Below are 72,089 nucleotides of genomic sequence, written 5' to 3'. Positions count from 1 at the left end.
GGCACCTTTTATATTCCCGTGTGTCTCTGGAACATTCAGCCTAGAACATTCGGCGCGTAGAATATTCGAAACTCGATCATACGAGAATGTTCTCGAAGTTACGAGAACGCTAAGTTGAAAGAATAAATAAAAGGGCAGTCCGCTAACTGGGGGAATCGAACCTAGACCTTCCGCGCGACAGTCAAGCACGGTTACCATTCGGCCACGCACGCGCTCGCTCAGCGACACGCGCGGCAATATGCTCTTTTTTTTTCGTTTCTTTTTGTGTAAATGAAAGAACACGTGTCAAATTATAATAAAAATGCTCTGCAAAGCTTTTGCAGGGCATCTTAAAAGCTTTCATTTCCAATAGCTCTTTGCAAAGAGCCTAGCCACTCGAGCTTGGGCTCACGGGCGGAAAAGACACTTTCTATTTGTTTAACAAGGTCAAAGAAATAAAACCGAACTTTTTTGGTGTTGGGGATGGCATGACGCACTGCCATCCGCGACCGCCATACGCTGCACAGTCCTAAAAGAAAACATATCAAATGGTACACAACCGTCGCCACCTACGCTCAAAAAACGTGTGCCTGACGGGCTGATACAGAACTCTTTCTTTAATGTACGCTGGAGGACACCCCCCCGCCCCCCCCCCCCCAAAAAAAAAAAAAAGGAAAAAGCTGCGTCCCAACAAAAAATAAAAGAACGTGCTCAACGGTCTCGAGTTGTTTACACAACGTACACTCCCCCGGCCATGCACACCCACGCCCTTTTCTCTAAGTCAATGGCTTTGACTGGGAGCGTATGGTTGTGCAATTTGAAAAAGTTTTGACAGCGGGTGGAACACACATTCGCTTAACACGTTTGAGTACATCGCGACCGTCGCTGCAAATGACACTCCTGTACAGCGGGGCAGGAAACAAACTTAACACCAGGTCAGGTTTCAACGTCTTCTTTCTTACTACAGACAGATACTCCAAAGAAAAACGGAAAAAAAAAATTGAAAGCCGTTTACAACTCCCTGTAACGCCGGATTAGAGCGCAGCTTTTGAGGAGGAGAATGGAAGGGTACTGAGGGATAGCCCTGCTGAAAAAAACCGTATACTTTTAGTACGGGTCCTACCCGTTTGGGTCATATGGTGTTATGGACATACAGGTCCCGTATTCAGTCGGGTCGGGTCGACCCGACTGAACCATGCTGTTTGTGGTTGGGTTGACCCGACCGTAGACACGGGTCGACCCGACCGTAGACACGGGTCGACCCGACCGTAGACGCGGGTCGACCCGACCGTAGACACGGGTTGACCCGACTGTAGACATGGGTTGACCCGACTGTAGACACGGGTCAACCCGACCTACGACACGGGTCGACCTGACTGTAGACACAGGTCAACCCGACTATAGACACAGGTCGACCTACGTAAACCAGCAGATACGGGTGCCATGCAATTCCTGTTCACAAAAGGTTAGCATCCCGAGACAGTACCACCTAGATAGGCAAGGCCCCCAGATCACTTTCATACCATCCTCACAGCGAGATTGGGTATGAGTGCTGTGACAGTGTTTGGGTTACACTTGTTTGGGTTACACAGCCCTAAACATATGGCCCCAACTTGTCTCCGAGCATCGAGCTAATGACGAACACAACGCCGTTTCTCCCGCAGCGGCCACTCGAGAAACTGCGCGTGACTTCTATTTTTGGCTTAGACAGGGGTCACCCCCGACCCCCCGGCGGACGCGCCGCGTCGAACTACTGAAGTTAAAATGCACCTAGGTCGGGACGCGCTACCTGAAAGGCCGGCTGAGGCATGGTTTTATAAAAACAATATTAATTGTTCCGCAAAACCTTGCGAACTAAAGATGATAAAAACATCACGCGCCCATCATTTGGTACTAAACTCCAATAAATTTCATACAAAAAGAGTCTTTTTCGTTTGTTTTTACGCAAAAACAGGCTTTCAAAAACCTCAGAGTGACCACAGTACAGACAAATGATAATGGGTGGCGCTGTTGTCGCATTTAGCTTGGTCTCGGTGGACGCCAGCGGCCCAGGTTTCGACTGCGAGTTTCCCAACTGAGTGTTTTAGTAACGTTGCTCTGAGGCAAACAAAACAGAGACCTGTGATGTCGTAGTGCTGCTGCAGTCAAGATTGTCGTGACTATACTCACTCAAAGTTTCTTGAAATCAGTACCGTCTTTTCTGTGTCCAGATTGGTCATGAAAGTCGCATTGCAAAGATTAATTCTATTACGAATATGTGCTTTAGATGCTCTACGACAGGGGTGGCCAATCTTCGGCTCGCCGCATGCGGCTCTTCATTGGCCAAGTGATCTCGTAATCTGAGGACTCCCAAATTAAAATAGTTGGGACGAAACACTAAGCTTGTTGATGAAAACATTACAATAAGAAACAGGCGGCAAACATGACATGAAATACAATGTTGATCAGCTTTTCTAAGTAAGATCTGTTCAGAAGGGAACAAATTAGATGAAAACATCATCTTGATTTTAAAATTCGCTACTTTGCTGCCTTCCCACCTGCTAGGTTGAGGCAGCATCAATTTTGTGTGGCAACTTGTGTGAAATTCCCCTCTACTTAACAGAAAATGAAGGTAGACATTGATCAGATAGGAAACCAAAGCTCCCTGAAACATAGTTCATGTATGTTTTCTAAACAATCAGTTATTGCAAAGGCCAAGAGAACAATATTCCCTCCTGTCACCCCCCCCCCCCCTTCCCAGTGCTGCTCTCGAAAAATTGACAATTTTGATTGCGGCTCTTGGACAGTGTAAGTTTGGCGACACCTGCTCTACAACCTTAAAACAACCTCGTGCGTAACGACATGACTGGAAAGCTGGCAGCAAACCTGAGTATCTTATTCTTGAGCAGCATTAAAAATAAAGGAGATTTGATGCTACAAATATCTTGTGGGGGCAGATTGAACAATAGATGGGTGAGTAAAAATTTCGACAATAAATACCTTTTCTGTGTCTCTTTATAAAGATCGGTGAAATTCCCTTCTTTGTACTTCTGATATATATCTTTTTGTTTTATACAGACTACAATTGCAGACATCCTTAATGCGCGCTCCACTTTTATGTAGATATTTTTATTTCATTGTCCCTAATTTGCTTTAAATTTGTAGAAACCAGGTGTATTAAAACATTTCCGTTTTTCGCGAGTCGCCGGCCTTTTCGCTTCAGTTCTTCGCCGCGGTATCACGAACTGATAAACGGCCACAGCTTTCCCGCTTATCAGTAGAGTTACCGGGTGACCGCCATGACTATCCGGTTCACCGGCTTAGCGCACCGGGCGACCGCTTTGCTTTCCTGGAGTTCCGGTAATGCCCGGTATGACCGGAGCCACAGTCCAATACACCAGTTAGGGCAACCGCTATGAAGCTACCGGGCTCCAGACTAAGTAAACTGGTCCCGGTAAAACACTCCGGGCCGTCGCTATGGCGTCACCGGGACTCTGGACAACGTACACCGGTCCCGGTAAAGCTACTCCGGGCCGCCGCTATGACCGGAGCCACAGTCCGGTACACCAGTTAAGGCAACCGCTATGAGGCTACCGGGGCTCCGGGCTAAGTAAACCGGTCCCGGTAAAGCGCTCCGGGCCGCCGCTATGGCGTCACCGGGACTCCGGAGAACGGACACCGGTCCCGGTAAAGCTACTCCGGGCCGCCGCTATAATGCTATCGGGCCTCCGGTCTAAATATACCGGACCGGTATGATCCGGTATAACTTCATATGGGTTTTTTCAGTAGGGTAGGTACTAAAATTAAAATCAATACATTTTTGCAAGCTAGTTGAACTGCCCGTGTTCATTTACCAAGTGTGTTTGTGTTTTCTTCCTGAACTGGTGTGAAACCTTAGTATGCCAAGGCAGATGAGGACTACTCAAACCAGCCTAACCAGATTGAGGTGGTTAAGCTGAACCGAGAATTAAGCCGAATTGAAAACGTCGAGCCGAATCGAAACTTCCAGCCGAACTGGGTACCCAGCCGAATTGGAGCATCCAGCCGAATTGAAACCTCCAATCGAACTAGGTATACAGTCGAACTGAAGCGTCCAGCCGAATCGAAACATTAGGCCGAACTGGGCATCTAGCCGAATTGGAGCGTCCAGCCGAATTGAAACTTTAGGCCGAATTGATCCGTCGGCCGAATGGACACTTCAGCTGAATTGTTACGTAACCCCCGACACAATGAAACAGATTGTCGCGCCTCATGGGCTCCTAAGACGAGTTCCAGATGTATATCGCAAAAACGCGGTGTAACTTTTGCACGTTAGTGCGGGCACAATGAATTACTTGCATGACATACCATAACTTGGCAGTAAGAAAAAACAATACAAACAGTCGCGCGCGCAAAACTGGACAGGTCCCGCCTCTTCCAGTGAGAGGCGCGCCTGCCGAGGTCAATGGCGACACTCGACCAATATGGTTCGTTTTCACGATAGCAGTTTAAAGGCGAGCCGAGGTATGTGCACGGTGCCCGGCCCCAGCTGTCGCCTTCAAAAACTGAAGACGTTGTGGCCCACGCCCCATGCCAAAATCCACGGCAGGTTTCCCAGTTTACTGCTGCCCCCTGTGGCTTCACAAAACGTTTTTACCAACGCCACAGCAACATTAAACGCTTTCTTTCCGCTGCAAAATACTACAATATCATTAGCGTAGCTCATTATCTATATCTCAACATCACCCAACCGGTAACCACCGCGTGGCAATATGCTGTCACAAACACATCGTACAAATATTTTTTTTCTATAGGCCTAGTAAGGGTAGCTTGCCCGCAAGCTTTTAGCCCACGGCGGAGTGCTAACTTTACAGGGGCAAAAAGCGGGCCGAATACGGTGTAGTCTAGTCAGAGTCTGGCAATGAACTGTTTTATTAAGTGCGGAGCATGGAGCTTATATACTCAGCGCGCTAGTAGCTACAGCGCCGACTGCCGGGATTATGACTGGCCCATGACATCTTCCTCCTCTTCAGGTTGCTTGCGTTCCGGGGTTGGGTATCGCTGAGGTTTCCTCCGTAGTCGCGTACTTCTGCGCTCTGGGGTAGCCGATTGAACGCTGGTAGTTCCGGCGGTCGCATCTTCATCTGCCGGTGACGGTGCGTGTCCAACCTGGCCGTCCCCGGGAGGTGTCTGTTGACTCGAAGTACCGGCTGTTCCGCTTCCGTGGACCGACGGGGCATTTTCAACTGTAGTAGTAGTCGGCAGAAGTCGCAAATCCTCCCTAGTACGTCTTTTGCTCTGACCATCTTCAGTGGTGACTACGTAAGACCTGGGTGCATCTGTTGTGGCTTCGATGACCGCGGGAGTCCAGGTTCTCTGCAAACTGTCATAAACGGTTACGGGGAAACCTGGTCGCAAATCAGGAAGTTGGCGCGCTGTTCGGTCGTATGAAGCCTTCTGCTTGTCTCGAATTTCCTTCAGACGACTTGTCACTACCTCTGTTGGTACGGTTTCGGGTTCCATATGACTTGTGGTAACGGGCAACAGTGTTCTTGTTTGGCGCCCCATTAACCGCTGTACCGGCGACTTGAGGTGGGCATCTCTAGGCGTGTTGCGCCATTCTAACAGTGCTAAACAGAAGCTTACTTTGTCTCGAGAGCACTTGATTAAAAGCTTCTTTGCTTCTTGGACTGCGCGTTCAGCCATTCCATTGGAACGGGGATGGTAAGGACTTGAAAATACTTGTTGGATCTGCAGGCTCGCCAAAACGTCCTTGAACGCCTTGCTGCTAAACGGCGGCCCGTTGTCGCTGCATATCCGGACGGGCAGTTCATGAGTGGCAAATATTTCGGTGCAGGCAGAAATCACTGTGGCCGCTGTTGCTTGGCGAAATTCCCTGGTTTCAAAAAAAAAAAAAAAAAAAAAAAAAGGAGTAGTAGTTGACCACAAAGAGAAACTCATGACCGTCGTGATGAAAAAGGTCGACTCCTATCATTTGCCAAGGGAGGGTCGGTACGTCGTGGCGAAGCATTGGCAGCTTCACGTTTCTGGGTTTGTATTTTTGACACAGTGTGCACGAGTGTGCCAGTGATGTGATGTCACTCGTAATGCTTGGTCAATATATGACTTCCTTTGCTCTGTTTTTCATTTTTTACTCCCCACAGTGCGCCGTGTGCAAAAGCTTCAAAACTTCATTTCTTTTTGCTTTCGGGACGATTATCTTGTTGCTTCGCAATACCAGGCCGTCTTCCACGTGAATTTCATCGCGATAGTTCCAGTATAGTTTTAGCTCATCCGGTACGTCATCCTTCGAGTCGGGCCATGATGTGCTGGCGTAGTCGCGAAGTTGCAGCATCACCGGGTTCCTTTCTGTTGCGTATAACATGCTTTTCAGCTTGGCGTCTGAAATAGGAAGGTACGTCAATGCATTCACGTGGAATTGCTCTTCTTCGTCTTTCAAGACGATCTTGCTTGGAAAGCGCGAAAGCGCGTCCGCAATTAGCAAAGTTTTTCCTGCCTTGAACTTCACGGTTATCGGGTATCTTTGTAGAATGAGACGCATTCTTTGCAGTCTGAGGGGGCACTCGGAAAGGGGCTTTTTGAATGTAAATTCAAGGGGTCTGTGGTCGGATTCAACAGTGACTTCGGGCTGTCCTACGATGTAGTCATGAAACTTCATGCAACCGTGAACTATAGCTAAAGTTTCCTTTTCAATTTGTGCGTAGTTGCGTTGTGAATCCGTGAGGGATCTTGAAGAGTACGCAACCGGGTGTCCGTCTTGAAGAAGGACAGCTCCGACGCCGTGTTGGCTCGCGTCGACAGACAAAGTAACAGGCTTGCCTGGTCTGAAGTACGCCAAAACTGGAGCTTCCATCAGCCTCTGTCGCAGGACTTTGAAACTGTTCTGGTGTCGGTCCGTCCAATCCCACGCGACTTCTTTACGCAGCAGTTCTCGCAGCGGGGCTGCAATCGAAGACAGATTTGGTATGAAACGAGGCACGAAGTTAACCATGCCGAGGAATATTTGCGGGGACTTGCAGTTATAATTATAATGCAATTAAATGCAAAGGGGCAAGCGAGCTGGACAATAATGATGAAAATAATCCCTGGAGAAGGGGAACAAGAGGGACAAGGGACAAACATAAATCTCCAAACACAGCTAGGTGACTGGTGATCGACCGAAAAAATCCACTTGTAATGGAGAGGTCCCGGGTTCGATACCCGGACCAGGCGGATTTTTTCGGTCGCTCACCAGTCACCTAGCTGTGTTTGGAGATTTATGTTTGTCCCTTGTCCCTCTTGTTACCCTTCTCCAGGGATTATTTTCATCATACTTGCAGTTAGTCGGGGCAGGGACTGCTAGAATGTCCTGCACGCGTTGAGGGTCAACTTGAAGACCTTCCGTGGTTATGACGTGTCCAAGGTAGCGAACCTCTTTCTGAAGAAAACGGCATTTCTTTTTGTTGTGCTTCAGGTTGGCCACTCTGCAGCGTTGCAGCAGCCTCTGCAGGTTTGCATCATGCTCTTGCTTGGTTGCTCCCCAAACCAAAATGTCATCCATGACAACGGCTACTCCTGCAAGATCTTCTAGAACAGTGTGCATTGCCCGCTGAAAAATTTTCGGAGCTGATGAAATGCCGAATGGCATCCTCAAGAACCTGTACCGTCCAAATGGTGTGCTCATAGTGCACAGGTAGGAGCTCGCGTGGTCTAAAGCAATCTGCCAGAACCCAGAGGAGGCGTCAAGTGTGGAAAAGTAATTCGCACCGTGCAGACCCGGAGAATTCAAGACATCTGCCAATACTGGCATCGGGTAATGTTCGCGCAATAAGGCTCTGTTTAAGTCCGACGGGTCCAGACAGATGCGGATCTTGTTGGGTTTTGTAACAACGACCATGCTACTACTCCAATCTGTAGGTTCTGTGACTTTGGTTATTACTTGATCCTGCTCCATGCGATCGAGTTCCTTTTTAACCTTATCTCTCAAAGCAATGGGCACTTTCCTCGGTGGCAGGGATGGGCAAAATACATGCAAATATGTATCAAAATACAAATACAAAATACTTCGTCAAAACTGTATTTAATTACAAATCTAATTACATTTCCAAAAAAGCATTTAAGTACAAGATACAAATAGAACCAAATGTATTTGGTCTCCCTCCAAATACTTTTCCAAATACATTCCTCAAAATTTGCGTCAGTGACTGCAGGGCACCTGCAACGGGTTTCTGGGTATCCCATTTTAATCTTCCATCGCACACTCGAGAGTTAGTGTGCGAGGCTCCAGTAACGTAATAGAAATATAACCACAAAAAAATGTAATCAGCTTGGACGTAATAGGTGAAAAACGTACAGAGCTTCAAGCAGGTTTTTTTGTCGATTACATTTTGGTATAGACCAACAAAGAACCGAGATGACCAAGACGCGCAGCACTAGCTAGAGAATTCTTTTATTGTTGTAACTCACACAGTTATGAAAGATCTGACGACCCGCGCATTTAGAATGTTCCAGGAAAAAATATGGATGGAAATCAGGCTGGAAAGCATCACAAGTTGTCACAGGCACTTATTTAGCCAGTCTGCCTGTGAACGTCGATTTCGTCACTATTCTTGCCCTGGACTAGCACCGTAATCACAAAGCCACTAAACGCTTGTGCTTGATTGAGAGACACTGCATTCGGTGCAGAACGTTGTTTTCTTCCTGCTCTGGACAGTGCCTTTAAAATAAAGCCGGAGGAGAAAAAGAAAACAGCCCCATGGCCGAATAAAAGATGGAGACTATATCTTACAACCACATGCATAAAAACAAGAATTGTAACTTTGGCAATAACATTTATTTAACGTAATAGAGGCACGTATGCCCGGCGCCCGCGGTGAGCGAGACGCGAACTGCCGCAGGGCTAGTGTATCAAGAGATGAAGAGTTTCTTGGTTTGTTGTTGCCGCTGGCGTTGAGAAGAAGAAAGAGCAGCTTTGGACACGTCTTAGGATGAGCAAAATGAGTCGTGACAATAAATTCGAGGAATGTATTTTCGCCCACAAAATTGTATTTAATTACAATTGTATTTAAAATACCCACGTTTTAGTATTTAAATACACACGTCAAATACATTGCGCAATTTGTAATTAAATACAAATGCAAAATACACAAAGTATCTGAAATACGTATCTTAAATACCTGTATTTGAAATACTGCCCATCCCTGCTCGGTGGTTTAACGATACCTTGTGCTCCAGGTTTCAGTTTCATCTTGTAGGAGACATTTTTTAGTCTGCCGAGTCCCTGGAACACATCATCAAAAGGCTTGGCTGCTTCGTACAGGTCGCTGCTCGTAATTGTTGCCATTCGCTTGATTAATCCGAGCTCTTCTGCGACCGATCCGCTAAGTGTAAGGGGTATGTCTTGATCCATCACAAAGAACTGCGCTGGGTATCCCACTGCGTTGTGTGGGTGCCACATCGGAGCGTTAGTGCAACGCGCTCTCTTGCATATTTCATATGACCCAAAAACCCATTCAGAGCCACGTTGCATTTCCGCGTTAGCTTATCTGTCAGTCGCCGGAGCGTCTGTTTTGACATGACGCAGCAATCCGCTCCGGTATCAAGCTTACAGTCGAGCGGCTCGTCTTCAACGTGAACCTGGGCTGACCAAAGGTTTCTGTTGGAGACACTTGCCATTCGCAAAGTCTGCAGGAAATATTCTTCTTCGCTATCGCTATCTGCATGAATCTCCCGTACTTGCTTTTGTTCGTGCTGTTTCGGGCGAGTTTTTTTCGGTTTTCTGCGTACTTTTGCGAAATGGTTGTAGCCACTGCAGTTCTGGCAGCGTTTTCCTATTGCTGGGCATTTTTGGTCTCGGTGCGCGGAAAATCCGCACTTCGGGCATGATGCTGCCATGCGATTAACAACGGCTGCATGCTTTTGTTCCGCAAAGCTTTGTATGTTTTCGAACTGTTCCTGACCTTGTTCTCGGGCTCAACATACTTCCACGGCCTTTGCGTATGGCGGGGTTTCTGAGATCAGCTTCTGTTGCAGTTTTTTGTCTTTTATTTGAGGATGATTCGGCTTCGAAGCATACGCTCTTCTAACACGCCAAACTCGCAGCGACGTGCTAACAAACTCAACTCTGTTAGTCACTCGTTAAAGGTTTCTCCTTCTCGCTGATCTCGGGTGCCGAAACGAAACTCATTGTATGTCAGGTTCGTGGCAGGTCGGTAGAAGCTCTCTAACTTTTCCATGAGCACGTTAACGTCGTCTCGTTCCTCCTCCGCTTCAGAAACGAACGTCGCGTATGCTTTCCGTGCCTCTTCACCTATCGTCATAAGGAAGGTAGCTGCTTATACTTCCTTAGGTTTCGTTGTGAGCATCGTTGCAGTCGAGAAAAGCTTAAACTCACTTTTCCAGATGCGCCAGGACTGCCACAGGTCGCCCGTTGTATCCAGCCGTTTCGGCGGTGGGAACAGCGACGACGCCATGCTATCTTCTTTGTTTTCTTCACCCCACTTCTGACACCATGTAGTCTAGTCAGAGTTTGGCAATGAACTGTTTTATTAGGTGCGGAGCATGAGCTTATATACTCAGCGCGCTAGTAGCTACAGCGCCGACTGCCGGGATTATGACTGGCCCATGACATATGGAAAGCCTCGAGGAATAAAAAGTATTAACTAAAATACCGAAATTTTAACTGCGGCGTGTGCTATGAGTCGGCAGCTATTATATTCTTCGGGAACATTTCGATTCTTAATTTCAGTGAGAAAAAAATCAAAATTATGTCAAAGTAGCCCATAGAACCCAATGCAAAATAATTATGTCGGGCCCAGGAATAAGAAGTCCTGAGGTTCAAGTAGGTGTGAAATAAGAGTGTGTTAGTGCCCTATAGAGAAATCCAGGGGAACAAGAATTTGCGGTAGTTTGGCTGAAATTATCATTTTACTGCGTTTTGCTGAGAATAGCCAAGAGAGGGCGCAAAAGGAGCAGATCCAGGAAAGCTGGGATGCGTGTCTCGAATGTCACGTGCCAGGCTATCTTCTTGAATTGGTAGCCACGCTTAATACGAAGCACAGATTTCCCGGTGACTTTTCGTAACGTAACGTAACGTAACGTAACGTAGCGTAACGTAAGAAAACGGGTTTGTGTGAACCAGCCTTAAGACTGCTTACGTGTAGGAAGGCGATTTGTTTTCGTGCAATCTTTCTACACGTATTAAAGTTTAGGACGACGTATAGGACGACGTCGAGGACGACTTCCTAAAGATCGACGCCAAGTACGGTGTCTAAGACGACCCCCAGGACGATGTCGAGGACGACGTTAAGGATGGCGTCTAGGCCGACCTCCCGGACGACTTCAAGAACATCGTCTCGGACGACGTCTAGAACAACTTTTAGCACGACGTCCAGGACAACCTTAAGGACGACGTCGAGAACGACGTCTATAGGACGACCTTTAGGCCGACCTTAGGGACGAAGTCTGAGACGGCGTTGAGAACGGTGCTTAGAGGACGACGTCTAGGACGATGCCTATAGGACGACGTCTAGGACGACGTCGAAACGACGCCTATAATCGTGAACAACTTTTCTTGGTGATGCAGTCAAAGGTACGGGCACGCGTGCCCTCTCCCATTTTGAGCACTTACCAAAGCTGTGTGCGCGCTTTCTTCCAATCCTTAGAAATGAAAAGAAAAGTTGTCCCCGAGTATGGCGTATTTGCGAGTCCATTGGTGTAGACGCGGTCGACTGACAGTCTATCACACGAATCACAGAACGAGCACAGATGAAGTACGAAGTGCAACGTTTGCACACGGCGATCCGCCGATGACACCACGCTGATGACGTATGATCACGCTTGATGACATCACGCTGTTGACGCTTGATGACGTATTTTTATAGCCATTGTTCTGGCACAACACCGACACCGACGCCGCTTGTTTTTCTCGTAATGTGACAGGTCCAGAACGACTTCTAGGACGAACGCAAGGACGACGCCAAGGTAATGGGACAAGTAGGGGCGCCCATTAAGTGGCACGTGCTGCTCAATGGCATTATGGCCATTTGCTCCGATTTTTCGCTCAACCGGACAAGTAAGGCTTTCACCTTAAAACTTGTCAGGCGAAAATACAGGTGGAACCACATTCTATTTAAGCAGATTCCATTCTAATTCTTTACGAACAAAAGAAGATACACAACAAGAGTTAACAGTTGCTATTTTGAAAGTTCATTAACACGTTTTAGTTACTTATCCGACTTATCGTGAAGATTAGCCGCCTATATAATGTCCCCATGGACGTATAACTCGCCTGCACAAACCGCATTAATAGTACCTTTTCACGTGAAACGTTCTTTGGCTGAGTGTTCGGCATTTCATGAAGCCTAGATAAAGGCGTGGCTGCTAGGCCCGGCACGACTGCTTTTGAGGGGGGTTGGGGGGGGGGGGGGGTGCGTGAGGAGACTATTTCAAGAAAGGGATCCGAACCAAGAACATTTATATTATTAAGCGAGTGTCTTCACAGCATGTCCCGACACGTGTTTCTTTTCTTTATTGTCAATTCATGACTCATTTTTCTCAGTTGAAATGGTATTTGGCGAGAACGCCCTGTGGGGGGGCATCCACCCTGCGTCCGGGAGATAGCAGCTTGACACTCTGTCACAGGTTTTAACGTGAAACGTTTTTCGGTTAGTTGTTCGGCCTTTCGGGGAGCCCAGATAAAAGTGAAGCCCAGATAAAAGTGTGGCCGCGAGGCTTGACATCGATTGCTTTTGAGTGGGGAGAGGGGGGGGGGGGGGAGGTTATCGCAGTAAAAAAGCGTTTGCGCCAGGCGGGAACCGAGCCCAGACTACTTATACATTTAAGCGAGTGCCTTCCCAACACGCCACGAAAAGTCGCCGCGATTTGAGATGCTAGTTGGTGGGAAAGGCCTGCAGCGTATCCGCTTTGAATGCGGCTGATAGCAACCTGGCAACCTGTCACACATTTTAACGTGAAACATTCTTTTGCTAGGTGGTCCTCATTTCGTGAAGACCAGATAAAAGTGTGACCGCGAGGCGTGACACTGATTGCGTTTGAGTTTGGGCGGGGCGAGGGGGGGGGGGGGAGGTTATCGCGGGGTGAGGGGCGGGTGGGAGGTTATCGCAGTAGTATCGCTTCATTCTAAGAACTACTATAAGTTTGCACATAGTACGCGATAAACTGTCTGATGAAGGGCGCAGTGAGCGGAGGTGTCTGGCGTTCGGAAACTCAAAGTATCGCTAAACGTTTGTGATGCCAGAAGCTTGCACGGTGGCATACATTTTACGGATGTTTTGTAATATATCCGTTTGATTTGGTATTCAACACCCTGCGTATTGTGTTGGTAATCGAGTCGTTGTGATATGTAGAAGGGCAGTATTAGCAGCTTTTCACGCAAGAGAGCATTAGCATACGTTTTGAGAAACAAAAACTAACGAGAAAGTTCGCTACGTGATGCCAGGTAAGGCAGGTTCCAACTACAAGTTTCGAAAATGTTACGCTGGCAGTGCGACGATAGTAAGTATAAAGCGAACATAACTTTTTTGAATTGCTTCAACTGCAGATATTAAGGGTCTCATATTCAGGAGGCATGTTTCAGTTAGAAGCGAACGAGGGTTTGTATAGCAAAGACGTAACATAGAAATTTGAACGGACGGAAAATTCCGTTTTATGAGTCCTAACGTACGATTGTTATGTTATGTATTGAATACGAACTTTCTCAAGACAGAGTCAGTCGAAGTTTGGGCTTTTCCTTTTCTCGCTTGGACTTGCTCTGTTGATGAATAAAACCACCTCCGGTTTACTACAGTGACCAAGCTGGTTCTTACTGGTACATGTGCTTTTTAACTTGAATACTATACTGCACACAATCACATTGCACACTAATCATGACGTGAGGTCACAATGTCACACGACGTCGTAGTGTGAGATGGCGTGACGTGACGCTGCGGAAAATATCTGCGCTAAATCTATCTGAGAAATTTTTCCTCTAACGGATGAAGTTTGTATAATGTCACATGACACTGCATCTGACGTCACGCTCCGTGAAATATCGCCAACAACGGCTGTCTCCATAAAATGTAATTACAAACTACTCCAACACTCGGGGGGGGGGGGGGAGGGGGGGGGGGGGAGGGGGGGGGGGGAGTGGCGAAACTAGAGCGACTCGAGCAGAGTTTACCTACAAGTATCACCGCAGCTGTGCCCGCGATAAAAAAAACAAAAAAAACAAAACAAAAAAAAAAACTGACCTCCGACTTTTTTTATTTTTGTATTTGGATTACGATTAAATGCAGGCACGAGGCAAACCGTTGGTTGGGATAAACATCCACCCAGCCGCCGAGGCACCACCTGTTTCCGGCTCGGAATGAAGCTGATGTCATCGGTTCATTAAAGCGATCCAGGGGCTCTCAGACGACACCATCGGAAACGGCAACAGACGCACAAGCGGAATCGAAACACGGCGGTGCTTTCGCGCTTTATACTGTTGAGATATTTTCACCGGTGATAGCAATGGGAGGACTCTTATGCGGAGTGCTTGGAAATGTCCCGGTAAGCAGAATTCAGGATCCTTCATTAAATTTCACAGCTTAATTAAAGTATTTTGACCTATTGTTACGAGTGGGACGTGGGACATATTGGGTGTCTGAAATGCCGAGGCTCGATTTGATGTGGGCCGTAAAAATCGGCGTCTGCACTTAGCAATCTAATTTTTTTTTGTGAAAGGTGTATTTCACAGTGGGTTTTTCCTCGTAAAATGACCCTGACAAGTTTTTTGGTCCTAATTTTTTACAGAAAGAGTGCTACGCCTTGTAATTTTACAAGGCAAAACCCACCACCGAAATTCGAAGTTTAGATTGCTTTGTGCAGGTGCCGATTCTTACGGCCAATTTTAGATCGAGTCTCGGAATTTCAGACACTGTATATGTTCGAAAGTAATAATTGTATAATGAAGGAACTGAGCCTGTAGTCAAATTTTAATTTTCCAAACTTAATTGTGCGGCTTGTGACGATTGTAATTAAGAGACGAGGAGAGTTGCTTTTGCACACTTCGTCTTCGTGCTTGGCGTTCAATATTTTCCCCATTTCTTAACGTTTTGTCTGAGTTTCTGAAGTTTGAAATTACTCGTTTGTTTACTTCCGTAGGGGGCGGAGGGCATGTCGCAAAATGAAGGTCTTTATTTATCATAAAATTACCTCTGAGCTCAGACAGGTTCTCCGCAGTGTTGCAGCTCATGCAAAGGTGTAGGTTCTGAGCGCGAGAACAAACCATACAAAGTACCATGCTGCTAATAATATAAAACCCGACACGCATGGACGCTGTTACTAGAGGTAAGGAACAAGTTCAAATTTAGACTTTGCAGGCGAACGGAATCGCGGCAACTCCACGATAGTCACCGAGTCCTCTAGAGGTCGGTGGAAGTAGCTTTTCTCCCGATTTGTCGGTCTTGGGCAGATCAGAGTTTAATGCAACGTGACTTTGCAACTCTTATGCCGTTGCCTCGTTTCGTTGGTGCCGGTTTTTCCTAAATCCAGCGTTTCAAACATCCCATTGACCCGTCCTCTAATTTCTAGGTCCTGCGTTTGAAACATCCCGTTGAGGGCGACTTATATTTTTCTTTTCTCCGTGTTAGTTCCTCTTAAAATATTGCTTGACATAAAAAAAAGTCCATAACAGTATTTGGAGTGTTCACAGCTTGTTGATTTTATATCGAAATGTCTCGTCCGCACCTAGGTTGGTTGACTTTCAACTAGATTTTTTGATGCCATGTCAGAGAATTCGCAGAAATATTTTCGAATACAGAGTACCGTGAAACGAAACATGCAAAAGCTTTCTTTTTGCTCGAGAAATTCGAAATAATGTATGCCCTCCTTGACTGTTTTGCGCCTCAGATTCCAGATCACACTTCCTGGCTTCTCACCGCTTTCACCACGATGGTCGCGTTCCTGCTGGTACTTTGCTGGTTCCTCGAAGATAAGAGGCTTCGCAAAGCGAAATATCCCCCTGGTCCACGAAATCTTTCATTGTGGAGAAGCTTTTCTCTCAGAAGCCAGGATTCTTTGTATCAAAAATGTAATGAATATGCAAAGACCTACGGACCAATTTTCAGGTAAGAAAAGAAAAATTAAGGAGTACGTGGAAATAACGTTTTCTCGAGTACCTCCGTACACGGGGTGCTTAACTGAACAGATATAAGACAGGTACCTCATTCGGTACTTCCCATTGTCCAGCAGTTTTCAGGTCTAATGCCCCTGTCAGACGAGCTAGTTTATAGTGTCACTACAAGCGGGTGCACTTCGCCCTTAGTGTCATTTTTGTAGTGTGCCACACGGCTCCTTACTGAGGAATACCCTTGGCTTGGAGTGAGTTTGACGAACTCACTTCGCTCGATCGAGTGCGTGGAATCAACAGGAGTGTTTCAACAGTAAAACATAACAACACAGAAACCAAAAGCGTCGCGTAAGTTTTATTTTATAAAGAAAACTAAATTCGGGAAAGAGACGACATGTAGAAGAGTGGCATTGCAACAAAAGTAGTGGGGTGGACTTGGAGTTTAGGCTTATCTGAATCAAGATTAGCGCAGCGGTGAATTGATAAAAGACGACGACAAAGTCAGTCATTCATGGCTATCTTGGTAGCGGAGAATGATAGAGTCTACTTTTGTTTCAGCATGTAATTATTCAAGACAACACGATATGTATGATTTGATTAGGCAGTGTCAGGGCCTCCTCGTAGACTTCCGTGGAACGAAGCGGAACGCCAAAATTGGATATTCTTCGTTCTTTATATTGGCCTGTGATGATCGATCAGAATCATCCAATTGGCGTAAAAATCGTTCATTAATGTAACGTTGTTTTAGAGCACAGCTCCTAGGCACCCGTTTCTGAGTTAAGCGGCGTCGGCGTAACCGCGCGTTGCATTAAGGGCTGTTTCCCAAAATGACGTCACACGTGACGTCAGGTGTTTTATCACGTGTGACGTCACGAGGGTAAACTTTTCCCGCTAAATTTTGCGGTAAAAGTTTTTGCTAAGTTTGGCGGAAAATTTTTCCGCTAAATTTAGAGGAAAAATATTTACCCGTTTGACGTCACATTTAAAATTTCAGATGAGGTGTCATGTAACGTCACACGTCAATTCAGCGGGAAAATTTCCCGGCTAAATTTAGCGGGAAATTTTTAAGCTAAGTGGGATGGGAATAGGAGAGGAGAATGGGAGGGTACGGAGGGGGAGCAGCTGGCATACCCTTCCCTTCGTACCCTTCCTCCCTCCTCCTCAAGAGCTGCGCTCCAATTCGGCATTACAGAGAATTGTAAACGTCTAATTTTTTTTTTAACGTGCCTTTATTAAGGGGTATCGGTAGTCGAGTGGGCTAGCGCCAACCAGATCGGAGTACCTGGAGAGAAAGCTCGCGCTGGGAGAACCCAGTGATTCTGAGCTCAATCCCCAGCCCTGCTCGAAGAACACACTTCCAATGAAGTGAGTTCGGGGAGCAGACTACTCTCGCTCCTGTAGACCGAGTGTGTAATCTCGATAGCAGTGTTCAAGGAGTAAAAATAATAGAAGAAATCAACGCTGCGTAAAATTAGTATTATTTTGATAGGAGTAATATTAGATGCGCAGTTGTTCTCTGTGGGCAGGAAAGTAGTGCATTGTAGAAAGACAAGCGGCTAGTCTAGTTTCCAGCCTTGGCCCCTGCGCGACGGCCAGCGACGGCCAGGAGGCACCTGCAAGACCCCACAACGAAACTGAAGGTGGCAGGAGAGACGCGAAAGGCTTGCTTGAAATGGAACTCGCCCAAATGGGGCAAGGTATCTTCGAACCACCGTTCTAGACTGATCACGGATAGGTTGTCGGTCATGAGAGCGGCTATGGTGAAGGCATTGGCCTGCAGCTGCTGATCGATGTCACTTGAAATTCTTGCCTATTCGTCGGCATCCAGGTCCAGCTGCCTCTCATACGAAAGGCGTTGGGCTCTCACGGAGAAAAGTGCCCTAATCACGCGCTTCCACTGTCCAACATCGCGGATATCGCCCTCCAGCTCGTCCTCCACACACTCCATGATGTTTCGTTGTGGCGAGTGGCCAAGTGGGCTCGCGCACACCAGCTCGCGCTGCAGAACCCAGGAATCCTGGGTTCAATCCCTACTTCTGCTCGTTTCGATCTATAGGAAGTATTCACTAGACGCTATATTTGTGGGTGCTGTTTAGAGCGCATGCTCAGAACGAGCTCACATCAAGAGGCTGCTAAGACCGGCACTCTTGATGGTGCGGAATGCACGTTGCAAAAGAAGTGTGGAAGCTCGCCGTCTGCACTCGCTCAGCATTCGCGCACACAGCTATGGCCGCCAGTGAATACTCTTTATACTCCGTTTGACCTTATGTTGTACCGCAGACAAGGCTAGAAGCGCGAGCTCATAGCGTTGGGAGCTACTCTTAACGCACGAGAGCTTGTGCCGCCGAGATGTGCCCTGAGCAAGGAGCTCGCGCTTGTAGCCTTTCCTGCGGTACATTATAAGGTGAAACAGAGTATAGATGAGTATTGTACCGGCGTGCGGACGTGTATCACTGGCTTGTAATGGCTGATCGCAATGATCAAGTTGGATTTAAATTTGGATTAGAGCTCGTGACTTAGCGCAACAATGTGTGGTAACGTGTTTCTAATAAGACGACGAAGTTATTTATGAAAAAAATGCGTATGCACTGTAATATTTTGCGTGCCCATTACTTACCCATCGTCATTGCCAGCATTTTGGAGTGACACTAAAGGCCCGTTCACACTCTTGCAACCGAGTGCGACCGAGAGAGACCAAACCGGTTTTTAAGCCTCTTGCGATCTCTTAGGACCAGCTCCGCTCAGTGCATCCGGTCCCAAGAAGTCTTTCTCGGTCGTACTCGGTTGCAAGAGTGTGAACGCGCCTTAAGTTTTTCCGTATGGCACCAACACACTTGGAGTGTGTTTCGACGGGTTGAAGTGCATTCGTTTGTATAGTGACACTAAGCTGACAGGGGCATAATTGCCATTCGCTGGGATACTTCAGTTATTCGCCACGATCTGCAAAAAAATAAACACGCAAGGTTTTTTTTTTTTTTTTTTTTGTTAGCACGTTAGCGTTATTATGCTCGTGTGAGAGAAAATCCGGCGTCGGCATCAGCGTCCGTAAAACGTGAAAACCCTGATTGGTCAATATGGTCATGGTGTCGCAGCCACATGACCTCGCACAGGAATGTTGGTTAATTTCCTGTTCCCGTCCTCGTCCTCTCTGTTTAATACTTTCAAGTTTTGTAGGAATTTCAACGCGTGGAATGAAAATGATTAAAACATGACATGTAACGCGAATTGAAGGTCTCCGCATGCGCCAAAAGATTTTATAGAATAATTAATTTTCCTTAAAGAAAAAAACTGAAGAATTTTAGGCGGAGGTGGGATTTGAACCTACGACCCTGAGGTTTTTGAACCTAACATCGCTACCGACTGAGCCACTCAGATATTTCTTTTTATATCTTCATTCTATGCCACGCAGACACTTTCTTTTCTTTATTGCATGGAATTACATACGCAAACGCACTTGATACAATTTACTGCAACTTACCACCAGGAAAGCATTGAAAGATGTTTATCGCTTCCCAATTTTTGAGCGTCGCTATGCCTAGATTATGTGATTAGGCCTGTCACTCAATCACTTAAAAAGCCCCTGACACGCAAAAAAAAAATTTTTTTTTCATGCTAGGCGTTGAATTTGCATATCAGGACAGTACAAAATATTTTTCCACTATAGAGTTGCGTAGTGTTTTTTTTTATAAAAAATAGAAATACGAGGCCCAATTCAAAGTTCCCGCAAGTGCACTGTGACGTAACAGTGTACCGCAAGGTGTCGGGGCGGTCAGAAGGGAGGCATTGACCTACGTCACTAAAAGTGGGTTCGCCGGAAGTCACGTGAGTTTTACTCCTCGTGCTCTCTGCGACCGTGCCTAAGACTTGTTTTTAAATTTTTTTATTCTGCTCTTCGTACGAGCAATCGTAGAAAACGAAGTTTCAGTTCCACTAGCTCTTTATCGCTGCACCGTTGGTTAGTTTGCGTGCTGTAAAAGTTGAGGACGAAGAGTCAGTGGATCTACGTGATGGGTCAATGATGAAAGCGTTGCGAGTACAAGCCAGTGTACGTGTGCATGCCGTCAGTCCGATAATACAGAGCTATACTGGGCACAAAACAAGCTATCAAGTTTTGAAAAAAATAAAATTAGAAAGCTCGCAGAAATGAGGATTGCTGAAGGTTCAGACACCGAGGTCGCTGAATCATCGGATACTTCCAGGCTGAAGATGCCTGCCGTCTAAAGAATACGAACTAATGAGTGTACCAAGTACAAGTAAACGTCGAGCATAAAGTACGTGTTTTGTCTAGAGCACGAGTAGAACTTGTTTACTGGATGCACATGCAGCCGATGCGTCGTGATGCCTGAATTCAAGACTTTTGAGTGCCGCTGCTGCAGCGCGATGGGCAGGAAACTTACAGACCTGCAGCCGATAGGCTGCATAACATCACACAAAGAATTCCCACTCGTTTGCTTGAATATAACAATGCTCAAGATTGCATACTTCGAACTTCACAACAGGAAATTTCCAATGTCCAGGGATATTCACAAGTTAGTCTAGTTTTGTTGCATACAGTCTACAAGTTCAGGCTGGATTTGAAAGAAAATCACCGCGCAGGAATTACCTTGACATTTTCAATCTATTGTAATTTTAGGAAATACCGGTACACGGCGTACCGGCGGTTCGTACGCTGGGTGTGGGGCAGGCTGGGCACTTTTAGTAAACTTCGCCTAGGGTTGTAATCTTCATCACTAAGGTGCATCGAGCATATCCATCGCCTACCCACGGATTCTAATAGCTGTCCGGCGGGAACCGCAGTCAGCCACCGGTCCATTTCTTGTATGCCTCTCGGAGATGCATGCAGTGTGATCTCTTCTTCAGTTGCTGAAATACCGGTACAGTCCCTCACACAGCACCTTCTAGGCATTACAGTTGACCACGTAAATTCACGGACCCCTCTTCTTCTGCTTCTACGGCAACATTAAACGATGAAAAGCAAATAAACGAAATCTTGTCTGCTTGGATCGCTCGTGGAGGTGCGGAAAATAACAAAAATATATTTAAAAAAATGTTACACGCGCTCGCGGTAAGTACGAGGAGGGATACAACTCACGTGACTATCGGCGATGCCTCCCGTCTGACCGCCCCGACACCTTGCGGTACACTGTTGCGTCACAGTGCACTGGCGGGAACTTTTAATTAAGCCTCGTATTTCTATTTTTTATAAAAAAAAACTACGCAACTGGGTGTTGTCCTGCGCTGGACAACACAAAGGTGGCGGGACGCATGAGGGGCAAGTTGGAGAGAGAAATCATGGAAGCGGCGCGTATACTTGCCTGTGCACCAGATCACTGCATTAGTGTCGCGTCAGTGCATCTGACCAACAGGGAATTACAATTCCTCAATTGTGACCGCCCTTAGTATAGACGATTGCAAGCAAGGCAACTGGCCGTCGCCATGTCTCTGTTTGTGGGGAGAAGCCCGTGCAATTGCAAGCTTGCCAAAGCTATGTTCACGAGCAAGTTGCATGCACTTGCCCGCATGGGGCACCAGTCGAGTCGCCATGCTTGCAATTGTCTATACTGTACACGCGAGCTGTAAAGGTCGAATTTGTGTCCTGAACGCGGTGTGCACGTGGTGCGAACGTAGAGTGTACGCAGCGCATGATCTTATTGTTCTCTCGTGCCGCTGCCAGAATTTTACTATTTTTTAACATGTATTCTGGTCACGCGTTTTGCTACGTCCTTCTAGTGCCGCTGTTTCTTTCTTTATTAGCATTTATCTTTTTTGAAAGAGAAGGAAGAGCTTGTGCTTGCGCGGGCCACTGTGCGCGCGTGGAAGTTCTAGTATACCTTTGGTTGTTAGTCAGCGTATGTCCTGTGTCCTTCTTCTACTTTGTGTCCTGTCCCTTCTGCGCTGTTTCTTATTATGTCTTCCAACCAACCAGCCCAGCAAGGTTTCCTGTTACGCAACTCTGTAGCGCAACAATGTTTTTGTAATGCCCTGATATGCCTAGTCAACGCCTAGCATAAATTGTTTTTTTTTTGGCGTGTCAGAGCTCTTCTGTAGCGGCGCTCAAAAATCGGAGAGTGATAAACATCTTTACAGACGCCAATACCATTCGGTATCCTTCCCAAGTTCATAGAGCATGTTTTTGACGTTATTGCATGTTTCAATTAAATTTGACTTTATGAGCCTTGGTGACTCAGCGTTTCTATCGCTGCGCGCGTCTTACATCCGCGTCTTACAAAGACTATGCATATTAAGCAAGGTAAAGAGATCGGAGGAAAAGTAATCAGGGTCTTCGACAGGAAGAAATCGAATTGAGTACGCTTTGATGTAAAGGTTGTTTTTAAGGGATCTTTGAAGGACGTCCCAGAAAAGATAAGCGACTGTGCAAAAAATGAAGCAGTGTTCAATGGTTTCCGGAGCATTGCATAAACGACAGTTCACCGATCACGGAGCTAATATGCCTTTATAAGGTGGTCATGATGTTACAGGTAGTGTCTTCGTGTGCAATTAGAAAAAAAAATATATATTTGGCCGTTGGTGAGACATTTATTCTGCGCACTCTTCTGAAAACATCGTGGTCGGGACCTTCGGGATATCGGCTGCGGCAGACATATATGGGATATGGTGTTTCGAACAAGGTGTGGTAAAGCCCCTTCCTAAAAATGGTGGACAAATAATTTGTGGAAAAAAGGCACTTTCAAAAACTGGACGGCTGCTACAACTTCTTTGAGGAAGCCGAATGGGTGTGGCATCGTCAAATAAACAGACGAAAGAAATAAGTCAAAGAGAAGATCGGGCAGGTGGGTTTGTAGATAGGTCCTTTTAAATTGGTGGGAAGACATTCTGAAAATCACAAAGCGTGAAACGGTCTGCCGTACAAAAAGGTGGGTTAGAACAAGCCCTCCTGCTTCGATAGGACGAAACAAATAGTCGCGGCGCATTGATTTCCACGAGGATCCCCCAAATAAAGGTAGCACATATCCTGTAATAGCGGTGAAGAAGTCCTCGGGCACAGCAAATAACTTGAAGCACGTACCACAGTTTGGCAACCAAAAAATGTTACAGGCAGTAGCGCGGCCAAACATTGAAAGCTGACCAGGTTTCAGCATGTCGGCTCGTCGTTTGAGTTTTTTGGAACGACATTTTCACTAGTGAGAGCTATTTCTTACTAAATCCATAGGCACACCGAGGTAGGTTGTCGGCACGCAGGACTATATGACACCTGAATATTCCGAGGGCGTTGACCCCCAAGTCCCATACCAAAGTCCACGACATTCGAAAGTATGAACAAGAGCTCCAGCTGGCCTACATAATAGTTATGTCAATTGTAAGCAGCATCAACGCAATGCTTTTCGACACAAAAAATGCCACATTATCAGCATGAGCAAAAACTTTCACTTCAGCAGACAATAATTTGTGATGGCTTACGCTATAAAAACAAAGGCTATAAAAACAAGACAAAAAAGGAGGGGAGATAGTGGACATCTTTGTTTCACGATGACCTGATATGAATTGACGAGGAAATTGCGCCATTTACAATTAAACGAGTTAATAAGGTATTACTGTAACGCATCATAATTCCTTCAAAAAGTATCTTCCCTATGTTTACGTGTTTTAAAAGGGCGAACATAAAGGAATGGCTAACGCGATTGAAACCATTTGCGAGGTCAATCTGAAGCATAGCCACCTGGTCATGCCAGCTGTCGCAACAGTGTAGTGTAGAGCGGGCAGCGTGAATGTTTGTTTTTATTCTGGGACTTGTGATTCTACATGTTTGGTGGTCTCCGACAACTCGTGCATTGGCTTATTGTAAACGTTTCGTTAGTGTCTTACAAATGTTTTGTAATCCACATTGCACAGTGCTATGGAACGATACTCCTCAGTAGTTTTCAATTTATTAAGGTCAAAACGTCTTGGAATTAACACAGTGTGACTCTGATAAAACGGTGGAGGTAAGTTGCCATAATCAAAGGCAGCCGTAAAGAGTTCTACAAGAAATGGACATAACATATCTATGTTTCTTTTGTAAAATTCTAGCGGAAGACTGTCTGGTCCAGGTGTTTTTGAATTAGGAAGTCTTTCAACAGCCTGTCGCATGCCTCCTTAAGAGAGAACGGCCCGGTTTATAATTCTGAGTCCTCGTCACTAACACTAGCCAGCTGCGATACTAAGGGCTCGAGCCCCCCATTCTATGACAAGGGTGCATTCTAAATAGGTTTTCATAATGTAGCGAGAATGCGGTTATAGTGTCGTTTGGATTCCTTGAGTAAGTACCATTGCTTGATCTTTTTTTTTGTCTCTCAAGCACAATGACCAATTGTTTTCTCAACAATGGTTTGTCTTATCTTCCATAACTCGAATAAAAAGTTCTCTTTTCAAGAAATACCCCGTCAACAGCCAGCTCTATTGCTGCCTTCGTATCGTCGGATAAAACCGTGGAAAGGGGGTCGTTAGATCAATTGGCATTGTTTAGGCATAATTTAAAACTCTCGGTGGTGAGATATTACGATACGCTCAAGTTTACAATAGTCTTGCACTAGGGTGCCTGGCATCTTATTACAGCCCAGCAGCCATTAAAGGTACGGTACCAATAAGGCTGCCGAAGAAAGAACAACAACAAACAACAGGCATTCAAACAAATTACAATCAAGAAACGTGAACATAATATTACTGTGTTCCTGAAGTTGTCGGTAACTGTAGTTGCGAAATGACTCCTATGTTTGCAAAGGGACTAGAAATAATCCTTCGTCATAGAATTGACAAAACGTTCTTTCTGCAGCATGAAGTTGGGCACGACTAATGTGGTGATCCTGAACGATTTGGCTTCCATAAAGCAGTTCTACTGCGCAGAAGATGAGCTGAGCCGTCCTCGCGAAAGCATCCTGAATGAAGTGACACGGGGAACCATGGGTACGTGCTCGTCAGTTATATTATGCGCAGTTCGACTTCTTCAAAAGTAGGACACGACAATGAATAAACATCGCTGTAGTGTATGCTTCTTCAAAACTAACGGCACTCCTCTTTGCTTTACCAAACTAGCCATTGTGTTCTAAGCAGACAGAGAGTAGGAAACGGCTTGGTTAATTCCCGGAAAAATTAGATCTTAACTCAACATTGGAAGAAGAGCCATAGGCGCCGACTACTGTGGGGGGGCTCGGGGCTTTTCCGAAAAATTTTCGAGGTGGAGCAGAGCCCTTCCCGGCTAAGTGAAAGAGAGGAGAACACCTTCGGTTCACTTGATATGCCGTTGGAGTGTCGCTTGACGTCATTTGAAGCATCTTGTTCAGACGCCTTGACGTGCGTTCACACTACAGCAGACGACGCCGCAGATACTCACACAAGCGACTGTTTAAATTTCGGCCTCCTACTCACCACACAATTCGAACTGAAGCAAGGAATGGTACCGCACAATTTTTCCCCAAAATTGTTTCCCCAACAATACCATGCGGCAAAATAAACGCGATTCTACAGCTCCCCGAGCGAGAAAACGAAGAGCCTAAATTGATGATGACAAGCGACGGTGGCGCAACTTCAAGGTCGATCTCGAAGCCAATAGCACGAATGAGCAACCTCTGCAATCAAACACAGTCACCAGCATAGCTCGGCACGTACCCGCGGAAGTACGTAGCGGAAGTGCCCGAGCGCCCTGCCTCCTATACGGATATGACGTCATCTGGAAACAATGCACCCGGACGCTCCCAAGATATTTCGTATATTGAAAACTTTAATTAAAAAAAAAGTCACATCAGAATGTGCCCTGCATGAAACTGGTCAAATCGCGTAAGAGTCGGGCAACGAAGCGTAGTGATATGCAAATTCTAAATCACATCAACAGTTATCAGTAAGGTATCAAAACTACAAATCTGGCGCTTGTACTTTCTCTAAGGTATGGCGAATCTCAACGGCGAAGCGTGGACAATGAATAGAAATTTCAGTCTTCGAATGCTTCGAGATCTGGGTTTCGGAAGGGCACCGATGGAGGAGCACATTAGGGTAGGTATAAGAAGTAATTTATTGTATAGTCAATGCCAGAATGAGAACGGCAGGGAGGGGTTTCAGTTGCCCCGCCTCCAGCACGATAATGCTTGGGAGTTATCGCATACATTTATTGTCTTATTTTATCTAAATGGGCCACGAACTTTTCTCGCGGGAATATCATTTTTTTTCGAGACATGAACATGAAACCGATCTTGTTTAATGAAACCAAGGCCCCGTGTAACGTTTCTTTTTTTTTTTTGTCTCAACATAGTTTGCTGGATTTATCTTTCTGCAGTACAGTACGGGGTGCTGCTCTCCCGGGATTGTAAACTGTGATTATTGATCGGAACCTCAATGGTGTAATGCTAACAATATTTGTAAAGACATGGGTACACTCAATAAGATATTTGCTCTTTTTTATACGTTTCAGGAGGAATTGTTCAACCTTGTCCACCAGATAGAAGCGGCCAAAGGACGTGCTATTCCTGTTCTGGATTTCATTTTCCCAAGCATTCTCAACATCTCCAGCGCCCTTTTGTTTGGAACCAGATACGCATTGGGCGACCCGAAGCGGGAACACCTAACAAAACACGTCGCGGCTTACGTGGAGCTATTTCACAGCGGCACGCTTATCGAGTCAAAGCCGCGCTGGTTGAGTAAATTGGAAGCCAGCCTTCCTTTTACGAGGACAGGGGCCATGCGGAGATTACGCAACGTTCTGCTCGACTTCATCAGGTAAGATTTAACTGTGCAGCGGATGCGGAAGGTGAAAAAACGACTTCCGTTATCTGACATTATCTTATGTAATGTACGAGCGGAGGCATGTGCCTTATTTTGCTTACGTCGCTGGGAAGTATGTAGTTCACATACGGTAAACCCTACCCTGCAAAGCGAGCCGCGAGACATCAGAGCTTTCACACAGAAAACTCAAATTTTCACCAAGTTTGCATTCAGGTGGTTTGTTAATTTACTTTGTAAAAGTTGAAGGGCGTAAAATGCGAGACCGACGAACTTGCCAAAGTCGGCGGTGGACGTGTTCGCAGAAGACCGAGTGAGCCCGGGTGTCCCCTTATGGCGCCATCTACAGAAAGGCGCAGGGAGTAAGCGACACTCTCTGTGTTCTGCTCCTTTTTCCAGCAGATTTTTGCAGCGTTGGATCCACCGTAATGTTTTTTTTTTGCTTTTTTTTTTTTTACAGCGGAGCCGTTAAGGGTTAGTTCCTCCAAAATCGTGTCCTTCAGCAAATAAATGTGGATACAACACTCCGGACAGCTACCACCATCTACGAGCGACGGCGGCAACCAGTCAATTGGCTTGCCGGTTGTCTGGTTGCCACCGTCGCTCATAGATGGCGGCAAGCTTTCTAGTCTTTTCACTCTGGCTTGCCGACTTGCGGCCGGCCATTACTTCATTCCCACGATAGTACGGTTTTGCTGGTCTTCCTCCTTCACCAGAAGCTGACTAACGCGTACAGAAAGAAACAACGAAGGTATGCGTGCGTTTTAACATAACGTGATGGTAAAGCGTCGATCTTATCGGTCAGAAGTGCGCTGCACTCGATACGAGCTGGAGGGCCAATCGAGCCAAGCCGAATCTGCAACATCCGGCAGCGTTTGCCAGCTTTTTGCGCGTGCTCATCCTCCGGCTTATCCAAAGCTTTTCGCTTTTCGACTGTGTATGTGTTTCCGTGTCTTCTAAGCGTTGACTGCGCTCAAATATCTCGAGCGTTCTAAGGAAAACTGATTTCGTGGAACGTGAATCTGCACAACATAGGGTGTTGCGCAAGATGAGGCTCACACAAAGCGAAGAAGAAAATTCGGCAGAGACACGTGTGTGAATGCGAAAACATGACGCACGCACTAGGCACACATCTAGTCAGCCCGAACCGTGGAGCCGCCGTGGCGTCGGGGAAGCGTGCTGATCTCGCACCACAGAGGTCGTGGCTCGATTGCCACCCGGACTAAAATGTACAAAATTTTATTTTCAAAGACGTTATTTTTACTTTGTTTTGACGTGTTTCTACTCTTTGCGCTGCGCCGCCAGCAGTTCATCTGGCTCCTTAGCAACGATGATGCGGTTGCTATGGGCCCACATCACACGTCGCAGGGAATTTAGGTGCCCTTTTATCGCTGCTACACACAACGATAACGCCGGCTTAAGCTCAGATAACTCCGGATCGCTCCATGAACCCATCTAATGCTTTCGCATTAAAAGGAAAATGTGTGTGTGTGTGTGTGGGTCAAGGAGGTGTCGGCAAGTGTCGGCGCCCTCGTCGGCAAGAGATCGAACTATAGGGGGCGTTTTATCGAGCTTGTCGTCCCCACAGCCCGGTGCTTAGCACATCACAACAAAGGTCTGGGCACGAGCGCTTTGATCTGACCAGTACTTTGGTCGCACGACGAGCGACCTTGGAAGAGTCATCTCCGATTTCTCTACCCAACAACAAATAAGAAAATTCGGTTTGTTGCCCACACAGCTGAAGCGTACCGCTAGGGGCGTGACTGTTCGATATCCTCCCCAATACTAGATTTTTCCGGAAATATGTGGTCCCCAGCGTCTGTTTTACGCATTGTGACGTTCAGATCCATACGGCACGTTAAATTATCCAAGATGAGAAGACGAAGTTGACGTTGGTTTAGCAGTTCTTGATTTCAGAACGGAGAGAAGTCGGAAGAAAAGCAAAACAGAGTATGTGCTTGGCTTCTTTTTGTTCGCTTAATTGTTTGGTGTGTTTGGAGTTCCGTACGATAAAAAAGAATGAATCATACCGCTACCAGAATATACGAAGCGTTTGTGCTGGCACGACCGTACATCCAAACAGCTCCACAATTTCCCTCGTTACAAGGTCTGGGATTTTCCGGAAAAATCTATTTACTAGATCGCGCATCTCCGCTTGGTTGCTGCAGCTCAAGTGTGGCCACCGGAAGTTCAGAACCGGCCATCTTTGGCTTGATAGTCAGCCGGGTAAGCTTTGCAAAGGCTGGGTGGCTGCGTGCGGAAAGACACGTTTTCTGCTCGTTCGTCTCCTTCGTCAAAGAAGTTTTTGAAAACCTTGTGTAAGCGGTCAATTCTTGATCGGTATCCGAGCTTACGAAGGAACAAAGACGCAGACACTTCGGCGTTCGTAGGCATGTCCTCTGAACACGACGTTTGACCGCAAGACTTGCGTTCGACGAGTTGTACCATCCCCTAGGTGCTTCGCTTCGTAAAAATTTCCACGGATTCTCAAAGGCAGCAATAATAATTTACAAAAAAAAAAAACTTTTTTTTTTTTTTTGCGGGGGGGGGGGGGGGGGGGTGAACGACGGCGAACGAGCAGAAAAAATGTCTTTCAGCACGCAGCCGCCCAGCCTCTGCAACGCTTCACCCGGCTGACCTTAAGCAGGCCCCATATGATCGATTCGAAACTTCCGGTGGCCGCACTTGCTCTGCAGCGACTAAGCGGGGATACTCGATCCAGCAAATTGTTATAGAAATCAGTGGTTGGGGGAATGGACGCCACTAGAGTTTGAGGGTGATATTGACAGAGCCTTTGACTTACCGTGAGCCAGAACCAATAACCATAACACCTTGAACAATTAGGTGATAACAGGTTCTGAACCCATTGCGAGTCCCTTCGAAACTCGAACTCTTCATTAAGATGACAAGTGAGAGATATGGTCGTGTAAATGTGGAGGGACGTCAGCAGCTTCGCGGAGAAAGGAAAGGGACGCGCGAGCTAGCTGATGAGCCTCTTCTTTGCCCTCGACGCCTGCATACCCAGGGACCCAGGAGATTTTGATGGTCGTTCCTTGCTGCAGGAGTGGGGAGGCGAGCTTCTTGATTTCCCGAACTATGCGACTCGGGCTGCTTGCTTTCCGGCATTCTTTAATTGCTTCCTGCGAGTCAGAGAACACTCGGAGCTCGTGAAATAGCGGGTGTTGTGACTTGAGGACTGTTTCGAGGGCGAGGTGAATCAACGCAAGTTCAACCCCTTTGATGGAGGTACGCATTGGAAGTGCGTTCGCGGCCGAGGAGTCAGCGCTGCGAGTCTGTTTCCTTCTTGTGTGCCTGTGAGTGTGACTGTATCCGCGCTGTTCCATTCATGCATGAATTACCAGCCTTGGGCTTGGGTAGTAACGCGTTACTAGTAACGCGTTTCTGTAATTTCGTTACTTTTTTGTAACTTGTAACTGTAACGAGTTACTTCAAAAAATGTAACTAGTAACTGTAGTTCTATTACTTTTTTTAAGGTAACGATGAAAGTAACGACGTTACTTCTGTCGTTATTTTCCAGTTTTCTTATGAATAATATATCATTGTACAAGTACAATCTAGCTATTCATTGCACTTTCCAAATTTCCTTTTCCGTCAATTTAAGTGTCAAGTTGGCCTTGCACAAACTTGTGAGTAAGACCCGCTAGCCCAAGCATCCACATTATCAAGCCACCATCAACCTCGAGGCCATATCTGTATCTGTCCTGGCTTGGCTTAGCTTGCTTGGGTCTTTCGGATGGGTGGATAATTGCAATAACGGTACGCCTTGTAGTAGGCGCTAGCTTGCACCACCTAGATTGAATGTTGTCAGTGGTACTGAATTCCGAAATACTGCGCAAATATAAAACTAATAATAACTGTAGTGCGTCCTGGTTTTATTAAAGAATTGTTTGATCAAAACTATGGTTAAAAGATGTCCTAAACATATGCAACTACATGTAATAATTTTTATGCGAAATTTAGTTTAGCAGTAAACGTGTATACTACCGCCATATCATTCATTTATTAAAAAAAACAATCAAATTGAGGGCGTATATATTACCTCTAACTTTGTATCTTTCGTCCTCAATAAGTGCTCGGAAGGACGTTTCTAGAATGATCCATCGACTGACGTTCTCAGGATGTCCTGAGGACGGCTTGAAAACCATGAGGTCGTTAGTACCTTTTGAGGACGTCCTGAGGATGTCGGGTGTTGTCTAGGATGCTAACCTTTTTCCTACAATGATATCGATAAAAGTATATTTCAAAATAAGTCTTCCTTTCTTTTGTTTTTGCTTTATAGGGATCGGATCAAGGAACATGAAGACACAATAGAGGCGGATTTCAACCGAGACTATATTGATGGCTACTCCAAGGAGGTTGCAAAACGTCAACATGACTCCAATTCTGCGTTTCGGGGTAAGTTGTGCACGAACGAGTCGCTGTCGTTGCAAGCCCAGTAGAAATTAAGCCAAAATACCACTGCAATCATCATATTGTATTTAAATTTATCACGCACTATATCTCACATAAGCCGATGTACAAGGCAACCTAGAATATACCTGCTAGACCTTGTATTATTGCTCGATGTAATGATACTTTAATGCAAGATTCTCTTCCGATGAACAGGAGAAACAGAACAATATTCCCTTTGAATTTTCAAACAAACGTTTGGATAAAAAAATTTTGGACTGTAGATTTTTTATAGAGAAAGTCAGAAAGAGAAAAGAAAGAATTGCGGAAAAGTGAAAAAAAAAGAAAATTGGTTGTCTCTTGGATGCCGTCACGACGTTACGTGACGTCACAATGTCAGGTGACGTAATGTCCCAAAGTTACGTCACGGTATCTCCTGACGTCACACTGTCATGTAGCTTTATAGTAACTTGTGGCGTCACCGTACCACTTGCCGAAATGGTGTCGCGTGGCATGACAGTCACGTGAAATTATGCTGTCACGTGACGTCATGGATTCACGTGACGAGATGTCGTGTCACTGTACCACCTGACATCATTGTGTGACGTGACTTGACATGAAGATGTCATATCATGGTGTCACCTGACGTGACGCGACCAAATGACGTGGTGTCAGGTCGCATCACGTAACACCATGACTTCATACTGTGACATGGCGTCTTGGTACAGAAGACCTATAGATTTTCATACAGATTTAGAGAACCATTAGGATGACTTCCCAGCGTCACATGACGCTGGGACGTCATCCAGGCGACACGCAACGGACACGAAATCCCAAAAGCAGGCCCTATAAATGCTGTGCATTTAGAAAGGGGGATAATGATTTAGGGAGGTGACTCCTTCGGCCTCGCATTTGGTGAACCTTTGGACCTTAGGACACCTGTGCTGAGACGAAATCACGGTGATCCACAGAAGGGGTGTGAAAACTAAAGAGGCCGAAGCGATGCTTTCATTGAAAACTGAAAGTTTGTACTATCGACGAGCTTTACAAAACACTGCTATCGAAGCATTCTTCTAAAGATGAAACTTTCAGCGGTGCGTAGTATCTACAGGTGCAGACTTTACTTTATTTACTTTATTTACTGAAAATAAATATTTCACAAACGATAGCGTACTGGCCCACGAAAGCAGAAATGCTTGTGTGTGGGTCAAGGCAGCCAACAAAACACTGCATACATCATTACACTTAAGAAAGACCTGTCCACTATGCAAACGATTACAACTTTTTATCCACAGGTAACACCAGCGAGCGTTTGACACCACTCTTTGATTTTTAGTTTCACCGCGCGAATGGATGTTAAATTACTTAAAGTTTCAGGCAACGCGTTAAATAATGCAGGGATGTAATATTTCCTTTCTTTTCTACCATAATTTGTTAGAACTTTCGGCAACATAAATCTCTCTGTACGCCTTAGATTTCTTTTCTTAACCTCGTATTTGAAATCATTTTTATAATAATTACTTGTTATTGCTACCTATTTATGAAATCGATCGAATGAAAGTATGCCTAGTGCCTTAATTTTTTCTTCCAGCTCTAAGCCATCATGGACTGAACCATATGAAACGTTATTCGCACTATGCTTTATGACCCTATCAATTCCCTTTCTTTTGTACCCTGAACAATTCCCGTATATCGTTATTCCATACCGTAAGATTGACTCCCCTAGAGCTCTGAAAATAGACTGCCGTAATTTTACACAGCATGCACTTTTTAGTTTGTATATATACGCGGATACTAAACGGAGCCTTCTAGTAATATGTTCTAACTGCTGTTTCCAAAGTACATGCTCATCAAAAAATATACCTAAATATTTGACTGAAGACTCATATGGTAATGGTTTACATCTGCAGATTGACTGATCTTGCTCATGAAGGTGGAGATATATGTTTGTCTTAAGTTCAATGCGCTAATGAGGGTTACGGAAACATACTAGCTTAGTTTTTTTGGTATTTAGAGAAATTTCGTTACTTGAGAGCCAATATATTAATAAGTTTATCTCACTCTGAAAAAGAGGAACCGCTTGCTCGTAGTCATAATGTGGTAATAATAAAAGGGTATCGTCGGCATACTGAAACATTCTAGACTGCAACGGTATTGATCCTAGGTCGTTTACATAAATATGAAAAAGCAAGGGGCCTAAGGTGCTGCCCTGCGGCACCCCACATTCGATTCTTACTTTTTCACTTGTGTTGTGACTAATTTTGACCATTTGAAATCGGTCTGTAAAGTAGTTTGTAAAAAATCTGTTAAAACGACCTCTGAATCCGTGCTTTTCGAGTTTGCGTAATAGAATTTTGTGGTCGAGTGTGTCGAATGCTTTAGATAAATCCACAAACCAGGCAAGCGCAATCTTATTATTTTCAAGTGTCTCATGTACACAGTCGGAGAAACCTTCTAGTAGTGAAATCGTACTTCTCTGTTTTCGGAAGCCACACTGCGCGTCATTTAATCACGAAAATTTGTCGCAAAATCCATTCAAGTATTTTTGAACCCATTTCTCTAGGATGTGAGCGATCACAGGTAATATAGATATGGGTCTATAATTTCCAACTTCTTTCTTATTACCATTTTTATAAAGCGGCCTTACTATTGATACTTTTAGCCCTTCTGGAATTTCACATGTTGTCAAACAGTCGTTGATGATTTTAAGTAGCATTAGTTTTAACTTTGGATAGTTATACTTTAAATCCCGTACACGAATTTCATCTATCCCCGGTACCTTGGTAATTGACATTGAGTTGATAATATCGAACAATTCTTGTTCGTGTAGCTCTGCTAAGTGTGCCGAATTTAAGCAGCCTATCTGTTCAGCTGGATTTTTTCCCACATGCTGCAATATATTCTGCTTTAAGGCTTCTACAGTACTAACAAAACTGCTATTGAAGGACTGGGCCAGTTCCGTGTAGTTCTCTATACTGGGAAAATTATTTCTTATTGTATCGTCAATGTTATTTTTTTCTTTTTCTACCAATTAACTCATTTACGAGATCCCATGTTTTCCTTGAATTGAATACAAAAGGAATTGTTTTTTCACATCGGTCATTATGACGAGGTGGTACGGATTTTGTCAATGGCAGAGTAGGTTAATGATCATGTATGATTCAAGGTTCTATCCCAGGCAGGCATTTGTCAACGCGTGTTGTATATATTTTTCTTTTGTGCGTACTAGGCACCATGTGCGGACTATTTTTTGGAAAATAGGGTACTACAGTGGTGGAATGCCTTCATATCCAGTCCCATCTTGCCTGGTTGATGCTAGACATTAAAGGGGTACGGAAACAAAAATTGAAATAATTAAATTTCATTTGGAAATGAGTCAAGCATGACGGATAATAACCGTAAAATATAATCGCACGTTTCTGTGTTGTACGGCTGGATATATTTTTCGTTCCAAACGGTGCACTCGAGCGAGCGCTCGAAGAGAAGCGAACGGAGAGCGCGATGCGTCACGGGATATCCGGCGCAAACAAAAACAGAAAGAAACGATTCCCCGCATTCGTGACGTAGCAAGGCTTGCGTGGTTATGAGCTTTGCCCATGGTGGTGTTGTCCAATGAATGGATGTAACTTTGTAGCGGGCGGTAGCTTGCGCCGCCTAGCCTAAGTCTAAGAAAGACAAACATTTGATTCCTCCCGCCCTTCTAAGCCAATTTTTCACCCCCTAACTATCACCAGGTAGTGTGGGATATCACCAGGATGACCTTCGGGGAATCGAGCAAAAAAACTAAAAACACCACCCCCCCGCCTCTTCCCCCCCGGCAAAGAGTCGCCAATTTTCCTCTGGTCAGGCCTTGTCGGCGTTACCCCTGCATCGGACCCACTGGGAGACAGGGTTGAGACTTTGGGCCGAACTCACGCGGGAGGGAGTCACAATTTTTCTCTGCTCCGTTTGGCCCCAGCTGTACTAGTTAGTTCTGCATCATTCAAATTTCCCTAGATAATTTCCACCAATCTTCTAATCGCCTCTTTGTGACTGACTAGCGTTGTCAGCGCGTTACAACCTATCCGTTCGAAGTACCCGTGGGGTGACGAGCGTGTGGATGCCCCAAGGAGCACGTAGCTTCCACAACATCGTCAGCTTAGGGCTGACCGGAGTGGGGAAAGCAAGTTTTGTTCGAGTTTTGATCGACGGGTTAATAATCTTCTAGGGGGAGAGTGGCTGTGTCCGGTTGCACGAACGAGGGTCCGAGAAAGTGGGGAGTCCTTCCTTTCTGTCTTCTTGGACCGTTTGGTACAATGAGCGATTTGTGAGTTGAGCTAGGAGGAAAGCTAAGAAGGAAAATGTTGAAATCCCAAAGAGTGGCGCCGCTCCGAAGGAGTTTGCCACGTCACGACTACGTAGCAAATTCCCCAACGTTGCTAGATTACCTCCCAAATAGGCTCCGCATGCATCCACCAAGTGCACATTGAAAGATCGTTCATTTAGCTTTAAAATTAGTTTTCTTGTGCCTTTCAATGGGAGACTGGTGTTTTTGAGGTTAGGGTGCAACATGAAACACATTCAAGCTAGAAAGTGAGCGCTGGAATTTCGTTTCCCTACCCCTTTAAGCTGCATGACTAAATCGGCAGCAATCTTTACGTCGTATTCAGGCTAACTGTGGAGCCTGGTTGAGACATTTGCGTTTGAGTGGGACCATGTGCGCTACGACAACTTATAAGTTATATGAGTTATAACATCTTACGACGAAATGGTTGTTATAGCAACCGAGGTCCGCGCAATGCATCAGTGTGGAGCGCAAGGAGTCGCAACCCGGTCGATCATGCTGAACGGAAATGTTTGAGGCAGTCTTAGAAGTGAACTGTGCTCCACAAAATTCTTTTTGAGCTACCCAGACAAACTAAATTTTCTGAATACTTAAAAAAAAAAAAGAACCACCTGCTGGCGGACCGCTTTACATATCTTGATACATAAATACATAGCCGCGGAAAAGATGAACCACAACATCAACATCGACATCAAGATAAACAAAAGCAACATCATGGGGGTAGGAAGAGGAGGCGACATACCGGCTCAAGCCAGCCAAAGGAGAAAATCAAAGTGAAGCCGGAAGTAGAGGCCGCAGGCAGTGGGAACGCCCCGAAAGGTGACCAAAAAAGCTGTTGGCGCCAAATCAGCTGTCCTTTCCGTCCAATAGCGTCTTTTGGTTTTGGTAGTCGTTGGCGGCGTGTCCCTCCAAACCGGAAGTCACCCCAGGCTTCACCTCTGATGGCGTCATTGCGCCTCCAGAAGCTTCCGACCATAATGATCGACATCACCAAACTCAACAACAGCGTCATCGACATGAACAACAACGTCAACTTGTGCATCAACATTGACATTAACATCATCAGTATAACATCATTATCACCATCAACATGGACATTATCGTCATCAACATCAACATCACCAGCACCACCATCAGCACCACCACCAGCAACAACAACAATAATAATAGCAACAACAACAACAAAGAAGCCAACCTCGCCGTGCAGCTAGAAAATTGACTGAAATTATGAGTGATAATTTTTTAAGATTTGATATAACAAATGATCACACCAGAAGTAGGATCAACCTTGAAGTGTTTGACTGTGGAGTGAGATTCTCCCCTGCTATGATCGAAAGTCTTCTTTGGTTAATCTTATAGTCCGTTCACCGTTAAGCTGAGACTGCAGTCAAAGCTACAAACGAGAGCGAGCTCACACTCCTATTTACAAAAGGGCTGGCATATCGTTCCGGGCCTTTTCACAATCCGTACCACCTGGTCATTATGACGAGGTGGTACGGATTTTGTCAACGGCAGAGTAGGTTAGTGACTATGTATGATTCAAGCTTCTTTCTCAGGCAGACATTTGTCAACGCGTGCTGTGTATATTTTTCTTTTGTGCGTACTAAGCACCATGTGCGGACCATGTGCGGACTATTGTCCGGCAAATCGGGTACTACAGTGGTGGAATGCCTTCATATCCAGTCCCAACTTGCGTGGTGGATGCCAGACAATGAGGTTGAACGGAAACAAAAATTGAAATATTTAAATTTCACGATTAGAAGTATGACAAGCACGGGCGGGAATAAGTGAAGGATATAGGTGTCCAGAATGGGTGATTCTTTTGGCGGAGGAGTTGGAAATTGTAGGAATGCAAAAGTCTCCACAGAATTAGTCGCAATCGTGGAATCACCATCCATCTTATTTTTGTTTCCGCACAATGAATGGCTAACTTAAAAACTTAAAAAAAATAATAATGACAGGTGTTTAGGAGGGCCACAAGCCAAGGTGCTAAACTGCGGCTTTCAATTGTACCTTGGACGAGTACATGATGGAGACCGAGACGGAAGAACATATGTATATGTGGCGGTTTCACGTGACGTACTTCCTTCTTCAAATCTTGCTTGACGCCAAATTTTGCACTATGTCTTTCTATGCGCACAGGCAGTGTTTTCCACCTAGCTGGAGTTATTTTGCTTCCCAATCGATTGCTCCAGTCAGAAAAAAGTCGGGAATAGAGCCACTAAATGAGCCTCGCTTAGGGTATCGGCACTCCGTCCGCCGACGTTGTTGCGGGCGCCGCCATTTTGGCTCGTATGCAGAGCAGACGCAACTGCCGACCGTCACGATTCAAAAGTGCTACTTCCTCGGCATAAGACTCAGTGTTAGGAAGGTTATGTAATATTGCTTTGCTCTGTCGAAGTGTTTAAACATTTTTGGATGGCAGAAAAGTGTTTCCTGTGCTTTAGCTTCAGATAACTGGCAACCATGATATTAAGACACAATATGGCCAAGTGTCGTTACTCTGAAGCGTAGCTTATTTAGTGGCACTAGTCGAGAACATATAATCTATTTTTTTGTATATCGGTTTTCATAGAGAAGTTTACTCGTCGGCGGCCAGAATGGCCCCGGTAGATGTCGCCGGGGCTACCCCGAAAGAGAAAAAACGGAGCAAGAGAGGTTGTATGATCTGGACACTGTTCGTGATATGGCAGGACGCGCCTTGCCGGAGTTGAGAAGGTGCTTCCTTGAACCGCCAATAACATGCCTCGCACGTGACGTCAAAAAAAAATGGCACCGTAACATCTGCCATTGCCCCGTATCATGCTCCAGTGCCTGTACCTTCTGTAGCATACGTTTGGGACCATCATATCTGTTCTTCCGGCAAGGCTTGCTGAATAGAACAAACTCGATGGTGCTAAATGTATAGGCTGCAGAAGGTACGGTCACGGAGCATGGTCGGGAGCAATGGCGGCTGATGTGACGTCAATGCACGCGGCGCTGACGTCACGCCGCTGCCGTGGCGCAGCTATTGGCAGGGCGCATGCGCAGATGACGCGAGTCTAGTTCGTGCGCATGCGCAGTGCCCACACCTCATGCGGAAACCGCGCATACGCCCTGCCGCTGCCGTGGCGCAGCTATTGGCAGGGCGCATGCGCAGACGCTCCACTTGACGCGAGTCCGCGCACGAGGTGTGGGCACTGCGCATACGCGAGTGCGTATGCGCAGTGCCCACACCTCGTGCGCGGTTTCCGCACCGTGTGTGGAAACCGCGCGAACCTCGTGAGGGCTTGTTTGTAAAAAGCGCGTTGGCCTATAGACATCACGCGTGTCTTTTGTGATCCATTTAGTTTATTAAATGTCTCTTCGTCTGGGTTTACACGAATGCGATTGTAGCGCATCGAATCGGGCAGAGACCAACGACACGCATCTTGTCTCCCGCCTTCATCCTCTTCTGCTCATCTGCTACCAATCAATATAGTCACATCTCGATTCGATGAGCTACGGTCGCATCCGTGTAAACGCAGCCATTGTCCTTTACACTTACAGCCGCGTGCGCGTGGCTTTCACATTTTCTTTCCTTTCACGAGCACTCCCGAAAGAAAAGCACGGAAATCTGAAAACTAGTCGCCTATGCCCTTGGCTTTGCTGCACACAACTCCTGAGCTAAAGTATATGCACGTTTCCTTACAAAAATGAAGGTGCTACCTGCTCATACGTGCTAAATCACGGTCAAGTCAGTGCTCGCTCGCAATTGCGGCCAGTCAGAAAGTGCGCGTGCATAACACAGAAACACAACCAACGAACGCGCTCACTTAAGTTTTCATGTAAAGGTGTATAGACCTTTCCGAAAAAGGGCTTGTGGCCGGTTCTATTTTCAGTGAGTCTTGCATATGGTGCATGATTTGCTTGCATTCCGACACGACGAACTTGCGCGTGCTGGGCCGAGGAAATCTAACGCTGGGCTGAGGACTTTTTAATACTAGAAAGGTCTATAGTAGCTTTTTTGTTTTACTAATATCTTGCACGATTGAGTACAACACGCCGAATAGCCCATGTTGTGCGTTAGGACTAAATGTGCCGCACACAGAACTAGCATGATGTGATATCCATGGATATGGTTTGTTTAACGTGTTTAACCATTTAATAAGCGTCAATGTATCTACACTTTGCTATGGCTTGAACCAGTCACCTAGCATAGGAAGTCAGGACTCCTGATAGACATCTCGCCATATAGACCAAGTCGAAAATTACCGCCCGCTGGGTTGGTTTGTGCAACGTCCCTGGCGAGCGAAATGGGATATTTTTGGATCATGTTTTCGTCGTGCGTAACATTGCGTCCTTTGAAACGTTCTCTTATTGCCCGTAAACAGACGATGAGAGTTGGCAGAAAAACGCTATAGTTTGCAGATCATACATGATCAGGCGCTAGGTAGAAAAAAGGAATTCCGAAAATGTTGAAAAAAAAACAACAAAAACTACCAAGAAGACAAGTTTTTTTTTCGGAAGTTTCGGAACCATTAAAAATTGTCTGAGCAGGAATAATCCAGCATTAATCCAAAATCTAGCTACCAAAGTCGATAACAGCAAGAGTGTTTTGCGAATTTTTGTGGTATTATCTTATTATAAAAATTGTTTTAGCGTTAATGTGAACTTTTGCCAATTTAGCTGATTCCTCGCTAATCATCTGCCAACTGTCAGCAGAAGAAACCCGATCCAAAGGGCAAATCCAAAATAATTCAATCCAATCCACGGGTAGCTCGCTTTAGCTTTGCGAAGCCACGTGCACAACCCGCCAAGTTCTCGGAACTTGGGAGCGGCGTTTGCTTGGATCTGTTTGAACTTTTCGCTGCCATGGTGAGACCCCGTTCAAATATATGGGTAAGCTTCGAAATGCTCAACACTGGTAAAGGACCAGCTATATGTAGATTTTGTTGTGCCAAGTACGAATTTCCAAAGACAACCGTTGGAGACCTCCCATGCAAAATGTTCAAAGTGGCATCTGGCATTATATATCCCTCAAGAAAAAGGCCTTCTGAGGAAGTTGTGTGGCCAGAACGTACACCGCCGAAAAATGAAAGCGCAAATAACTCTCGAAGAGAGACTGATAGTCCTCATTTGTTGACAGAATCACACCGAAGTGCCGAAGGAATCCTGGGGGGGCACTTGCGCTAGCGATATACAGGGTCTCTCCAAAAAGTGTCACCCGTTCGCGCCTGTGGTTGATCTTTCAATGCAGATAACATAACGTTCACCAACTTACTCATCTTATCACCAGCGCTATAAGGTCACATTCTCAATAATCTTGAGCCTTTTATGACGAGTAGTTAATTTATGTGAGCCGGAAAACTGGGCTTTATTTTATATCACGAACCCGGCATTTACTAAAATACGAATATTATTCCCCCATCTGCTTTCTCAACGAAACCTATTGAAAAGGTGCATGCCATGGCTATTTTTAGTTTTGACACAGTCACTATGCTTTCTAAGTAGACGTTCGTTGCGAAAATTAGCTGAGCAAGTTAGTTGAATAAACTGAATTTCGTTTTTTTCCAGTTTTTTATATAAAAAAAAAACAAAATAGAACCCCCCCCCCCCCAATTTATGGCTTTCTTCCGAGCCCTCGCATCCCTAGCACTAGAATGCCACTTCGGTGGCACCTCTTTTGTGATCGCGTCTCGGGGAAGCTACAGCGCCCCCTGGCCGAGAAAAACAGGCGTATAACTTCAGTGTGGTCTTTTTTTTGTTTGTTTTATTCTTATGCAGAGCAGTATCTCTTGGGCAACATAGCTGAGCTCCTCTTGGGCTCCGCGAGCAACAGCCCAAGTCTGATCCACTGGCTGCTGCTGGTGTGCGCGCAGAATCCCGATAAGATCCAGGCCAAGATTCAGAAAGAGGTCGACGATGTCGTCGGTCGTCAAAGGCAGCCCACGTGGGAGGACCGCAAAGCCATGCCCTTCACCATGGCCAGCGTGATCGAGATAACCCGATGGAAAGTCATCTTAGCCATCGGGTTGCCTAGGGGGTACATTCTTCTTTTTTAATCTTCGTTTGGATTTATGACCAAACAAAGGCTGTTTGCGAAAAAGAAAAAAAAAAAAAAAAAAAAAAAAGAGGACTGTGTTTTTTTTTATTTACCTCAAAATTAAACTACCCATTGCCGTATGCCTAGTTTTCGCCCGAAATGGAGCTCGGTTGGAACCAAACGCGAAAGTTTCTAGAACTCGCCTGTCTCTTATTTAAAGAGTTGGAACCATTGGCCGGAAGTTTTAAATGAGTAAATCGTTGCCTACAGAGCCTGCAAACATACGGGAATTAATGGCGTTTGCCACCGATAACGGGTCCCATTTCTTCATTTAAAATGTCCGAAAATGGTTCATAACTTCTGAATCAGATAAACGTAAATTCCGACACCTTTTAGGAGACTGCCGCAACCGCTAGTGCTTCATCTGGGCAGAGACTGAGCATTCTAAAACTCGTAGTCAATTTCGGTGAAGGGACCAAGAAGCTTTTCTTTTTTCTCGAGCACCCGGTACGTAGAAGCTCGAGTAGAATGCTCTAAATTAAAATGTGCCGAACCCTTATAATTTCATCTAAATATTCACAGTTTTTTTATAGTTTCTTATCAAGAAATGCTTTGTCGCAGCTTATGTTATGATGAAAGAGTTTCTTCCGGAAATACTGCAGGTTTGGAGGCCTGAATTGTGATTATCACGACTGAAACTCTTCTTCCTCTTCTTTTGGATTTAATGAGTCCGTGCCGCGGCCCACCTCCATGTTGACACAAAGCAAAACCAAGTCCTGCTCAACTTTCGTAATTCCGCCCGAATTCTTTTCAACTAGAGGGCACGCAAGGTAAATACGCCGTCTACAAAAAAATCAAAAGAAAAAGAAAGGGATCCTTTTCAAAACCCCATCGAGCAACATTGACAATCGCCATTTTTTCTGCACGAAGCACGTGATTGGACGCATGTCCTCGCCGAACGATGACGTAGCCCTTCGTGTCCAATACGTGATCAGAGTACGTGACCAAACAATGTCGAACTCGAATAATTGGCTCCGGTAGGCACGATACACCGTTCACCACTGAGCTGAGAGTGCGGTGAAAAATACATCCTCGTTGGACGAATCGCACGCCTCCCTTTCGTCCCGTGATCACGCTCTCGACCATACCCACGCACGGAGAGACGGGTCAGTTGATGTAAGGGAGGCGGCTGATTGGTCCGGTGGGCACGCAGCTGCCACCAAAGTCTCAGCTTAGGGGTGAACGGGATCTAGATGACGCGCCCTTCTGCAAAGGGGTTATTGAATGAAGTAGCTGCATTTTGTTTTGTGTTTTACGTCGATATATAGTCGTTATTGGCGAGGTTTCGCAGCGTTAATCCGCTAAATTTAGTTGGCAATATTTTTGCGTAAGGTTTGGTGGGAAATCACAGTGTCGTGAGACCGTGACGTCAAGTCACGTGACACTAAAAGCTTCTCGCTATATTTAGCGGAGAATTTTTTTCTGTTAAATTGCACCCTTTTCTCTGCAGAGTACAAAAGGACACATCCATCGGCGGGCACCACATTCCTAAAGGAACTATGGTCCTGGTGAATGTCATGGGAGTTCACAGAAATCCGGAACTTTGGGAAAATCCCAACGAGTTTGATCCAACGAGGTTCTTGGTGGCCGAGGGTACTGAGCTGTCAAAAAAGCCGGAACATCACATCGCATTCTCGCTTGGTAATGCACAAATTTTTGCGGTATGCTTAAATAATGTATGGGCCAACCTAGGTCAAGGCATAGCTTAACGTAGCACGAGTATTAATCTTGCGATCTTTTATTTTCTAAATTGCAATTGCAGAAACCTTGGACTCCCAAATAGCACATGGTCATGAGGTGGATAATGAGGCACATATGAGGGGTTGCTGCTGGTGATTGGGCTCCACAGATACTATAGTAGCCAATAATTGCTCTACCGTGCAACTTCACACACAAATGTTTTTAGGTGATGCATTGATCATAGCGCGCTCAAACTTCGCAAGTGCAGGGTTTTTTTTCTTTTTTTTTTTGGGGGGGGGGGGGGGAGGGGGGGGATGCAAGAAAGAAAACGAACATGGTTTTCCGATGTACAGTGGGAAAAAAACAAACAAACCAAAACGTCTGGCTGACGCAGGTGCTTATAAATAACACCATATAAAACATATTTTTTGGTTGAACACTTGAAAGGTGATACAGCAGATCCGAGTGTGTGTCGTACAATTTACGAGCACCAGCGTACTTTTTGTCTCTCTCTCTTTGCACCTCAAAAGAAACATTTTTGTTTTCTAAAGCTTACTCTCACAAAATTCGAAAATGAGGAATACACATCTGAAGGCACCCCTGTGTCAGTTTTCATGGCTCTTCTTTCATTGACTTGTTTTATAAAGCATATTTACGCCAGAATAGCGCTCGAAAACACGCCCTGCAGTTTCAGATATTGCATATACCTCGAAAATAACGGCGTGTAAAGAAAAACCAAGAAAAAAAAAAGCGTTATTTTCTGAATGACACCCATAACCTCTTTGGGAGCCCGAGAAAAAAAAAGGGATGTTTCTAACCAACCGTTCCCCTTTCAGGCGATGTTCTAGTTAAGAGTGAAGTCTTGACCTGACGTTCTATATTCAGTTTACTGTTCAGGTGAGAGGAAAGACGTTCCGTGGTCACCGGACCAATCAATTGCCTATCATTCGTCGCCTGACCACAATCTGTGCCTTCTAGTATGTACAGCGAGCTTGATAACGTGATTCAAGACTGGCGGTTGACTTGTTCAACACGCACCTTACTTCCATCGCCGTGTCGGCTTTAGCAACCCCAAATGATCTGACGTGTGACGCGAATAATAAAAGTGACAACACGTTTAAATGTAAATAACGGGAACTACAAATAAGCAGTATGTGAGTGGAAATCGTGAAACCGTTTCTGATGAGCATAGTGGCGAGTGTATAGTTTACAGAGAAAGAAAATATCCCAGTAAGCCACGAATAAGATAGACACAAAGGATTTACTTTGATATAGAAAGACGAAAAAAGGGGCCGTAATATAAGAAGAACGCCCCTCATGGCTGCCGATTTAGCTAAACTACCATGTGCTTTGTTCCAATGCTCGATCAGATAGTTTTCTTTAATTTTTGAGCAGAAATTCTTCTTCCGGTAAATGTTTCGGAACACCGACATCTACTGGAGTTGTAGTAGAATTTTGCATTCGCGGACTCTGCAATGGCGGAACAGCAAACGAAAAATTAATTATTCCATGTCATAGCTCAGGCTGACTATACAGTCACAGCGATAGCTACGATCCCTTATCGGACCTCGATGTATCCTTGGGCATCTTGCAGTAAACCTGTGGTGACCATATGATGACCTTTTGAGGATGCACCCCGCTTCTTCTGCCGCGGTCGGTGCTTTACGTGGAGGAGCCATCGGCAATTCCCGGAGACACACGCACTTACTTCTTTAAAAAAAGAAAAGCTTTCCAACGAACGGAGCGTGAGACACAGGCGGCGTGATGCAACGTCGCCGCAACTGGCAGTCCCTCTAGCGGACGCCGCGTCAGGCTCGCATGCGCAGGTGTCCTCATCACATGCAGTTTATTATACCTAGTTTCACCTTACGATCTACCGCGATTGACACTACGAGCTGCGCGAGCCAATCCATAGGTCGTACCTTGTCTCGTGACTTCGGGCTCCCCGCGTTACTCCGCCTAACACGAAGGCCACGTGACACCCTCTGGGCTTTGAATTGGCTCCGGTGGCTTGTAGCGTCCTCTGCGGTCCATCGGAAGGTGAAACAGAGTATAGGTGGCTCTGAGGTAGCGCGCTACCTTCACAATTAGCGGACTCGTTATCGAATCCAAAGATAACCGTGGTGGGTTTTGGCTATTTATTTTTCAAGCATTACACACTAAGAACAAGGGCAGCGGTATTTAGTCCCTCCGGGGACCAAATGCGCTGCCACCACCGATGGCTCTCCACATAAAGCGCCGACCACGGCAGAAGGAGCGGAGCGCATCATCACCACTCCCCTGGGGTCTAACGGGAAGGGGAGCAACTTTTGCGTCCCTTCCGTTATTCCCTCAGAGTTGAACCCCCGGGACTAACCTTCGCACCTTTGTATTTAGGTCACTGGTACTAAATGGTGTGCCCTTACCCTTTTTTATTACCAAATTGTGCCGTTACAGACCCAGGCGGTGCTAGTCAACGTCAAATTCACAATTGGCTAAAAAGTTATCATTGCTGCGATAGCTTTTTCCTAATCTGATTAAATCCACGTTTGAGCAGCGCTTATTTCAGATTTGCACACGTATTATGCATTTAACATAGACAAGGATGTGAAACACAGATGACATACACGCAGAACACGCACGAAACGACACGCTAATCCAATCGCCGCCCCCAAAGCCTACACATGCGCCTATTTTACTGATCATTCAAAAAAAGTCGTTTGGTCAGTGACCCCTTCGTCCGTGAACTCGGTTTCTAATATGGTGCTCTTTTCGCACCAGTATTGTTCTTGAATATTGTTGCTAAACATTGCAAGGAATGTCTCTCTTCCTAAGAAGTAACGGTACACACAGCAATTATTTGCGACAGTCTCTAAAACAGCGCCTCCATAGGTTCCAGCAACCTTATGTTTGAGACGCTTTCTGTGTTGTCCCCTTTTTCGTCCGTCTTCTCCGGTTTTCAAAAATGTGTAGTATATGTTCTCGCTTCCCGTATAAACTGCCCCACTATCGCGTCTCTCAAACACCCGCATCGTCTCTTGCAAAAAAAAAAAAAAAAAAAAAAGCCTATTTTAAAGATTAAAAAAAAAGAATTGATCGGTGCATAGGTGTATTCTGTGTAGTACTACGTTCGTGTGGCACAAGAAGAGAAAGAGCGGTGTGTGGGGGGGGGGGGGGGGGGGGGGGGGCTGGACGTTTCGCGGAGTCGCCCTTAAGAGTCGCGTGAACTGCCCGTGCTGCAGAGGACGGGAGCTCGGCCGCCCAGCCGCTGTCCAGAGCAATGATCGAAGATTGTGGAATCACGGCTGCCGAAGCGGCGTCTATTGGCGAGGAGATCCAACTATAAGGGGCGCCGCGTCCACCAAAACAAATACCGCCTGCGTTAAAAAACAACTCCGGCGTTTCCGTGTGCGGCCGTTGGCTGCCGTGTTGTTGCCGCGTTGCCTTCAGGATTGTTAGAATATAGTACAGTCTTGTTGCGCACCGCAGTGCTCAGCGCTTGTTTTAGATCCTAGAATCAGTTTTCATCGCTTTCCTGCTGAAAAAAAAAGAAAAAAAAAACAACTAAAATCGCAGTGGATAAGTAAGAGCAAGGAAAAATTTGATTCCGCACGACGTGGTGTGTGGTCGTCAGTTTTCAAGTGATGCCTTCCAAGCAAACTACGCTAATGGACGAGGCATGTACGCGCGTAAATCACGCTTGTATCGACATCCGTTCAAACCGTACATTGTATTTTATAAGTAGAAGATATTCTGCCAACAACCGGCACAACAAACCGAGCAAAAAAGAAAAAAAAAATTGCCGGTAGTAGTGTCCATTGGGTTTCGTGAAAAAAGGAATAGTCAAAACGGGAACTTTTAGTTGTGTGAGTAGCTCAGTGGAAAGGTGTCCGTTTCCCGTGACGTGAATCCCAGGTTCAAACCGAAATAGAGGAACTTTTTTTCGTGAAGCTTTTAGCGATTTATCTTTATTTTTTTTTTCGAATAGTCATTGCGGTCCGAAACTCCCGGCAATCTTTTTTTCCCGAGTGGTTGTGCGGGCTGCCGGCAAAATATCCCCACCCTATTTCATAACAGTGCACAAGAGGAGGTTCTTTATACGCAATGCCGTTCCGTCGGAGAATCTTCCGAAGGGATCACTCGACCGGGTCGCGAGGCTTCGGAAGCCACCGGGAGGTACTGCTATCATTTGATCACTATTTTATTCCAGGCTAGCTTTTACACTGGAACACATTAGGTAGCAGTATCAGTTCGATATTGGGATATTTACGCATTTGCGTGAACCAGTTTGCGATTCCTATAATTTCGATTGAGCAATGCAAAGTCATGACTAACTCCTCGTCGTGCAGAACTCATTGATATTTCATCGGGAACCGTGCACCTTTGAATAACCGATAAATAAAACTGAAAAAAGACAACTTGTAACGTTTACTGCCAATATGCAGTCTAATTAACCACATTCTACATTATAATGTTCTCCAGTGTGTTCTGTATTTTGCCATTTTAAGAAATACGTAATGTAATGACTATTTTGGTTGATGTTTTGGTGAAAAGTTATCTGGGGCGACGCTGCGCTCGACTACATTTAAACATTTCAGCACGTCCTCGCTTTCAACGAGGCACCTCTTGCTCTCGCCGATGTGGCTGATGATCGTTGCAAGGGACAGGGACACTGAAAAGCAATGCGTGTGTTTCGTGAATACGGTTTCTCCAACCTAGGAAGCGCACAAACATCGCCACGCCGCGTCAGTCACGCACGACCTGGCGCGCGCCGCCGGTGCGACGCGGCCGATCGCGAGCGCCTACACGTGGGCTTGTTTTTGCTTTCAACGAGAATGCGGCGACATTTAAAGCAAGGTGAAACAAGCAGGGACTATGCTACCTCTACACAGATGCTTTCCGAGCGGATAAATATTATCCACATACCTTTCACGAGCCTCAAGTCCTCGTCCTCCATGGCTGAACGAATACTAGCGGCGAGATTGTTATCCTCGCAGAATAGTTGCGACGGCGGTCGCTAGCCAGCGCCACTGTTCAATCTCCTCCCCAATCGCCGTTTCAATCAGGCAGGAGCGCGTGGCGTTGAAGCGCGCGAGCAAACGAGTAAGCCAGCAGATAAGAAATTGCCGCAGGAACCACTATTATTGGTTGTCTATAAATGGTGATAGATTCGTCTAGGACAACCTCAAGGACAACATCTATGACGACGTCGATTACGACGTCCTAGAGGACGGCATCAAAGACGATGTCTAGGACGGCCTCTAGAGCAATCTCAAGGGCGACTTCTAGGGCGACTTCAAGGACAACGTCGAGGACGACCTCTAGGGCGATCTTAAGGACGGCATCTTGTACGAATTAAACGACGACGTCAAAGACGACCTCTAGGACGATCTCTTGTACGACCTCAAGGACGACTTCTAGGACGAAGTCCTAGAGGAAGACGCCCTAGAGGTCAACGTCAAAGGCGACCTCGAAGACGACGTATAGGACGACGTCGAGGATGACATCAAGGTCGTCAGGTTCTGCGAAGAGGGTGCGAATGTCAAGTGCGAGAATGTAAGCTAAAATGGTCTACTGCGCATACCTAACTGCGCGGTTCTCGGCAGCAGGCACGGCACGCCGTCAGGGAGCGAGGCGATGCAAACCGATTGGCGCTCCGGTGTTAATTGTGTGAAGTCACCTCCGTGACCCAGGTTTCGTGACCTCGATCTCCCAACTTCGCACCTTTTTCCAAGCGCGGAGAGAGTCGTAGTTGTGGGTCAAAAAACAAAACAACGGAACGAATTTTTCTTGTCTTTGGAAACGTTTTTAGCACGTGCTATTATTTTCATCCCAGTTAAACCAAAAAGAAAAAAATAGACGCTTTCAAAGCACGTTGCAAAGAATGCAAAGGGGAAGGAGTCAGGACAGTGGTCAAAAGCCGCATGACCAGTGCCTCAACGCTGGCCGCGCTCGCGACAGCGCTGACTTCCACGACGTGCTTGAACAGAAGCTGCGATCGTTATAAAGTTAGCTCCAACCCCCTTCAACATGCCCCTCCTACAATATTTAATACTACGTTTGTCTGTGGATACCTTCGCCTGCATTTTTAAACAGTAAGTGCGTCGGTAACACTGCTTATCGACGAAGCAGCAGACGCCGCCATCTTGTCCGCGCGTTTGGGGGCTCATGTACCCTGTATTAGGAGGAATAATGGCTGATTTTGCTCGCGCACCCTTCTCGGTCAGTCCCGGTCGAGAACCGTTAATCCTCAGCATTTGCTCACGGTATCTAGCTCGAACCAGATGGTATCTTCGGGGAGCAAAGGTGAGTTCAGAGGACCAAATGCTGCCGGCTAACCCTTAGAGACAATCTTTTTTATAATGCCCGAGTCCAACTGGAGTGACAAACAGAAATTGCCCACAATAACAACTCTTAAACACGTGCAGCATCCGCGTGAGGGTACCCTTGAAAGGCTTGCAATCGTGCTCACTTCGCGAGCACCGAGAGGCTCGAAGCTTAGCCAAGATATCTTCCGTGCCTGCTGCACGAGTTTAGAACTTGTCGGTGTCGGTCCTTTCTGTTTGTCGCTCTAGTGGGACTCGGTCATTAGAGTGTAGGCATATAGGCGAAGGACGCCCTGCAACACTCCACTGCATTTTGACGGGGTGGGGGGAGAGAAATCATAGCAGCTGTCGCTGTCAAATAAAAGAGAAATATTGTTTCTTTTTGTGCTTTCAGGAAGAAGAAAGTGTCCTGGAGAAATGCTAGGGAATGTCGAGTTGTTCCTGTACCTTGCGACGCTCCTGCAAAATTTCAGCGTGTTTCCCGAAGAAGGAACGCAGCTACCAGATCTCGGTTCTCTCGCCACGACATGCTGTCATCCTTCCGTCAAGAAGCTGCGCTTCGTGCCCCGCCGATAGCCACGACAAAAAGGATGTGGGTAGAAGCCAATGTTTTGAAAGGTTTCTCAGAGTTTACGGTTTCCAGTTAGGGTATCGCCATGTGGACAGAGCTTTCAAAAGGTCTCGGAAAAATTAATCGCATTCCAAGAATATGACACGAGGACTCATGGATAATTTATATTGCAACAAAGGCAGACGGTTGTAATTTGTTAACCGTTTACTTCGGAGCTCCAAGATCGATTGGCCGCGTTAACGCATGAACACGAGCCCCCCTTGTGCCCCATCCAATCTTGGAGATGCACGTGGATGAAGTCGACGCACTGTCGAGTTAATTCGCCACATTAACCCCTCCCTGGTGGGAGGAAGGGGGTGGAGATGTAATGTGATGTGAAGGTACTGTTGGCGTGCAGTGCGTTGGGAAGCAACTTGAGGTTCATTGTGCGGGAGACAGTGATTCAGGCGGAACACATTTCTTGAGACGCTTCACATCAATCATGTTGTCATGTCTAAAGCGGCCGTCACGTGGCGACAAAAAGTCTCCACGTGGTAGGTCGCGGGAGTCAGTTGTCTGGTGAATCAGCATGACTCCATTTATTAAAAAAATATATTTTTTTTAATAGGCGTCCGCACCCACACGAGATTTCCAGGCGCGTAAGTTGTGAGTATCCGATCGTAACGAGTCTTCGTGGTGTGCTGTTGGCGAGCAGTGGTCATTTGCTCAAGCTGGCGGCAATCTTCCGCGCGGCATGTATAGTTCATGATCAAGTCATCTCTATATCAGTCATTGTATATGAAGACATGGTGTTGATAATACAGAATGCACTTCGTTCATAAGGAACAATAAAGGAAAAAAACAAAACCAGTGGTTCCTATCAGTCCTGCGTTGTACACGAGCGTGGCAAAGGGCACGAATCGTTCCCAATTGTTATGATCTGGGGCAATGCACATCGATAATATATCAACGAGGATTCGATAGAAGCGTTTAATAAGGCAGTTTGTTTAAGGATGGTAGGGGTCGGTTGCACGTCAAAAGATCCAGAGGTGGTCCAAATTAATCCTCAGTCCTCCGCTGGGGCGTGCGAGATGCCCGTCGTTGGTTTGGCACGTAAAACCCCCAAATTTGACTTAAAGATGGTAGGGGGATGTAGTGTGATGAATGACTTTGCAAGCTTTGAAAACAGCCTCAAATATACGGTATGAAAGGCAACGCAAAGAGGTCACCTTCGCATCGCCCTTTAGCACGAGATCCTTCAAGTACAGCACAAACTACGGGGTCACCAGGGGTGCTATTCTGGTCACAAACGGTCACGTACGTGTTTCTCGAAAACTCCTCCCCCCTACGAACCGCGCGCTCCTATTGGTCACAGCCCGCGTGATAATTCCACGCGGTTTCCAAGGGAACGTTCGCGAAACACGAAAGCAACCGTTTGCCGTAACTGTCGCTCTTCGAGTTCGGACCGTGACGACAAAGTGACGTATGACCACGTCCGACCTACGTAGCACATAGCGGAAGTCACGTCACTAGATTAACTGCGGTATTACTTGACACAGCCTACTCTCTGTTTCACTATGAGTGCGAGCTAGTGCGGGTGTAGGAGCTAAAAGAACGTGTTCTGGGCTTTCAACGTCCCTGTCGAGCAGGCGCGCTTGCGCAGTGCAAGCTAACGTTCGTGCAAGATCGTTCGGGGTGATGCGCTCGTGCTTTTAGCCTCTCTTTCTATTGCACGAAGGGGAACAAGCTTTGGGCAGGATTCTAGAGCGTAGAAAATGGCGGCGATGCTTGTTGCTCAACGATGGCTCGACCAACGCGTACAATGACGGGTTTTCCGCGAGCACCCGGTTGCCTTCGCGATGCACGACGACTGTTTCTGACGACAATACCGCTTGTCGAGAAGCACCCTGTGATCGCAGTGTGACAACGAGAGACGGCGACGATGAGAGATGATGACCGTCGAGCAGCAGCTACTAATTGAATCGCACTGAGATTTTTCGCAACGGGGAACTACAAGGGCGCGGTTGCCCCCGATGGTCACATAGCTAATGTCCAGTGGATGGTGATCAGAGCCGTGACGGCCGTCGTGAGTGTCGCTGTCAACCGGCTGGGAAGATACGGTTGGGTCGACAAAACCCCGAACCGAGGCAGCTGAAGCATGAGCGAAAGAAGGCTTTCGTCGCCACCATGACAAGCACAGCGACGTCGTCGGGTGCGTTGACTAAACTTAGACTCTAACTAAACCTTCGTCACCGTCATCATCGGTCTGAAGGAGACCGTCACCATTCTGAAGGACTCCAACACTTTGCCGCAAACACCATTTTGCCATTAACAACATGGTGGTAAGTTGACCTTTAAAGTTCAGGGTTTTTACCGCTTCGAAGTTAGTGCACGCTTAGTACCTATGTCTTCAGTTGACAATTTGTTGCGGTCTGTAGCTACTGTCAATCACGGAATAAAATCTGGATGGGTTGCTGATGGCATTTTGTTGTATCAATTAGATATTTTACCTTTTCACGCCAAGCTGCTGGAATTGCAAGTCAGTCATCGGAATGTCATAAGAACACTTTTCGATGCCCTGCAATAAACTACGAACAGGTCTGTCCTAAAATGAATCGTTACTTGTCTAGACAGCAGCAGTTTAGTCTGACAGAGTATGGTAACATTGTTACCCACTGTAGACGGGAAATTCAGGCAGTGTCTTGTGGATGGTTGTCATCTTCGTGACCAAGAAAAACAATAAAAATAGAATTGTCCTACATTCAACACACGTGTGTTTAATGTAAAGGTTATTATAGCAATTCAATAGATTGTCGTTTTAAAAGTGACAGTAACTCAATGAAATTAAAGAGTAGTGTGAGCTGGATTTTTGAAATTTGCCTGTGGTGCAGAGCAAATACGCACTGTTGGCTTATCACCATCAAGCATAAACGACAAGCGGAGGCAGAGTAGATGTGTGAAGGAAAAGCGAGCATATGTACTAAAGAAAGAACTGCTACGTAACGTGAAGAATGTCAGCAACTATCTTGCCATTGTGGTACGAGCTCAGTGGCTATGCACATGCTTATAGCAGCCTGTGAATGTAGGATGCTCCCCTTATGTGGCAAAGCCAGGGGGGGGGGGGCGGGGGGGGGGGGGGGTTTATGGGGCTTCGCTCCTTCCCTCCCCAAATCCGGCGGGCCCTAGAATATACACACAAATTCCGACACCATCTTCCCCGCACACCAAGTCATGAACATCCCAACCACCTCAACCCCCCTCCATCCTCACCCCCTTAGAAGTTCCTGGCTACGCCACTACTATCAACAGCACTCAATAGATAGTCAACATTATAAAGATAAACGAAATTTCTTTTATTTAATGCACCATATAGGGAGTGTTTTTGTATTTATATGCATGCAGTCAAAGCACACACTGTAGAAAAGACTTGTGTGAAGCCTGCGTTCACAATGCGGTCCCCGTCAAACTTTTGAAGGCGTTAACGAATTCCACAAATTAAATTTTCAACGAAACGAATTCGTTTTGCAAAACGCTGTCAAACTTACGTTGCGTTTTACATCATTCACCTTTGTCGTCCGATGAATCAGTAGTCAGCACTACACAAACCTCAATGAGCTTGTCGTTTGTTTTCTTGCCGTTGGGGCGATCGCTGGCGGTCGTGGCGGCGGCGCAATTCTGTCTCAAGCCGTATAATTCCGCGCGTGCGTTATATTTTACTAAAGTTCGCTAATTCAAAGGATTTGCGCAATTCTCAGCAATTATTGAACTAAAACTACGCCTTTAAATGTGCTCAGTAAAAGGTTACTTAGGTGAAAAATATTTATTATCTTAATTACCGAGAAGCGTTAATGATTTGTTTGAACAGGCCCTTCGTTAGAAATCTACGAGCGATCCACTCGTTTTCTGTGCGATACGCAGTTTTCTCAGGACGACGTGCAGTGAAACACGCTGCATATCTTCAGACTGTGAGAACAAGTGCCCGATTCGCCTAATATTTCCGTGCTCGCGGAAACGTGGTTCCCTTTGTGTCAAGGTGAGGTTATGAATCTTAATGCACGGCAACGCTGAAGAAAGGTCTATTACCGTCTTCATAATCTCAGCAACGCTACCGTACGAGCCACAACAACACTACCACTTTCAAGCTTCATAACACCGGCACAAATACAGGGTGTCACAAAAGAAAATTTACATGGTCTTTTTCACCGCAAAAATAAACTAGGCATCGCCGAACGCTCATTTTCTGCCCAAAGGTAGAGCTAGAGGTCACAACCAGATGCCAAAGTTTCAGCCCGATCCGATAACTTAATCAAAAGTTATAAGTGATTTTCTGAAAATTTCAATGGGAAAATGGAGCCCATTTTTGCCCGTTTTCGGTTTCTAGTGCCATAGAGCCCCATGTGTTTGAAAAGTCCGTCGGCCGCCATTTTCCCATTGAAATTTTCAGAAAATCACTTATAACTTTTGATTAAGTTATCGGATCGGGCTCAAACTTTGGCATCTGGTTGTGACCTTTAGCTCTACCTTTGGGCGGAGAATGAGCGTTCGGCGTTGCCTAGTTTATTTTTGCGGTTAAAAAGACCGTGTAAATTTTCTTTTGTGACACCCTGTAGAAGCCAAGCCTTGCATCTCGCCAAGCGTTACATCGGAGACGTTAAACGCCAGCTCACTGTGCTCTTCGACTCGGTCCTGCCGCCGAATGGGCTCATCTAACAGCACGAAAGTATTCGCGTGCCCGTTGATCGAGTGACCGATCGCTTGTCAAACCCCAGCCGCGGTCGATCCGACGAGCATCGCGGCCATGTTCTTTCGAGTTTAACTCGCCAAGCGTACGGTTGTCGAGTTAAAACAATGCAAATAGTCCCGTGCATTCTTGTTCTTACGTCATTTTGTCGTCACAACCCGAACTCGAAAAATGACTGTTAGCGGCAAACAGAGGCTTTCTAGTTTCACGAACGTTTCCATGGCAAATGGCGGTGAATCGTCACGCGCAATGAAGCCAATGGGAGAGCGAGGTACCTATGTAGGGACGTGTAAAAACGTAAAAGCCGTTTTTTTTTTGCACGAGCTATTCTGCAAATAAAAATAAATAAAAAAGACTGCCCGAGATTATGCCGTCGCGTGCATTTCTTCAGCACCGAAAGAGAAGAGCATGGCTTATGGAGACTATACCGGCATAATCACTGCAGTGAGCAAAGGAGCAAAGCATTATTAAAACTGCCCGAAGAAACTTTCCTCCATCATCCATAGAATGCTCACAACCGTTGCACTCTGCGTCGATCTCATGACTTGTCATATACTACCACGGAGTCGTCGTCAGCTCTGTATCCATTTGAATTCTCTTTCGCAGGCAAACAGGACATTTCATTTCTGGCTTATATTCACGACAGCTTCACAAAAGATGATCGGTGTCGCCGCGTACCTTCACATAATATTTTCTTCTCGTGATGCCATCCGTATCGTGCAGAAACGGAGAAAGCAAAGACACAAACGAGGCACAAACACCACAAGGTCGCTACCGCGGTTTTCGCCATGTTTGTTTTGAAAGACCATAGCGAAAGACTTCGAGAAAACAAGTTGAGGTATATTAGCTAAATTTACTTTACGTCATAATTATTGAAATAATATTTTGTATTTTATAAAACGATAATATTATTTTTCTCTGTTTCCTTCCATTTTCCGGAAGGTAGCCTTTCCTCCGTTATTCGCTCGTTCTAACTCCCGGAGGAAAGAAAGAAGAGAAGAAAAAGAACGGGGGGAAATGCGGGGATTTCTGCGCCCCAACTGCGTGGACACGTCAGCGTGACGTAGAGGATAGTCGGATTCTAGCTTGCCGCGTGCGTGAACTCGAACGTTGGGGCGGGGCCTCAAACAAGAATCATTCTAGTTTGAGGCTCCGCCCCTTCTTTCTCGATACGTCACAACTCGAAAGGTGCCCGTTTGAGACCAGAATAGCACCCCAGACGGGCCTTAGAGCGCGTGCTGCATTTTGTTCACCCCTTTGGGTGAGGCTGCAGTGTGTACACCTCCTGTAGTGGGCGGGAGTTCCTACGTTGTTGAGAAGCGGGGACAAACCCTTTCTTTAAATACGTCGTCTCCTTGAGCCTCGGGACACAAAAAAGAATCAGCACTGGCGACGTGTGTTTGCACTCCCCGCGCCTCGCAGCAGCTGGGTTGTGGCAGTGGGGGGGGGGGGGGGGGGGGGGGGGGGGGGGGGGGGGGGGGGGGGGGGGGGTTCCTAAAACTTTTAGAGGGTTTCAGACCCTCCAAACCCCTCCCCCCCCTTTCCCCCAACTCCTCCCACCCCCTGCTTACGCTACATGCTTCCCTCTCTTTGCAAATATCAACTGATCTTCCAACATAGTATCTATTTTTGTGCAGAAATGTTTGTTGACCAACAAACCACCACTAAAATTCAAAAGTAATTTGTAATTTTAGTAGAACTTACAAGGAAAAAGTAATTAACGTAAACTACTAATTACCGAAATAAAAATGTAACTGAAAGTCACTAAACTACTAAGAAAATTAGTTAAAGTACTGTAACTTGAGTGGAGTAGTTGAACTACGTACAAGCCTGATAACTAAGGATGCCCCGAATCCAGGGGTCTTTGCGTTGTGCAGCAGGAGATGTCGCGAATGAATTGTAACTGGGTCAAAAACATAATATGTTCCAATTTCTCCTCTAGCGCTTCTACAAGACACCGGAAAAAATCCGTCTACATCTGTATGTGTTTGGCCGGATTTATTATAATCAACACCGAAGGTGTATTCTTGTAGGGACAATATTCTACGGCCATGATAAGTGTGCCGTTGCATTCTTAAGCGAAGATAGATAACAAAGGGAGTGATGGTCTCTGACAATAGTGAAATGTCGTCCATATAAGCATGGCCGAAATTTGCTTATGACCCAAACTACAGCTTCATTACTGCTGATGCTCTGTTGCCTTCAGATGTCAGATAATTTTCGTGCACTTGGAAATATCGAGTGCCCCTCTTTAACCATGTCCCAAAATACATGTATTTCTCTGCTTTCGTGATTTGAGATAATAGACCTATTGCTATATTACCCAAGCACCAAGAAGAATGCAGGGATTGGTGTTCCACGTGCCGCACGTGCTGGCCTCAGCAGTAGTAACTTTTCTAAAGTAAATACCCAAAACAAATGGCATCTGGCACGCGCATTCGTCAACGCTTTATTTTGGTTCGAATCTTTTATACGGGGAAGGCGTGTGCGTGCGGCGCGTGGAACACCAATCCCTGCATTCTCCTTGATGCTTGGGTAATACAGCAAATGGTCTATTCTACATACACAACACGCGCCCCTGACGTCACGCTGCTTGGGTGCTGCTACTGTTGACGCGGCGCCAGAGCCGTTTATTGGGAGGGTTGCCAGCGCCGAGTATTCCCTCCGCGGTTAGAGCGTAAACGAAATAAGTGACAACGCGTCGACCAATCAGCAAACCGCGACGTCAAAATATTGGAAACGACATTAAAAGCGTGAAATAGAAGCGTTCAATCTCGCAGCAGCTCGACGACGACGACGACGTTTAGAGGATGCCACACCGGGCGTCGGCGGTGCCTCAATCTAATACCCGTGCTACCCGTGCCACACGGGCAACTCGAGTGCCATTTACAACGAAGGACATTTGAGCGGACGGTCAATCAGCGCGCGACCCTCCGGGCGTGGCGCATTCCACTCGCGACAGATTGCGAGCTGATTCGCCGATGACACGAATCTCATTCGTTGTAAATGGCACTCGAGTGTTCCGTGTGGCACGGGCATTAGCCCTGGTTCTCGGTACCTTGGAGGCGGCAGGTTTCTGCTTTGTAAGACGAATGTATACGAACTTTAATTTTGACGGTGTTTTCAGTCTTGCTTTGAGAGCGCAATGATTTCAAGCCTCCGCCATGCTCATTGCCAACACCATCGAACTTGCTGTCCGCAACGCAATGACGTCACGAGAGGGAACCATAGGAGGGCGCCACCAAAACATCTCGCCGCTAATAGACAATAAACCGATCTCACCAGCCAGTTTGACTACGCTACCGCTGCCGCAAAGCATCGAGGAAACTTTAGTCTTTCTGCGCGTGCGACAACCTCGCTGGAGCTCTGCGCGTGTAGAGCACGAAACGGCACGAACTGTCTCGTGCACTGCAGCCTGCCTCCTGTGAACAAAAGTTATGGCGGCGTCACGCATGCGCCGAACGCTTGGTGAGGTCGGTCTATTCCAAGCATGGCGCCATGACTGGTGCACTATGGTGCCCAATGCGTGCAAGCACGTGCATCGTGGACGTAAACATATATAGCTTTGACAAGCTTGTAATTGCACGGGCTCTCCCTCACGAGCGGAGACATGGCGGCAGCCAGTCGCTCCGCTTTCAATTATCTGTTTGCATAATGGACTGTCCTGTGTAGCATCAAAACAACAACAACGAAAAAAAAAATTATTTGCACTAAATTTTAGTCCTAGCTCGTCACTTCCCCGTCCACATACTGCCATTAACTCTTGTATTTACCCAGTGTTGTCTGCCATTAAAACGATGTCATGAGTTAGGATACACTATTAAGTAGTGGTGAACCGAATCTGAGGGACTTCAGATTCGGCAAAAATTCAGCAAATTATCGGCAATCACCTAGGCGCGAGAACACGACGGGGTGACGGTAGAGTGTACTAGAAATAACGAGTGCTTTTTTAATACCTCCACATGTAAAAAACAACAAAAACAAACAAAAATAAAACGGTTAATTCAAGCCACTTCGCTCGTAGCGCCCTCTCGGGTACTACGAGCGAAGTGGTTCGGATTAGCCTCTTTTTATGAAAAACGCGTTTCATTCCAACGCCAACTCGACCAGCATACTGGTCAAGGTCATAGAAACGATAGAACGCCGGACTATATTTTTAGGGGCGAAGCTCCCTAAGGTGCGCTCTTAGAAAAAAGGCTACGGATAGTCCTCCCTTACGGGAGGAACGGTCTTGTAACCTATGTTCCTCTAGAAAGGGAGAAACCTTCGCCCCTGAAGCAGGGGAGCAAAGTTCCTCCGTCGCTTGCATCTCAATATGGCGGCCCCGAATCGAGCAAATCGAGCCCAATAAGGCTTAATGAGGACGCTACGTCTCTTGTACGGGAGGAGAGCAGCAGCAAATGAAAGCGTAACACGAGCTTTCCGCAAACTGTGTTTATTTCCGAAGCCAGATTCCCCCCACAGGTACAGAAACCTGCGTTTCGAAAGCAGTTACTCAGTCTTCTCGTCGACAGCACAGCGATGTTAAACGGAGACAACCGATACCCAGTTACTTCGCGCACTTTGCGTCTTACCTTTGGTGTTCCTCGAGTCACAATTCCTTCGTCAACCGCACATCACGGAGAAGGGCAAACTCACTCAGTGTAACCAAAAGTCGCTCTCGAAAAAACAAACTCGAAGCCGCTGTTTATCGCGTAGCGTGAAAGAAGGTTAAATCGCTAACCACCAGATAGCGGGGTCAAGCAGAGTAATTGCAAGTAGCTAGGCTAGGTGGCGCTAGGTACCGCCCAATTCATGTTTTACAAAAAATAATTTGCTTCTCTCCGGCCACTACTGTCGCTTGTAGATCCTCTACTATACACACACCCATTACACTTATTACAAGTATCAGGTGAACATATATTAAGCACATACACTGCACACACAAATATCAATACAACGGAACACCACACTAACCAGAACACTACACCCGTGCTCTGCGTTTCCGTCAATGGCGACGTGCGCGACCGAAAGCGTCGCTGTGGTCGGCCTTCCACGATTGGCCCAAAAGCTGACTATGACGTCGGAAAGGGTATACCATCGACGGAAATAAGAGGAATGAAAGAACTTTAATTTCGACGGTGTTGCCAGTGTTGCTTCGAGAGCGCAATGATTTCAGGCTTCCACCATGCTATTTACCAACACCATCGAACTTGTTGTTCGCAAGGTAATGACGTCACAAGGGGGAACCATAGGAGGGCGCCACCGAAACATCTCGCCGCTAATACTGGTCGTTTTGAACGTAGGGAACTTTTGGGTGACTCCCTAAGCAATAAAATATATTCCCAGCATGTTGATATTTTCCCAGCAATGCCATACCTCTGAGAGTATTTTGAATGGCTCAGGGGTTGAGTCTCTTATTAAAAAGTAAACGCTCGATCATGCCGTAATTATTTGAAAGCCAATAAATCAAGCCGCTCCAATGCGGTTCGAAGCCATGAGTTTGTTTCCTCACACGGAACGTCGTAGCCTGTATTTCTATTTGTTTTTCTATTCGTGCTGTTCGCGCAAAGCTGCAATTGCCGTCTTGAATTAATCTCTGTAGAGCGGATATTCAGTCAGCTGGAAGTGATACTTCACGGACTGAGAAATCGCTTTTCGATCAACTTGAATGCAGTCAAAGCCGCGACTTGCGGAAGGTGTTAAGCGTACGGAGCTACGCCGTGGCGAGCCCGAAAACTTCTAGTGCTCATCCCAGCGCGCCACGGTGGGCAGTTTCTCCAGGAACCGTAGTATATTTAAACAGCAAAATAAAGGGTAGCTTTTTTTTTTTTTTCGATTTTTTCTACTATTGTTTTTTAATGCCGAAATTTCATACTGTAAATATACGTACTTTCCGTCACGATTTTGTACTGTTCATTCCTTGCCCCAGAGCGCAATCGCTCTTAAGGACGAGACAATTCCGACAGTCACATTGGCCACTGTACGAAAGGAGCTTCTACTGTTCAGACCAGCGTTCCAACATCCGCACGTTGATCGATTGCACGTAATCCCTCAAGTGGCATTAAACCTTTTAATGTAAAGCGGAATGTCAACCTGCGACGCCCCGTCCCCTCCGATCACGGCCCGACCAGCGGCATCAATGCCCAACAGTTTACGATCTCATCTTCTTGTTACACCACTGATACGCGAACACACGGTCACATCGGCGATAATTCCAGTCTTCTGTTCACAACCCACAACACTGCCATCACGATGTTGCAGCTATGTTGCTGACACGCACAAACACAGAACCACGTTGAACGCCGGTTGCACTCGGCCCCGGAAAACAGAACCGAACTCAGCACGGAAGGCACCCAGGCAGCCGGCAGCAAAACCTGCCTGTCTTGGACGCAGTTCCTGCGGTTTCCATAACGTCGAAAACGCCGACACAGTTCCGCGTGGTTTCGCTACTGTAGTGACTATAGTTCCGTACCGCGCGAGTCCCGCAATCCCCGCAATCCGGAGACGGCCATCCCCCAGTGTACGTGGCGCTGCTGGCACTGCTCCGGAACTTCGCTGTTTCTAGCGGCTTCGTTTGCACGTTTGATAAAATTAGTGATAAAAACGTCAATGCAACCAAAATGTTCTGCACGTTTAAACTAGAAGTCGGAATTACAAGCGGCTTTCGCTGCTGCTGAAGCTCAATGAACTCAACAGCTATTTATTAAACAACGTGCGCGACCTGCTCGAAAAACGAAACTGAAAGACGATGAGTCGGGAGGGCGAAAGCTTTCACCCGTCTGGCTGGAGGAGAAAAACGTTTCGTCCCTCCCCTTTTCTCGTGTCCGCTTGGGGGCGCGCCGGTAGAAGGGAGGAAGACGCGCCGTTGCTACTTTTTTCCTCCATTTTTTCTCCGACGTATGTGTATCCATACGTCGGACCAAATTGCGGTTTCGGTCCGCGGGCCGCGCATCACGTGATCTTACGTCACCGGTCTTCGAGGTCTGCCGGCGGTCCGCGGCCCGCGCTTCTGAAAAATGCCAAGCGACTTTTCTCGCCCGGACCTTAGCGGCGGACCGCGGTGTTTTTAGTATAATTGAAGCGCTAAGTCTGGCAACAAGCTGACTTTTGTTGTTTGAATTGGAATCCAAATCCAAAGTGGTTTCCTTTTGGAGCCAACTGTTGAAGACGAAGAAGACGAACCTTTTGTTGTGCGACGAAAAGAGTTGACTATGCAGACCAAGATCTTTCCTGCACATCCAGGGCTTCATCCAGCATGCCCATGTCGGTTCACTTAAAGGGACACTGACACCCCCCAAAATTTTTTTTTTAATTTCTTGCCAGGCGCTTTATTATGGTGTCGGAGGACTACCCAATTAATATTTTGCAACAGAGTAGCGTATTTTTTTAATAAAGCCAAAAGACGCAACTGCTCAAAACCGAAACCGAAACCCGACGGAGGTCGGAGAAGTGGAGAGAAGAGAGTGAGTGGCGGAAGTCACGTGGCTACACCCGACCGTGTGTTTTTTTTTTTTTGGTTTTTGTTTTTCTCCTTCCCGGTAGCAGACGACATGCGGCGTATGGGAACTGCTCGCCGTGGAATTCTTTTGCAGTTATGTATGTTCCGCTCGTTGTTCTCTACTCCAAGATGAGTTGTTTTGTACATTGAGGAGTTGGAGATGAGTAGTGAGTGCCCGTGGTGAATTTTGATCGGCTCCGAAAAGAATACACCCAAGATGTTGCGTGAAGAGCTGGCTCACATGTCCTGCATTCCAAAAAAGTGGCATTGTGCGACAGAGTTTCCGGACCAATGGCTGGCTGCAATTCCTGTAGACCATTTACGGGCACCTCGGAAAGCGGACGCTACCTGATTTATATGCTCCTTGCATTTTGTGGAAAGTGATTGATTACATTGAGTTCGCAGGTGTCAAAAAGGATATCCCATACAATCTAATTCAGCGACGTGTCGTCCACAGCATTTGTTTCTTATTTTTTTGTTTCTTCAGTAATAATTGTAAAAGAAAAAAAGAAATGTAAACATCAGAAAATAGTTAGAAAAAAAAAAAAGAAACTTCACGGGGGATCGAACCCGGCTCTACCGGCGTGTGAAGGGGACGTCTTTCCCACTGAGCTACTGGAGCACATCGGAAGTAAGGTATCTTTTTCCTTAGTAATAATTTAGCCGATAAACTGTAAGTTGGAAAGTTTGCTGCCGATTTTCCTCTAGCAAAAGCACTCCCGGGTCGAAGTCGGGATGCACCACGCATTGGCGACATTCTCACGTAGTAAAGAAATCGTACGCGTGCATATTCCACTCGAAGTAGACACGTCGCGCTTGACGTTTGCGCGAGCGATGTCTTCAGCCACAAGAAGGGAGCGACGGCTCGGCGACGTCTTCGTGCAAATCGGCTTGGTGGTCGGGCGTGTCGTACGGGACGAAGACCAATTCTTTTGATCAGTCCCAAATTTCTCTTTTAAAAGTAGACAGAATTCGCCGGTACCGCGAACGACAGTTCTGAAATAGAGGTCCCACGCCCGTCGTCCGCTGCCATCGCCGTCCCTGCGAGTCCCACGATACGCGAAACGACGCACGCACAGAATGCTTCCGGTTGTCTGTGGAACTTTTTTTTCAATCAACGTATTTGCAGCTTTTTAGAAGCCACAAAAAATGGGTTTTATATTTTTTTATATTTTTAATATTGAGTGTGTGCTTTCAGTGACCCACGACTTTGGTTAAATTTGGTGGTCGCATCGATTCCTTAGAAAACGGCCCGTGACCGCGGAAAAAAGAGTGAGCGAGACTCGAACCGGCCAGTTCTTGATCGGCGGTTTTCGGGCGGAAACAAACCGAATTTCGAGCCGCAAATTCTGTTCTGGGTAGTTGAGCTCTCATATGTCACGTACAACTAAAAACCTCGGCGAGCATAAATACCCTGTCAGTGTCCCTTTAAGTCCTCCTCGTCCTCAATAGTCAACGCCAGCACCACCGCGGCCAAACGTTTCTTTCGTTCAACCTCCATGTTGGTTCCTTACAAATAGCCTCAAAGCAGCTCGCTGCATGCGTTTGGCGGAGCTGTGAGGTAGAGGGTTAGACCGTCCGCTCTGTTGTCTGCTCTTTTAATCCGCCGTGTGGATGCTCATTGCAGCCGGGAAGCACGCGGGCCGCGCATCACGTGATCAATCGGTCCGCGGCCCGGTCCGTCGTGCGGATACACCTTTAGGGGCTAGCCATGTCCGTATGTCCGTCCGATGTTCGGCGTCGGGTGCTCGTGCTCACGAGCACGTGAGCACGTGCTCCCGTGCTCGTGTAGGGCAAAAAAATAAACAACAAAAAACAAACAAACAACAACAACAACCGCATCTCCACGTGGTGAATGATGTTGATTGAATTAAAACTTGAATTAAAATAGCGCCCGTCCTGTCGTCTTTGTGTTTTTTTTTGTCCTTGTTGTGTTGCGCTTTTTAACCTTTTAAATCAGATGTTGATTGGGACGAAGCTCTGGTGGTGCTTGTCTGCGTAGACGGTGAGCCGCAGCATGCCGAGCCTATCGTTCGTTTTCATCCATGTCAGAAAGAGAATGTGTGGTATGGAACGTGGTACGCATTTGAGCATTTGATCGCAGCGTGACATGTATGAAAACGAACGAAAGGCTCGGCATGCTGCGGCTCAGCGTGTACGCAGACAAGCACCACCAGAGCTTCGCCCCAATCAACATCATTCACCACGTGGAGATGCGGTTGTTTTTTTGCTAAGCCTTGCGTTACACTTGCTCTGAGGTAAGCTCAAGAAAAGTAAAATAAATTCAGTTTTATTGTTGGTTGACTCAATATCCAGAGAAGTACGCGGAAAGGAAAATTGTACAAATATATTTATGCAACCTAGACGTCAGGCGTCACGTACATAAAGTCACCGCGACCTGACTTGTCGTCACAACGGCATGTGACATCAGGACGACGCCTTGACGTCAACGTCGTCATCGATGTTGTCAACGTGCGTTACCCGACATCAAGACTGCATTCTGACGTCATATTCCGCTGACAACGACGACGATGTCACGTTGACGTTAATGACGACAACGTCACGGGACGTCAAGATGACGGCGTCCTTGTCAACCCAACGTCATAAGGACGCTTGGTGCCAGTTCTTGGACGTCGTTGTCGACATGACGCCACTCGACGTCACGAAGACGTCCCGACAGCTTCACGACGTCGACGTCATCGTCGACGACGTTAAACAACGTAAAGACTGCGTCGTGACTGCGCGTCGACGCTGATGCTGGCGTAGGCGACGACGTTACACGCCGTCAAGGCTTCGTCGTGACGTTGGCGCTCACGGTGACGTCAGTAAAACGTTAACGTGACGTCATACCGAGTTTTTCGTTGCGTGGGGCGTCGACGTCAACGTCCGCATTGACGACCACGTCCACACTCAATGTGGCACTCGACGTAATGATCACGTTACAGGGGCGACTTGATGTCGCGTAGCGGCGTCGTCCTCAACGCGACGCGATGTCACGACCGCGTCACAACGGCGACTTGATGACGCGTAACGGCGTCGTCCTCAACGCGACGTCACGACTGCGTTACAACGGCGACTTGATGTCGCCAAATGGTGTCGTCCTCAACGCGATGCGATGTCACGACGGCCTTACGACTCCATCTTGGAGTCGCGTGACGTCGTCGTCGTGTCGTGGTGCTTTGACGTTACCTCTAACGTCAAAATCATAAAAAACACAATATAGCCCCTAAGGGGCTGTATTGCCCATATGATCTTGACCTGTGTCGTTGCTCGATCGCAGCGAAGGTGGCGCTGCGATCGAAGTGGCTTGGTTCCACCTTATCGCTTTCCACATTTTGAGGTACAGCTGAATGCATGAGCGGAGCCTGCAACTCGTCCCACTCGTTCCTTCTAGTACACTCTAGCGACGGGGCCATGGATTGCTAATGGACGCTGTGGGGTCGTGCGGTTACCATCGTGCGGTGTAGTACTACCAGCGGTTACGGCGAGGCGCGGAGCAGGCGACATGGTAACTGTTTGTTTGTCAGGCTGTGTGAGTGTGGCTCTCTTCAATGAATATTTTCTGCCTCAAGAACGGAAGATCGACCAGAAATGGACGCAAAAAGGACGCAGTCCACTGCGCAAGTGACAAATGATGCGGTAAATTCCGGATAACGTGATTTTATTTCATTTTTCCAGTGATGCAAAGAGGTAGTTGCAACGTTGACTCACGAGTAGTTTAAAGCACTTTCATTTCATTTCATTTATTAATCCTTAAGGGTCCTCTGTCGAGGACATTACATAAGGAGGGGGCAACACAAGAAATTATACAAGAAATGAAAAAAACAACAACATAAAAATTACATAACAACGCACACTCATGCAACGTAGCTAAAATTGCATAACAACGCACTCTCATGCAACGTGTGGGAGCCACTGGTTTCCCTCCCCCGAGAAGGCGTAAGCCGCGGGCGTGCCGGCCGGAGTTGCCTGGCTTCGAGCTGGCTCGTCCCGTATCGTGTTGGAGAGGGTGCGCCACCTTGCTGGCCTACTCTCTCGCACTCCTCCGCGCGTCTCCCCGATTTCGGGAGAACAGCGACATCGCGCGGGGGAGAGTTGGGCCTGCCCTCCAAGTGGACGGCCGGGTGGTCGAGGAGTCCTGGATCGGACTCCGGGCGACGGGTCGAGTCGCGGCGCGAGCATCGTCCGACCGTCGATGACTCCACGCTAGCGATTCCCCGGGCTCTGACAGTCGGCGTCCCCACTACCTGTGGACGTCCGTCTGCCGAGAGCCCTGGCCCCGAACTCCTGCGACGACGGGTAGCGGCGTGAGCTCGTCTGACCGGCGATGACTCCGCTCGCCATTACCCCTTTGGCTCTCAGGTCGGCGGGCGATGCGGGCACACTGTGCCCGCGGCGGCTCGCTTGACCGCATTGTCTTGTTGGGGACCCCTGGTACTCAATAAACGCTGTTGGATACCGGGATCATCGTTGTTGGCATGGCGTTGGCCGAACCCGGCGCGGCGACCGCCCTCGCTGGTAGCCGTCGGCCGCGCGGTGGGACGGGTAGCGGATTTCCCCTTTGAGCACCGGACCGATCTCCGGACGTGAAAGGTGCGTAATCTTCCTTCCTTACGTAATTCCCACAAACGTAGCTAAAAAACTTAACTTGGTGTGGAAAAATACGACATGATGGAGCTTTTGAAAACCACAGGGTCAGTTATTGTAATGAGTGATTCTGGAAGACTGTTCCAGTCCACAATTGTTAGTGGGAGAAATGATTTGCTAAAGGCATCACTGGAACCCGATATACGTTGAAAATTGTAAGAGTTATTGAGCCGACGAGATGACCGTGCGGGAGTGCGCAGGAATGAGCTTCGAACAGTGGGATGGTAGTGGTAAAGTTTATGGAGTAAGCAAAGACGTGCAACCTTGCGGCGTACCTCCAGAGTTAGTAAATTTAGGCTCGTTTTCATGGCAGAGACACTGTTTTTATAGTCATAGTTTGATAAAATGTAGCGGGTTGCTCGGTTTTGAATTGCTTCCAGTCGGGTGATTAAGTAATTTTGGTGCGGATTCCATATTGTTGATGCATATTCCAATTTTGGTCGAATGAAGGTTTCGTATGCAAGTTTCCTAAGCTTTGGAGGAGCAGCATTCAAGCAACGCCGGATGTAACCAAGGGTCCTTGCTGTGTCCGAAGAAATTGTGTTAATGTGATTAATCCATGTCATATCGGAAGTTAGTACGACACCGAGATATTTATACCTATCGACTTCTTCAATGATCTCGTCGCCCAGCACATACTGGAAGGAGGAAGGAACTCTTTTTCGAGAAAAGTGGATTAATTTGCATTTAGATTTATTTAGTGGCATCAACCAGTTGATACACCACTGAGATATATTATCTAGGTCCTTTTGGATGAGTTTGCGGTCATTAGGTGAAGTGATCTCGCGATATAGAACACAGTCGTCAGCAAAAATACGTATGTGAGAAGAAATAGAATTTGGAAGGTCATTAATAAATATTAGAAAAAGAAGAGGCCCAAGGACTGTGCCCTGGGGCACGCCAGATGTGACATTAATTAAATCAGATTCGTACCCATTTAAGACTGTGTACTGCATTCGCGAGTCAAGAAAATTACGTATCCATATTAAGACGTGGGGGTCTAAATGAAGGCGAGAAAGTTTAGAGATTAAACGAATATGTGGGACACGATCAAATGCCTTGGAGAAGTCTAAAAATATTGCGTCTGTTTCGTTGCGGGATTGAAGGCTGCAATGAAGGTCATGTGTAAATTCAAAGAGTTGCGTCTCACAAGAGTAACCTTTGCGAAAGCCATGTTGGTGATGGTAGAAGAAGTCATTGTAATCTAAATGTGACATTATATGCGAATAAATGATATGTTCAAGAAGTTTAGATGGAACGGAAGTTAGCGAAATGGGACGATAGTTAGAAGGCAAGGAACGATCATCACTTTTGTGGACTGGAACAATCCTACCTACTTTCCAACCGGATGGGAGGCAACCTTCGGATAGTGACTGATTAAATATAAGTTGCAAAATATCACTAGATACAATCTTAGTATTTTTCAGAATCTTCGATGATATGTTATCTGACCCTGAGGATGATGAAAGCTTGAGCCCATCCATAAGACTGGCAATACCGGCCGATGAAACGTTGATAGGGGCCATGGGCTCGTAGTGAACAGCGGGTAGCTCAGGCACATTTAAAGGACACTCGTCCATGAAAATGGATGCGAAAAAGGTATTCATTACCTCTGAGCACATTTTTTCCTCAACTGGGTCGCCACCCTCATCGACAAGTTGAATGATATCATTGTTGTTTTTTGACGTGATTATATTCCAAAACTTTTTGGGGTTGTCCTGAAGGATAGTTGGAAGGTCCTGATTGAAATATTTTCTCTTTGAAGCTTTTATTAGATGAATATAATCCTTAAGGCAATTATAATACTTCTCCCAAATATTTGAACAGCTGGTCAGTCTTGCTTTGCGAAAGATGCGTTTTTTCTTATTGCCAAGTGATTTAAGTCTTTTGTTATACCAGGGCTGGCAACCATCACTTCGGATCCGCAGAGTAGGTACAAATGCCTGAATAAGGTCATTCAATTTATTTTTATATAAAATCCAGTTCTCATTCACACTCCTTAGATTAAAATGGATTTGGTACGACTGCAAGAAAGTGGTCAAATTTCTGTTCATTGACACGAAATCTGCTCTACCGTAGTCCCGTATCACCTTTTTGACAGGCATCTTCACCAAAATGGGAAGGGACAGCGAGATGTGCAAAAGTTTATGGTCACCGAATCCATTGCTGTAGGTAACGAATCGAACAAGATCAGGGGAGGACGTGAGTACAAGGTCAAGGATGTTATCCCCACGGGTTGGGCTCAAAACGACCTGGGTTAGATTAAAAAGCGAACATAGTTCCAGAAACTCGCGAGAATCACGTGATGCATCGGCTGTTAGACTTGACCAGCTTATGTTGGGAAAGTTGAAATCTCCGAATAACAAAAGGTTCGCTTTTGGAAAACGTTCAGTTATCTCCAATAGGACTTTATGCAATTCGCTTGTGAATACAGAGTCACTTTTCGGGGGTCTGTAGCAGACGACAAGTACAGTTTTAATTATAGCCGAACAAAGACAGACACAAGTAATTTCCAAACTGCATTGTAACTGAATGCAGAACGAAGTGATATGCCTTTTGACTCCGATAAGAACACCACCACCGCGTTGGAGTGGCCTGTCCTTTCGGTAGATACAGAGATTAAGGTGATCGGGAAATAGCTCGTCATCGCGAACATCTGGCTTCAACCATGTCTCGGTCAGCACAGCAATATCAGAATTACTATCTTCCAAAACACTGCACAGTTCCTCTCTTTTATGCATGAGGCTGCAAATATTAGTGAAAGAAACGTGATATGACGAACTTTTTGTTACCGTACGTGTTAATGAACTGGGAGCATTACGAGATGGGCTTATTACAGAGCGTGGTTATGCAGAAAATTCTTTTACGCGGTCTGATGCAGCGTCATATACAAAGCATTTGTTTAGCATACGGAGTTTATCGAAACGAATCTTGAATGGGACGTTTTGTGGCGTTGCGAATTGAAACAGCTTACTCCGTGCTAATCGAACAGAGGGTGATAAGTCTTCTCGGTCAGCAAATTGGGAGCCCTTCAGTTTAGATCCCGATGCCAAGACTGCGGTTTTATCTTTGAACCTGAGAAACTTTACAATAATCGGTCTGTTTTTCTCAGGGCAAAAACGACCTAAACGATGAGATCGTTCAAGATTGTTGGCATCTAGCGTTAGTCCAAGCCTCTCCCTACAGAACTCTAGTATCTTTTCTTCTGATTGAAGCCAAGATTCAGAATGCGAATCTGGGATGCCAAGAAACAAAAGATTTGACCGCCGAAGCCTGTTCTCTGCGTCGTCACACCTGGTCCTAATTTCCAAGAGCTCAGAGTTTACTGTGCTATCGTTGTCAATGGGTGGGTTCTGGGGTGCTTGTAACGGGACCGCCGCGAGATTGCGTTCGACCGCAGCGACCCTCTCCAACAGTTCATTGACCAGTGTGTCGGTCGTTTTTTGATTGTTTTGAAGCGACGTGATTGACGCTAGCATTGCGGACTGTCCAGCCTCTATTCGCTGCACAGCTGCTAGAATAGACTCTAGTTTATCGGTTTCTATGGGGCCGGGGTTTAGTTCTACATCACCCGATAGAATGAGAAGCTGCAATAGAAACGCCACGTAACTATAGTTCAGAACTAGACACAGTAGCTTTTTTTTACACAAATCAACCAGGTCGTTGGGGCACGACATCGCAAGCAGGCAAGGGTCATCATCGTGAAAACCTGCGGTATTTTTAAAGTAACTAACCTGCACCAAAAACAAGGTCATCGTAGTTTCCGTGACGATGCCGCGCCCCGACTGGTAGAGCTGCGTTGAGTGCTTTTGAGGACATGCATCGGATATGGTTCCAGGTTGCCAGGCGAAGAAGTTTTCGTCGTTTAGTTTTGGCGGGATGTAAGCCGGGTCGTCGGGCGTATCCACCATGCAGAAGGTGCTCGCGTCCAAGAAGAAAGGGGCGTTGACGGTGAGCGTGCATCCAGGAGGGGCAGTTGGCTGCGCCGCTGACAGGGCAGCGGATAGCAGCATCTGCACCAAAAACAAGGTCATCGTAGTTTCCGTGACGATGCCGCGCCCCCTTCTCGCAATTATAGGAATCCTGTTTTCGGCTCACACGTAGTTTGTGCCAAAACAAAATAATATTGCTTTTCAGTTAGCGTTATTTTGGGGTTTTCCATCTAACCGCATAAAACTGAACACAGAACTATCATGCTCCACGTTGCACATCCGGCATTCTTAACTCTTCCCATGTTCCTAAACACCCGGTGTATCCTAACATCAGAAACCGACAATTTAAGAGTTAAAAACTAGACGTTGCGATTTTTGGACGCACACTTCACGCAAATCTGAAATGACAAATCGAAAAACGTGCATATTTACAATAATATTGCTATCTTTTCTGGTGAAGGCGCAGCATTCATTTTCGCGCACGAAACGGTGACTCGTGGAGAAAGGAAGAGCACAGTGTGACCGCCTTTATTTCAACAGTACACACTTGCAGGCTTGCGCTGATGAGGCGTCAAAACCGAAACTCGCGTACCGTGACTGCGCTCACTGCGACCGCTCTACCACACCCCGTTGCCCCTCCACTTCTGCCAAATTCACTTTAAAATTACCAGTAATCACACACAATGACACCGATACGATATTTTTTGTAGAATATCACCTTATTCAGTAATAACTGTGTCAATAAGCATCACAAAAAAGAACTTAAAAATGATAAATTAGCTTTTAGGTTTGGCAACAATGTATTTTTGCCGAATCTTTGCGGATCTTTAGAAACGTTCGGCAAAAAGTCGGCTTTGCGGAATCCCAAGATTCGGCGAGGAATTTTCTATTCGGCGAAATTCTGGTCCATCACTATTATTAACCCTGACACCATCTGCTTGACTTTCTCTCTCCACGTCAAAAGTAGGTTATCGCGTAGCCCTGGAGCACTTGCATCCTCTGTATTATTAAAGTGAGAGCTATGCTTTACGCATTTGCAATATAAAATCTACGCACTATTTATAAAATAATAAAAATAAGACACTTATAATATTGTCAAATTTATTTCAAACTCACGGCACAATAATTATGCGTTAAAAAATTACACGAGGAAGCCTAAGCTTTGGATTTTAGAGTGGACCGGGATTGCTAAATATAGACC

General features: G+C 46.4%; 1 protein-coding gene across 1 annotated transcript; it reads left to right on the top strand.

Annotated features, from left to right (window-relative positions):
• Positions 1–25,927: 25,927 nt before the first annotated feature.
• On the top strand, positions 25,928–50,114 carry LOC115327163 (cytochrome P450 2J2-like). The gene is made up of 6 exons (XM_040210618.3): positions 25,928–26,032; positions 26,448–26,752; positions 31,056–31,171; positions 41,235–41,493; positions 43,004–43,194; positions 49,933–50,114. The coding sequence occupies exons 1-6, from the start codon at positions 25,928–25,930 to the stop codon at positions 50,112–50,114; spliced, it is 1,158 nt and encodes a 385-aa protein (XP_040066552.3).
• The last annotated feature ends 21,975 nt before the right edge of the window (positions 50,115–72,089 follow it).

Source organism: Ixodes scapularis, unplaced genomic scaffold, assembly GCF_016920785.2.
Source record: "Ixodes scapularis isolate PalLabHiFi unplaced genomic scaffold, ASM1692078v2 PGA_scaffold1__304_contigs__length_218370807, whole genome shotgun sequence".
NCBI classification, from domain to species: Eukaryota; Metazoa; Arthropoda; class Arachnida; order Ixodida; family Ixodidae; genus Ixodes; species Ixodes scapularis.
This window is presented reverse-complemented; position numbering and strand designations above follow the sequence as displayed.

Excerpts from the sequence above, each read along its gene's own strand:
- LOC115327163 (XM_040210618.3), top strand. The coding sequence starts at position 25,928 with ATGGCGAATCTCAACGGCGAAGCGTGGACAATGAATAGAAATTTCAGT. Across the intron at positions 41,494-43,003 it reads GCCATCGGGTTGCCTAGGGG|AGTACAAAAGGACACATCCA; the intron begins GTACATTCTTCT and ends TTTTCTCTGCAG. Across the intron at positions 43,195-49,932 it reads TCACATCGCATTCTCGCTTG|GAAGAAGAAAGTGTCCTGGA; the intron begins GTAATGCACAAA and ends TTGTGCTTTCAG.